This window comes from Nelumbo nucifera, chromosome 1 (assembly GCF_055504915.1).
Source record: "Nelumbo nucifera cultivar China Antique chromosome 1, China Antique-T2T, whole genome shotgun sequence".
In the NCBI taxonomy this organism is placed as follows: domain Eukaryota; kingdom Viridiplantae; phylum Streptophyta; class Magnoliopsida; order Proteales; family Nelumbonaceae; genus Nelumbo; species Nelumbo nucifera.
In genome coordinates, this window is record NC_142649.1 from 133,191,607 (window position 1) to 133,256,811 (window position 65,205).

At 36.7% G+C, this 65,205-nt stretch overlaps 1 protein-coding gene across 1 annotated transcript; it reads left to right on the top strand.

The window, feature by feature from the left end:
* The first annotated feature begins 3,147 nt into the window (after positions 1–3,147).
* LOC104608226 (vesicle-fusing ATPase-like) lies at positions 3,148–37,328 on the top strand. The gene is made up of 21 exons (XM_010274151.3): positions 3,148–3,593; positions 6,173–6,268; positions 6,362–6,443; positions 6,622–6,672; positions 7,082–7,252; positions 7,481–7,635; positions 7,728–7,836; positions 8,693–8,792; positions 8,874–8,929; positions 11,640–11,705; positions 11,823–11,905; positions 13,133–13,266; positions 14,382–14,592; positions 26,782–26,913; positions 26,978–27,038; positions 27,138–27,197; positions 27,443–27,501; positions 27,627–27,714; positions 28,745–28,867; positions 33,992–34,057; positions 37,056–37,328. The coding sequence occupies exons 1-21, from the start codon at positions 3,406–3,408 to the stop codon at positions 37,197–37,199; spliced, it is 2,235 nt and encodes a 744-aa protein (XP_010272453.1). The 5' UTR covers positions 3,148–3,405; the 3' UTR covers positions 37,200–37,328.
* The last annotated feature ends 27,877 nt before the right edge of the window (positions 37,329–65,205 follow it).

Below are 65,205 nucleotides of genomic sequence, written 5' to 3' on the forward strand. Positions count from 1 at the left end.
TCTAGAATCTAGAGAGTCCGGATTTCCTACTAACTTCCCTCTATTCCCCTCTCTACTAACCTATTAAATTTATTCCAGCTGTCACTAAGTCCTATCTAGTGTAACGATTGACTAATGCCTTAATTAATCTCTCCGTTAGATACTGTTTTAAAGAAATACCTATTTTATGCATTAACTAATATTTTTAAAAATAAAAATATAATAATTGTGGGTGATCTATAACTCTTTTTCCGATGCATCAATTTGCTTTACTAGGCTTAGAGAATTTTGCATATAATTAAAGAGAGAATGGGAAATTTGTATATAATTAAAATATATACTTTTATTTCTTTTATAAGCCTAGTAAAGCAAATTCATCCATGAAAAAAGAGTTATAGATAGGGGTGAGAAAAAAAACCATGGTTTTTAAAATCAACCCGATGACCGAACCGGATAGGGGTCTTATTACCAGGTTGAATGACCGTTCAAACAACAGTTCGACCCGAACGATTGGCCCGCTCTCACAAAAAATAATTTAAAAACAGTCAAAACCGTTCAAACGGTTAATTGGCTGGTTCAGCGGTTTGCTGAGCAAAATCAACAGTTTTGGAGAAAAACAGAACGATCAGGTCAGGTCAGGTGACCAATTCCCGGATTTTCCCAGTCCAGCTGTCCAGTCTAGTCCGGTTTTGAAAACCATGAAAAAAACTGAAAAACCGAACTGACAGAAAAAACCGACCAAAATCGAACCAACAAACCGGTTAACCGAACTGATTAGTTCAGTGTTTTTAAAAAATCAAAGGTATCAGTTTGGTTTCGGTTAACCAATTTAAAAAACTGGTGGTTAACCAAACCGACCGGTATACATGGTTTTCTATATATTTTCTATACATTTATGTATATTATATATTTTATATATTATAAATTAATAAATATGCATTATATATAAATATATATTTGTAATATATTATATATTATTTATTATTTAAAATATAATATTTTATATATATTTATAATTTTTTTGTTATATATATATTTATTTATTTATAATAAATATTAAAAAGTAAAAAAAACTGAAAAACCGATGAGCCGAATCGTTGGTTAACCAAACCAGTTAACCGACTAGTATTGGTTTGGTTCTAGTTACCGATTTTCCATAAACCAGTACTACCGATTTGGTTTATAAAAAAGGCCCACGGTTCGATTACCTGAACCGTGAGCACCCCTAGTTACATACCACCCAAAATGATTATACTTTTATTTTTATAAATATTTAATTAATGCATAAAAATAAGTATTTATTTAAAATAGTATCTAATGGAGGAATTAATTAAGGCATTAGTCAATTGTTACACTAGATAAGGCTTAGTGACAGTTGGAATAATTTTAGGGGTTTTTACCATTCAGTCCACCCCTAGGTGGAGGGGGTGGACTGAATCCAACTCATGGATTGATGTCAAATTCACGGGTAGGATGTGGTTTATTGGGGGGCTATTAAGAGACTAGGAGGGGGTTGAAAATTTAATTTCTAACATGGGTTGTAGTCATTTTTTCCCATAATTTTAAGGGCAAATTTCTTAAACTACCCTTATCGTTTAGTTAATTGACTAATTTTACCTTTACTATTTAGATATTGTCTTACAGTACCCCTAAGTATTCTGATAATTGACCAAGTCCTCCCTACCATTGAGGTCCGTTAATGGAAAGAAGAAAAAGACTATTTTACCCATTATTATCTTTCAAACTTTCAAGCCTCTGTTTAATGTAGTTTTACAACATCAATTGACGGAATCTTCGCTGCAACTGCTGTTGGTTACATTCATCAAAGCAGAAAATGGAATTGCGTCCCTGAGTCTGAATGGAACCGCTGCCATTAAACAGACTCTATTATGGACTAGGGGGACAACTTGTACTGTGGCAACTCAATATCCTTCTATGAGAGAGTTAATTCCCAAGGCCATATACCACCTCAGGGTTTATCAGGTAGGAAGTCATCTTCACAAGCAATTTTATACCACATAAATAAAACTGTAGTGAGATGGGTGGCCTTTGTTACCCTCTGTAGGCTCTGTTTTTCTTCTTATTTACAGTTACCTGTAATGTATTGGAGAGATGCGGAGAGTTTGAAGGAGTTGAAGAGGGCTATTGATTTTGGGTCAATGACGCTGAAATCTTTGCCTCAAGGAGCTAGGAACAAGTTTCCTCCACTAAGATCGCTGTCAGAAATCCCTCGTTGCCTCCTTGTCCTCTTCCTCCTTTGCTGCCCTGTCAATCAATATTGTCTCTAATTTGTTTATATAACTTCTGAATCATCAGTTGCAATGCTGATTGGGAGGTATACAGAATCATCAACTGTAGATGCAGATCACACTGTCTGATTCTGATCATTGGACGAGGCTGACAAAAGGTGGTGTCATAGCTGATGTATGGAGCTATTGTGATTGTAAGCTCCAAGCCCGTGTACAAAGGATGGTTGACGTGTTTATTTATGATTGGGAGGTACAACTCGTATTACACTTATACATGGGAGGGTCAGTAGTGAATGGTTCCCAGGAATGAAAAGCCTCAACAGCAGAAAAGGAGTTCAGCCAATCTGCAAATGTATAGTCTTTGGAGGATGTTTTGATAAAGGACTTGTGGATGTGAGGAATCACACCTCCACCAGCTATAATTCCTTTGATCAGTATATCAAGTTCTTCACCCCCTCAAATTGCAAGCTGCAGTTGCCTTGGTGTAATACGTTTAACCTTCAGATCCTTGCTGGCATTGCCTGCTAGTTCTAGTTCCAAGACTTCTCCAGTAAGATACTACAAGATTGTTGCCCCTCCTCTTCCATTAGTTGCAATCCGGCCTGGACTTCAGGAGACGATGCTACAGTCAACAGGGAACTATAAGCCTGCTCTAGAAGAGTGAAAGACATGTTTCTTCTTATCCATTTTGGCGTTCAGAGCCGAGGATGTAATCGGACCTTTTACCTTTTTTTAACATCTTTCCCACAAAAAAAATTATATTTTTCAACGATTTAAGAACGGAAAACAAACTTAGAAGCAGTTGGAGAGATGAGATGGATAGAAATAGAGGGAGAGATGAAGAGTATCATTAACTTCGGGTAGGGAGACTTTCTCCCAAATATCACTATAAAAACTATAAAAAGGCCAAAAGGGTATAATCATAATATTTGAAAAAAGTATCGATTAGTAAGTATAAACAGTAAGGTAGAGTTAGTCAATTAACCAAATCATAAGGTAATTTAAGAAATTTATCCTAATTTTAATGGGTTAGTAGACGGAAGTCATTAGGAAATAAGGACCGGAATCTAGATCCCCCTTCGTTTTCGTTCCTTAAGATCGAAGCAAAACCATTTCCCCCTTTGGTTATCAGTTACCACATCCGCACTTGCTGCAAGTCTAACGGAAAATATCTTCAATGGCCGGGAGAGGATTTGGTTTTTCAGCGAATGCCCCCACAACCATGATCGTCACGAACACACCAGCTTCGGATCTAGCTCTCACCAATTTCGCTTATTGCTCGGCTTCGGATCTTCGAAAGTTCGCTGTTCCTGGGTTGAACCTCTTTCTGGCATTGGTGGCCGATTCATTCGTCCTATCTCTTCGATATCCTTTTTTCTTTTCATTTTTGTTGATTCTTATGCTTCATACTTGCTTTGATCACTAATTTGTGTTTCTTTGGGCGATAAATTGCTTTTTATTATCCTTTTGTTGGTTGAGTTGATGATCGGTTAATTGTTGAACTTTTAGCTTCATTTCCACCTTCAAGGTTATACATTTAAATCAGTGAAGTAAGTTTGTGGTAAACTAGCAATTAGAGTGAAGTAAAACATTGAAAGCAAGTAAAGTGATCGTTATTATTAGTAGTAATAGCAGAGATGTTCAATGCCTGTACGTTCTTTTGGAGGGAGGCTGGATTGGTGTTGTCTGTTGGCTGAATCAGTCCTATTTTTTTACCTATATGATCTTTTTCTTTTCCGATTATAGGTTTATGTTCACTGCTTTTGATCCCTCATTGAATTTATTACCAGTATGAATGCCTTCTTTTACATATGGGAATTATGCATTTGATAGTGGGAATGCTTTGCCTATGTGTTTCTCCAGTAAGTGGTGGTAGTGTTTTTTCTTCAAACACTATCCTCTGAAGGGCCTCAGATCTCCCTTTGCTCATGAGAGATCCGTCCGTTTGATGGCTATAATCATAATTCACTAGACCGAACTTTTATACATCAAAGTCACTCTTCTAATTTTCAATTACAATGACTCTATTTATATACTCAACACAAGTGCTCAGATCTCCCTTTGCTTTTTTTTTGTTTTTTTGATTGTAAAAAATTTATAAAAGAACATAGAAGAGAAATAATTGACTAACTACAATTCCAAGTCGGAAGTTGACCACTAATTGCATTAAAACTAAGATAATCCATAAGACACTCAAATATGGATTCCAACCCCTAAAATAACATAGACAAATTTTGGATCCCGAACATTAGAATGGAAGAAAAGTGATATCATTGTGTCCACAAAGACATGATAAGTAACTGAAGTGAGTGACATCTCCCCCTACTTTAAAGCATCACCTGCATCTTCAGCTCATACGCCCTAGCACCATTGAGAGGCTGTGAATAAGTCTCAGATGCAGTACTCCACACATATTTTTCAGTCCTTTTAAACATAAAATTTCTGCTAGTGGTTGCATTGAGTTGAGCAACCAAGACATCAGCATGTGATTTTCTTGAGTCCATTTGGTATGATTGGGGTCTTTGGAACCAGGCTCCTTCTCACTCCTTGTGATGTAACCTAATTTCCCATGTCCCTGATCCTAATCTACACTGGTTGTGCCCATTCTAGATAGTTGAAAACATCTAACCTCACTGTAATGATCATTCCAGCAGTTTGGGGGGTCTCCACCTCCTCCCTTCAGGGTTCCAACCTCTGTAATCTGCTTCTGTTCACTTCCACTGGTCTTCATTCCTTGCAAACTATTTCAAACAATAACAGAAAGCCACATTTGATGTGAAACAGAGATTCCAACCACAAATCCTAACTACAACCCAAGATGGATCAACCTGGGAGCATTGTGAGAAGAGAGAAATGGCAACCACTTACTACTTCTGTCAGGGAGGCCTTACCTTCAAAAACCCTGCTTTGTCTCTGTCCATAGCCAGTAAAGTGCAAATGGTACTAACAACCACAAATGGACCCCCCTCTTACTAAAACCTTTTCCAGACTATGAAGTGAATAGACTATAATCATTCCTCTCCATAGCTCATTACTTCCGAAAGAACTATATAAATTAAATAGGAAAAATTAAGTGGTTGTAATGGGTATGTTTCTCTTTGTCTCCCTTCTGGTCTTTAGCCATCTTCTCTTCTTTATATGTCAATTGTTTGCCATTTTAACTTTTGTCTTTATTTTTACTATATGTTTTGATTAGATTGAGAATACTCTTTTGTAGTTATATGCATTTTTCTTTTTCCTTTTGAATTATAGTGACTTAGTAAGCGAATCATATCAAAGTAGTTCTTTTAGGAAAACATTTTTAAAAAATTATGATGATTTTAATGAAATGTTGAAAAGTTTTTAATAATATTCTAAAATTTGAAACTTTAAATTTCGTATCACCATCTAGCAAATGGGGATATATTGTCGATATTGCAAACCATAATGGTGATTTTCTTTTTTATCTTCCCTTCCTTGGGTTGCAAGCCTGGATAGATTTTCATTTTTTTCTATTTAATACTTTCTCTCATTTTCTATCAAGGAAAAAACCACCAAGGCTGACATAATCTTCAGTGGCATAGAAAAGAGTTTTTTAACTACATGCACTTTCACCATTAATGCAACAGTTGCTAATAAAAGGCTATGTGAATATTTTGAAATTAGACTATGTTACTGTATTTTACTCATAGATTATTGATATTTATATGTATTGAGTTGCAAGTCTCATATCCCAGGGTCCCATGCCTCACCTCATGTCTTTGATGATAAATGGAAAAAAAATTCTCTCATACAGTCATACTATAAAAAACAAAATCCCCTCTCTTGCCATTCAATGGTGTATATATATTTGTTACTGCAAGTATCTGGTGCGGCAGGAAATTTTGTGTAATAAAGAAGTTTTAAGAAATTTAATGATGGTTGGTGGTTGTTTTTTTGGGAGGGGGGCCTTAACCAATACTCACTGCTCACGAAAGTATACGTGATGGTTATATTGCTCTGAATGCCATTCAACGTCGGCATGCAAGAGTTTCTACTGGAGACACAATATCTGCAAGCAGGTTAGATGATTGATTCCTAACTTTTCCATTTAGACGTATTTTGTGTGTTTCTTGACCTTCTTTTTAATTGTTCACTGGTGCCACTGTACCTAGATTTGTTCCACCTGACAATTTCAACTTGGCATTGCTCACACTGGAGCTGGAGTTTGTCAAAAAAGGGACTAAAAGTGAACAGGTAAGCCTTACCTTAGACCTCTCTGGTGCAATATGATATAGTTCCACAGGATGTGTCTCAAATGAGTTGTCCACTTAGTTTATTCTGGATAGACATGCCCACTTGTCCACAATCATTTTTTAGTCTACTTGTGCTTTATGGAGGTTAGTAGGACTTAGATGTATATAATCCATTGCAGATCGATGCTATTCTTCTGTCTCAGCAACTGCGGAAGAGATTTATTGATCAGGTACGAGTCACTTTTTCCTTGTGTGTGTGCGTGTCTATAACGCTCTCTCTCTCTCTCTCTATATATATATATATATATATATGTATATATATATATGTATATATATATATATACATATATATCTGTGACTAATTAGTTTTCTATTAATTTTATAAATGGAGTATTATTGCAATTTGGAATTGTGCCAAGTACCCCTTCATATTTAGGTTAGTTCCTGCTGCCTAACTCTCCCTTTCCACTATTGCTTGCAAGTTACAAAATTGTTTTCCTAGGAAAGTATCCCCCAATATAATTGGATTCTGTTAGTTTCTTGCTTGGCCATAGCATTAGCTAAACTGTAAAGCTCAGTTTAAGTCAGAGTAATATATACTTCAATTGAGTCTTCTCATGAAAAATACCCCGTCTGCAGGTTATGACGGCAGGACAAAGAGTATCTTTTGAATATCATGGTAACAACTATATATTTACAGTCACACAGGCAGCTGTAGAGGGGCAAGAAAAATCCAAGACCCTTGAGCAGGGAATGATATCAAATGATACATACTTTGTGTTTGAAGCATCAAATGCCAGTGGGATAAAGGTTAGCTTATATTTATTTTTCCTCATATGCTTCTCTACTTCATTTTATTGATTTACTGTGATAGTTAAAATAATCTCTGAATCATGTAAAATTACGGGGTCTTCATTTTCAAATGGAATCAGGCAAATAGCTAAATCTCTTCTTTTCTTTTGTTATATACTGTCTATCAATTATTATAATCTTGGACACTGACAAGTTATACTGACTCATTGTACTTGAGCTGTACAGATTGTCAACCAACGTGCAGCAGCCAGCAGCAACATATTTAAGCACAAGGAGTTTAATTTTCAGTCACTGGGTATTGGTGGTCTAGATAAAGAATTTGAAAATATTTTTCGAAGAGCATTTGCTTCTCGAGTTTACCCCCCTCATGTAACAAATAAGTAATTACGCTCTTTTTTAAGCCCCATGCATTTCTTCTTTGATATATTTTTTCTACTTGTGATCCTAAATAGAAAGGCTTTTGATAATCCAGATTGGGCATCAAGCATGTCAAGGGAATGCTGCTTTATGGTCCTCCTGGTACTGGGAAGACTCTTATGGCTCGCCAGATTGGCAAGATGTTAAATGGGAAGGAACCAAAGGTATTAAATAAGCTGTACCCAGAAAATGATATGAATAAGTTTCTTGATCTTGTTACTACTTCGATGTCTGCTTGCTTTCCTATTTGTTAATGTATAATAAGTTTGGAGTCAAGTGTCAATGCTGCTATCTTGTTTGATTTTTTATACCAGTAGATGGAATTTGTTATATATGCCAGATAAAGAAAGGCAATCAATTATGTTTTATGTCAAGTGGTGAAGAATTTGAGGCTTGTTTATACATTTTTGCATTCAAGGCCTTAGCATTTCTGCTTTTGGGTATCAGTAGGGAGTAGAATATATATTTAACTTTTTGATAGTAAAAGGAAAATATATTTTTTTGATCATTAGTAAAAAGAAGATCTTTTAAAAATAAAAATTTAGAAGTACACAAGAATTCCAGCCCAAGCAAAAATGGAAAAAAGAAGACAAAACTATGTATTGCCACCAATTGGAGCAAGCGTCGACAGAAAGAATGAGCCACCCCCTGCCAAATGAGGTTCTGATTTTGCACAATAATACTTTTCAAACTTAGGTAAAAAATGATGCATGCTGCCTCTGGTTTCATGGTCACTTTAAGTTCAATCATGGAGAAAAGAAAATGGGAAAGAAAAAAAGGAGGTCCTGATTTAAATGTTATTTATAGGTTTTGTGGGGTTGGATCATCATTATCCTACTCCTACTTGTACCTATTCTTGGTGGAGGAAGTGGCCTACTTGTGGTTATGTTTTTTATTATCCTATAAATGCCTTCCTCAGTTTTTGACATTTCCTTTTTCATTGCCTTGGTGCCAGTCTTTAGATTATTGCTTATTTTCATACTCTTATCTAGCTGTAACATTTTCCTTTTTAACTTTTAGATTGTTAATGGACCTGAAGTATTGAGCAAGTTTGTTGGAGAAACTGAAAAGAATGTCAGGGATCTATTTGCTGATGCTGAGAATGACCAAAGGGCCCGTGGTCAGTAAAATGTTAATATTCCAAATTTGTTTAGTGCTTACTTTTCCATTATATAATTTTTTTTTTGTTTATTGTTTTCAGGGGATGAGAGTGACTTGCATGTTATTATCTTTGATGAAATTGATGCTATTTGTAAGGTGGGTGGTTGCATAATTCCAATCTGATGTTCATTGCTTCTTGCTGTAATTTGACAAAGATGATGGTGCAGTAGATATGATCTATGATACCCTGGGTACCTGTATAAGGGTGCCATATTTTGTTGGATACTTAAAGGTTTTAGTATAAAATTTGTATCTGACCTTGTTCAGTCCAGCTAGAACTTGCTATTTATTTTAGGGAGAATGACTGTTCAGCCCAGGGTCAGAATTCATAGGCCCAAAGTACAGTTGGGATAGGTGCCAGCTCGGAATTGATGCCAATTCACGGGCGGGTATGGGTGCATTGAGTGTGGGTTTTTTACCTTTTGAGTGTTTATAGATTTGCTGAGGAATTCAGAAATCTGCATTAGGCCTGCCCGTACTTTTCCATTTATTTTACTTATGCACTATTCATTTTGTTAAGTGCATGCTGCTTTCCACTCCATCAATATGATCTAGGCATTATTGGCTTGTAGCCTTCATTATAATCTTTCTACTCGCAGCCTCACAGGAAAATCAATACTCATGAGATGTTCTAGAGGAAAAGTTGGACATGATTTTTTTGAACCTCATACTTGTAATTTGTGCTTAGCATGACACTATGAACTTTCTTTTTACCTGTGTAGTCATCTCTCTATAATCTGGAACCACTTTGCTATTATGTCAAGTAGTTGATTTGATAGTTTTTGGGATGCATGGGGCTTAGAATTTGGTAGTGCTTTGTGCTAGAGAGAAGGCTGTTGGTGGTGTGTGTGTGTGTGGGGGGGGGGGGAGATCCACACTACTAAGATAGTATGTATATTGTGGGAGCTTTCAGGGAGAAAGAATGCTAAATTCTTCAAGAATGACCAGTCATTCATCAGGTACAGATGCTGGAGTACTTGGGGGGACTATGGTATATTCAATCTTGAGAAAGCCATATTTATTTGATCTACAGAGACATAATGTGATGGTATATGCACCCCTGGGAGATCCACACTACTAAGATAGTATGTATATTGTGGGAGCTTTCAGGGAGAAAGAATGCTAAATTCTTCAAGAATGACCAGTCATTCATCAGGTACAGATGCTGGAGTACTTGGGGGGACTATGGTATATTCAATCTTGAGAAAGCCATATTTATTTGATCTACAGAGACATAATGTGATGGTATATGCACCCCTGGGAGATCCACACTACTAAGATAGTATGTATATTGTGGGAGCTTTCAGGGAGAAAGAATGCTAAATTCTTCAAGAATGACCAGTCATTCATCAGGTACAGATGCTGGAGTACTTGGGGGGACTATGGTATATTCAATCTTGAGAAAGCCATATTTATTTGATCTACAGAGACATAATGTGATGGTATATGCACCCCTTTGTGAACATTATCAAACTAAGCTGATTATTTCCTAACAACCCAAGAACTTTGGTAATAGGATGGCATTCAGAAACAATAATGAGTGTGGTCATTCTAGAGTACTTGGGACTGGTTGGCTTTGGGATTCAGCAAAAAACGGCTTTTGTATCATGGACAAAGGGGCTGGAGTTATCAGCATCTACGGGCCATGAGAGGTTGAATATTGAGGGGGGTTGATAGGTTTTGATTGGTTAGAAGAGGGACAGGTAGGTTGAGAGGGCTATATATTAATGACTAGGCTATTGGAGTAGATATTTAAGGTGAATTCATTCCTTTGGGTTTCTCTACAAACTCCACAGCAGATATCCATGCAAGATAACTGTAAAATGAAGAAGATCAGCAAATAGGATGATATCAGCTATCCTATTTTCTGATTGACCTGGGTTCCCAAGAAAATTACCATCAAAGTATAGAATTCAGCCTTGTGCGGGTGCTGACAAAGGTACAGAAATTACATGTTTTCGAGGAGAAAAGCTAGGCACTGAGGTCCTCCCTCATAGGACTAAATTGATTTGGTACTCCTTTAGTCTCACCCTGGTCTTCTCCCAATATACAATCTGGATTGTACATATGTAAATGATGCTATTTGTGTCATTATAATTGTTCTACAAAATTCCTGTGTTTTATTTGCACCATATACTCCACAAGATTGCTGCTATCGCACAATGCCATAGTAATTTTCCTCTTTTGGTGGAAATGGGGCAGAATTGACTAGAAAATTAATCTACAACATCCAAAGAAGCCCAAGAAACTTTGAACAGATGAAGAAAATAGCTCCACACCTTAGTAGTGAAGTGGCACTTGAGAAAAAGATGAGCTGCACAAAGGAGAAAAGAACTACTTAGTTTTCCTTTCTTAAGCATGTCACCTGTGTTGATAATCTTCAAGGAGGATGCTGAAGAAAAGGCTTTTAACTTTTGGGGGAGCAAGGCCCATCTAAATTTCTCTCACTGGACACAAAGGTGAGAAAATAGGGGATACATCAAGGTCTTTTAAGAAGGAAAACCTGATAATAGACCAAGTGTGCCATGAGCCCATGTACTTGATAACTGTTAAATGGATATTAATGTCCTAGGGTAAAAAATGCTCCTTTTTCTGAATCTATTCATGTATAATTTCTTGTCATGAGATTTATGTGTATGGTTATTCATGGATGTTATTAGTGATCACTTGAAGTATCCAATGCTTTATGTGTATAGGGATTTGGAGTCTCCACCTACGAATGCATATTTTGTTCTTTCCAAATATCCATTTACCCCTTTAATTTGCTTATTCAGTTCTAATAGATGGTTCTGCTTTGAATTTGTAGTCAAGAGGATCAACAAGAGATGGTACTGGAGTTCATGATAGCATTGTGAACCAGCTTCTTACGAAGGTCAGTTTTATTTATTTATTTACTTTTCAACTGGTAGAATCATTTTGATGTTCTGATCATTTAACAATGCTCCTGTCAATATATGTTACCAATTCTAATAAAGTAATTGTTTCTCAGATTGATGGTGTGGAGTCTTTGAATAATGTTTTGCTTATTGGAATGACCAACAGAAGGGATTTGCTGGATGAAGCCCTCCTGAGGTCTCTCTCTCTCTCTCTCTCTCTCTCTCTCTCCCCCTACCCCCATGTGTGTGTGCATGTAAAGTTGTATCTTATGCTATATAGGATAAGAATTGAAGAATTGTATGATCAAACCAGCATCTTACATCCAAGGCTCTGCAGCCTCCAAAACCCCTTGCTATGTAGGATAATTTCGACAATTCTAGTTGATTTTAGAGGAACCAAATTTCTTGACTTATAAATAGTCAGTGAGTAACAAAGCTGGTGTCTAGTGATTAACATAGGTGTTTTTTGAGGTAGTTAAACCACAGGGTTTGAATACTGTATAGAGGGGGAGCTTTTGTGTTAACTGCTTCTATTAACAGGACCTTTTATTTTGGTGATAATGATGCTATTGTTTCTATGGTGGAAATACCTCAGAAAAATGAAAAATAAAAAAATATAGAGATTAATATCTCAGGAACAAACCATATGATGAAAACTCAAAAATTTGCAATGCATTAAGGTATCTGTCCTTTGGACTCGTTGAAGAATGAAGCCAATAGAAATTGTGCTTCAAGCCCTCATCATAATTCTTCCTGTTGTGTAGACCTATTCTGGAATCTCTTCTGTTTTCAAGTGAAAATAATTATAAAAAGGGTTCATCCTCCAAAATGTCCTTTTTGGACAGCCATTGTATCTCTAACATTGCCTCTCAATCACCATAAAGCATTCTTTGGAGTGACCTGAATACCTGATATTCCAAATCAAGTTATCAAGCAAGAAGCTGGCACTAGATCTCATCCATCACAAGTATGCTTGGCATGTGCATGTAACCAGGCATTGTAGATCACCCCTAAAAACACAAAGAACTTAATTGTAAAACAAAATTTCCACTGACTTGTATTGCTCAAAATGAATTATAGTTCATGGAAAAAATCAATCTTGTGATAAATTTGTTGAATCGCATAATGATACTTTACAATAAAGAATGTTTTAGTGACATTCTACTGGCAATTATGTAAAACATACATAATTTCTGGAGTTAATCAGTATTTAGGGCAGTTTTTTGGCTTGTGCTGCAATTTGTTTGGAGTAGGTATTTTTTTGATTGGTTGGTATTTTGATTCTTTTACATTGGAAGAAGTAAAATTTGGATATTCTACTTGCTGTTACTGAGCCGGTTAATCTAGTATGGTCTTCTTGGTGCATCAATGATCCTTAGAAAATCTGTCTTATAAATTTTTTTTTTGATTGCTTGGTTTGTAGACCAGGACGCTTAGAGGTTCAAGTTGAGATTAGCCTTCCTGATGAAAATGGTCGTTTGCAAATTCTTCAAATTCATACAAGCAAGATGAAGGAAAATTCTTTCCTTGCTCCAGATGTGAGCGTTCAAGAACTTGGTATGTGTATCAATAAACTCTCTTTGGAAAAGTTATTTTACGGTTTTATTTCTTATTTCTTATTTTTTTGCTCAATTTATGATTTTTTGACCAGTAGCAGAAAATTTTCATTAAAAGATATGAATCAAGTAGAAAGGTGGGGAGAAGTAAACTCTCTTAACTCTCCCCCATGAAGATACAACATACAAGATTACAACATAGCCCAAAGCAACTGATTTCTTCCCACCCCTTGTTTTGCAAGTGCATCTACAAAGGAATTGCACATATTTTTACCAACTGCAGTCTCACCTCCATGCCCTGAGTCAGCCTCTTGAAAATTCTTTGTTCATTGATGTAAGTTGACATGCTATCATCTTCCTTCCTTAGTCATCCTATTGCAACTTTAGAGTCTCCTTCAATAATCAGCCTGTTAACATTTAGTTCCTCAGCCCTTTTCACACCCTCCATCAAAGATAACATTTCTTCTCTCAATGAGTATCCAACACCAATTGGGCAAGAAAACATAGCTATGGCTGGACCTTCCTCCAATCTATAAACTCTATCAATCCCTGAAGGTCCAGGGTTACCCTAAAAAGAATTTGAACTTAGGTTGTTTAGTTGAAACATAACTCAGATTTTGATTTTATTTATTTTTTCATTATTTGAATGGTACTGTCTAGTGGCCATTACTTGGTGCAATGGTAAAATCTAAGGCAATGTGTAATAACAGGGGTTTGAATCTGAGAGTGGAAACTTTGTGCAAACAAATGCCAAAGGTTAGGACTGTATCCAGTCTATCCCTCCCAAGACCCCATATAGCTGGGACCAACACTAGGTACTCTGCAATGGCACCAATGCATGTTTTATTGAGTTTCCTGGTACAGACTTAACAGTTTTCACTTAATAAATGCCAACCATGTGTAAATTAAGTGGGTAAGTTTTATGTGCAGTAACTCTCTCTCTCTCTCTCTCTCTCTCTCCTGCATTGGTGACACAGTAATCTTATTGAAGGTCTTTTAAAAGGACTTGTGAGCTACAATAGAGTGCTAAGCACAAAAAAGAAGGCCTGAAATTGCATCTTGAAATTTAATTCTATTAGTTCAACGACTGAGAGAAGATTATATTTCTGGATGCAGCTGCGCGGACAAAGAACTACAGTGGTGCAGAACTTGAAGGTGTTGTAAAAAGTGCAGTATCATTTGCCTTGAATCGGCAGCTAAGCTTAGATGATCTTACAAAGCCCATAGATGAGGAGAACATAAAAGTTACCATGGATGATTTTCTTCATGCACTCCAGGAAATTATTCCTGCATTTGGAGCATCCACTGACGACCTTGAACGCTGCAGGTGAATTTCATCTATGACCTTTTTTATATCATAGAAATGCACATTCTTTTACAAATGGGAACATTTATATTCATCTTTTAAACTAGATGGGCTCACAAGATGTCAGATCAAGCAGGTCTGTACGATTTTCTGTTATATATTGGCCTTACACAATGTTTATCACTCTATCCATTAAATAGTTGAGCATCGTCTCTCTATCATCCCTTTAAGTTTTCTTTAGTTGTGGATGGTTGGATATATCCTGTGCTCAGTTTTTCAGGTTTTATTTGTTCACTAGCATCAAATCAATATAACCCAACAAAGCCTTGTCCTAACAATATGGGCTTATCTATGTGAATCCTGCCATTCCACTTTGTTCAGTGCTATTTCTATTGTTAAATTATAAGCCCTCTCTAACTACTTCAATGTATGTTCCTTTAGGCCTGTCTCTAGCTCTTCTAGGTCCTTCAATTTCCAATAGATAACTTCTTAATAGTGTTGTAGATGGTTTTCTATGCACAGGACTAAACCATCTTAGTCTATTCTTCATCATTTTATCACCTATCAAGGCTACTCCTAGGTTTGTACAAGCAGGTTTAAAATGTCAGTGTTGGTGGAAATATTGGTCATCCAAATACAGGAAACATGTTGGAAATATTGTAAAAATTATAGACATGGTGATTCATCAATATATATATATATATATATGCTGGAAAAGAAAAATGTGACAACATTTTATGAAATGATAAAAGAAGTATAGGTTCACTCATTAAATTATTATCTTGTTCCAAATCATCAAGAAAAGCTAAGAACTTAAGGTTAACAGAAAAAAGAATACATTACAAAGTTGTACTATAAACTTGAAGAGTCATAACTACATTCAAGCAAAAGTTAAACTCATAGAAAGTGTAAGTAATTCTAACATATCAACCAAATGATTTATTACACAAACAAAACTAAGATTTAACATATCTAAGAAGAATTTCAAGCTAGCTCAAAGTGGCAATTATGTCCATTAGGCAGGCATCTACAATATTTGTTGCCAACTTATGTTTTTTTTTTTTTTTTGAAAAAGGTAAGGTAAATTTATTGACTGAAATCAGAACCATACAAAGAATGTCAATTCTAGTAATATTTGTTGCCAACTTATGTTGTAATACCATTTGTGTACTCCACATAGCATTAGTAGTTTTCACTTGGGAATAATGTCAATTCTAGTAATATTTTTAGTTGTCAAGACATATAGGTGATTCTGGGTGACACTGGGGTGCCTAGTTGCCTAGGTGATAAGAATTTTATAATATAAAGAAGTAACTTTTTGTTAGTTTCCTAGTTTTGTATACCATTCAGCATGCATATTAATTGAAAAATAGAAATTCTCTTTATTAAAAACATTAAATTTCTTCTAAAAAATGTGGTAAATCATCATATCTAAAAGCTAAAAAATCTTTTAAATATATTGATTTCATTATTTAAAAAAAACACTACTATAATAGGAATTTTATAGAACTATTTCATATCAATTAGTAACTAAAGAAGGCTATTAACGTTATATAATAAAAATTCAAGATGGAAAGTAAAATAGTCAAAAAGGATGCAGTTGCTGTTTTATCTAATTGAAGAGGGGGGGGGGGATAGAAAAAAAAGCTTTTTTGATCTTTTGAATTTCAATAGTAAAACATTAAAACAAAGTATAAATGATATATAGTATATAATAGAATGTATTCACACGCATATTAATAAGATGCATCAATATAAATGATACTATAATAAGGTGTCCGCCTTGTCATTTTTGTTGCCTAGGCGGGTGGCTGCCATAAGTTGAGGCATTTGGGCAAGGTGACCAGCCAAGCTTGCCTCGGCAACGCCTTGACAACTATAATGTCAGTATCCATGGACCTCTTCAATTACCTTGGTTCTATAATTTATAGGATGGGCAAAATGGAAGGGTGCATCTGGATGGAGTCTTATAAGATATGTGAATACCACTTGGATAAAAAGAAAATTCTATGAAAAAGTTGTAAGGCCAACAATGCTGTATGGAGGAGAGTGTGAATGTTGGGCAGTCAAGAAACAGAAATGAAGTCGTTCGATGGAACCTAGGACTAGCTCCAATAGGCAATAAAATGAGAGAAAGCGGATGAAGATAGTTCAGCACGTGTATATAAGACCATCATTTTTTTTTGATCATCAGTATATAAGACCATCATCAACAGCACCTATAAAACTAAGTGATTTGTTACAAGTTGAAGATGCTAGAAGGGCTAGGGTCAGAACAAAAAGGGCATGGTTTGAAGCAAGGATCAAAATTTTGGCCCATATTGGCCAATGCGTATTTGTATCGGTGGGTCATCGATATGTGAAATACAAAGAGTTTCAGGGGGTAGCCAGGCCTTATACCGACCCCCCCCCCTGAACGTGTTTGAAAAAAAGAAAAAACTAAAAAAATAAAAGCACTCTCTTCAAAAGTTTGATATGCCCCATTCGATGTATTGGACTATATTGGTATTTTGGAACCCTTGTTTGAAGTTGTAAGAAATGATTTAAATGTTCACAATTTAACAATGGATATGGTACTTGTAGAGAAACTGATGTGGGCCCCACAGCTGTGGGGCCACTCTGTCCGTAGGGTAGAATATACCTAGTCTATCTGTTATGTTATTCTGTTATTCTAGTTCTGTTATTTACGTTTCAGTTTTTTATATTGTTAAGTGTTATGATGTAAACACCAAGGGCAGATATGTCCTTTCATGTAACTAGCATAACATATAAATATTAAATTGAAGTGGCGGCGGCAGATCATTCTGAATCCGTCCTTCCTTTCAAACCTGTGTTCTACTGTTCTCTCACTAATCTTTCTCCTCTTTCTTCTTCACTTTCTCTTCTGTTCGAACCTGAAATTCCTTAGTGCCCAAGACTGATAGCAGTCTTGATCATCTTCATGGTATCAGAGCCAGGTTAGGGTTTCTTATGTGAGTCTAATACCAGCCGGCCACATGAGAATCTCCTAGGACTAGAAGCTGAAAAGGTGGAGTTCGTAGACTGATTCTTGGAGATCGCCAGATGTGCTAGCAGCTATTGGAAGTTTTGTTATGGTTGCAGAGTATTGGTGGTCAGGAAGGATCAGAGAAGACTAGGGTTCAGGTAACCCTAGAAGGCAGCGAACAATTCTTTTCTTGTAAGTCATCTACTTTTCTAAGAAAAGATAGGTTGGACCCATCTGGAGAGGAAGGCTGAACCGTTCTAGGTTTTCATCTCTTTGATTCACTAGGGTTTTACAGCAAACCCTACTGTTCTGTTGTGATTAAAACCATACTGTTTTACACTTCGATTCAGGGTTTTACAGCAAACCCTACTGTTCTGCTGTGATTAAAACCCTACTGTTTTACACCGAACTGTCTTAGCCTTGTTTCTTTCTGCACTAGAGTTTGAAAGTGATCTTGCGGCAAGCCCTAGTGCTGGACTGAATCTTGTGATCTATCTAGAGCTGTCCTCAAGTTTATTGTTAGCATTGATCAGATTCTAGGGTTTCATATTAACCCTACTGCAAGTCTATCTATACAGTACTGATTAGATTGTGCAACTGAATTGATCACTTTAAGGACTGATTAAAACCCTAATTCTGCAAAGGCAAATCAGACCTCCTTCTAAGCTGTTGTTCAGAGTTTTTTGGGGTTTTCGAACTCTCTTAAAGGGGTTAGAGCTCTACGGACAGCCACTGTTGTGTTTGTTAGTTGATTTCAGATCAGAGTTATCCCAGTTTTGTGCACATACACTGTGAATACAGATCAGGCCTATACTGTTTTTGATTGTGATTGGTATTCCAAGTGCTGTTTTAAGACTTGACCGAGATGGAGTTTAAAAATCAGGTAGAAGGCAGCTTTGGGAGCATCAGTTATGGTAGTGTTTCTGAGATGGGTGGTCAGATTACAACCGTAAATTCAGGTACTCTAGCTTCAGCCTACCATGCCTCAGCTCCAGGTACTACTGAACCTTGTTGGGTAATAGATTCAGGTGCATCCGACCACATGACTAGCTTGCCTTCACTGTTTACCTCTTACCATTTGTCATCTAGTAGGGATAAAGTATCTATTGTTGATGTCTCCCTGGTTCCTATTTCTGGGAAGGGGGACATTAAGTTATCAGATACGATCTCCTTGTCTTCTGTCTTACATGTTCCTAAGCTTGATACTAACCTCCTTTCAGTCAGTAGTATTACCAAACACATGAACTGCTCAGTAACTTTCTTCCCTGACCGGTGTGTTTTTCAGGACCTGGAGACGAAGAAGGTGATTGGGACTGGCCGTGAGACGAATGGGATCTATCTGCTCGGGGAAAGTTCTTGTCGGTAAGAGTCAGTGGGTAAGAGGTCACTTGTTTCCCAGAGTGTGAGTTCGGTTATGCTTTGGCATAACCGATTGGGTCATTTGTCTTTTCGGTCCTTAAAAAGTCTGTTTCCTACTCTGTTTGAGTCTGTTGAGTTGTCCCAGTTGCAATGTGAAAGTTGTGAGTTTGCTAAACATTGTAGAAACTCTTATTCATTGAGTAATAAAAGGAGTAATTGTCCTTTTGATCTTGTGCATACGGATGTTTGGGGGCCATATCACATTCCTTCTATGGGTGGGTACAAATATTTTTTGTTATTTGTTGATGACCATACCCGGTTTTCTTGGGTTTATCTTATGCGTTCACGAGATGAGGTTCCTGCCCTGACCCAAAACTTTCACCAAATGATCCTAACCCAGTTTGATGTCAAGATTAAAGTTCTTAGATCTGATAATGCAAAGGAATACTTTGCTAAGTCATTGGCATCTTACCTTCTTACTCATGGGGTTATCCATCAGAGCTCTTGCCCTCATACACCTCAGCAGAATGGGGTTGCAGAAAGGAAGAATAGGCACATCTTGGAGGTGGCTAGAAGTCTTATGTTTACCTCCAATGTCCCTATTCGCTTCTGGGGTGATGCTATCCTCAGGGCGGTATATCTTATTAATCGGATTCCTTCCCGGGTTCTTGATTTGCGATCTCCTTTTTCCCTTCTATACCCACATGAGGAGTTGTTTTCTATTCCCCCTTAAAACATTCGGTTGTACCTGTTTTGTTCAGCTTCTCGGACCCCATCACTCCAAGTTTGAACCAAGGCCTCCAAATGCATTTTCCTTAGTTATGCACAAACTCAAAAGGGGTATTGCTGCTATGATCCTATCACAGGGAGGAAGTTCGTCTCCATGGATGTCACTTTCTTTGAGGAGACACCCTATTATCGTCGGGTTTCTTCTCAGGGGGAGAGAAGTGAGAGTAGGGGTTTAAGTCCTTGTCTTCAGGGGGAGAGCAGTGAGAGTGGGGTAGTTCTTTTACCTATTCCATTGGGTGATGGGAGCTGCAATGGTGAGGGTGGCCAGAGGGATAAGTAGTTGAGGGGGAGCTGTAATGGTGAGGGTGGTCAGAGGGATCAGGAGTTGAGGGTCTATCACAGGCGGTGCAGGCAGGTTGATCCCGATCATCAGCAGTCCAGGCCAGCTCCAATCTCATCTACGGCCCCGGGTCCAGACATTACAGTCCCAGGACCCACAAAGACTTCTTCTATTGTTGCCATTTCACCTCATACAGATGACCTTGATCTTCCGATTGCAGTCTGTAAAGGAAAACGACATTGTACCACATCTACAACCCACTGTATTTCCCATTTTTTATCCTATGATCGCTTATCTCCTACCTACAGGTCCTACCTTAGTTCCATTTCCAATGTCCCTATTCCAAGAACAGTACAAGAGGCCCTATCAGTCCTCGAGTGGAGAGGTGCAATGCAAGTTGAAATGGATGCCCTGTTGAAAAATAATACCTAGGAGCTAGTTGACTTGCCCAAAGGAAAGAAACCAGTTGGATGCAGATGGGTATTTATTGTGAAGCACAATGCGGATGGATCCATTGAGAAGTACAAAGCTCAACTAGTTGCAAAAGGGTTCACTCAAACTTATGGTATAGATTACTTGGAGACATTTGCCCCGGTAGCCAAGATGACCACCATTCGGGTTCTATTTTCTCTTGCAGCAAGCTACACTTGGCCTTTGTACCAAATGGATGTTAAAAATGCCTTCCTGAATGGGGACTTGCAGGAAGAGGTTTACATGCAGTTTCCTCCTGGATACTATGATACAGAGACAGTTAAGAAGGTCTGCCGGCTCAATAAGGCATTGTATAGTTTGAAGCAGTCACCTAGAGCTTGGTTCGACAAATTCAGACTAGCTCTTGGAAAGTTCGGTTATGTACAGGCCCAGTCAGATCATACACTGTTCATCAAGAGGGTGGAGTCTTCACTGACACTACTTGCAGTATATGTTGATGATATTGTGGTGACAGGAAATGACAGCCATGAGATTGAGTCCCTCAAACAGCTCCTTCATCAAGAGTTTGAGGTGAAAGATCTAGGTACTACGGTATTTTTTGGGCATTGAGGTTGCTAGATCTAAACAGGGGATCTTTGTCTCTCAGAGGAAATATGTTTTAGATCTGTTGACTGAAAATAGAAAGCTGGGTGTCAAACCTGCAGATACACCCATTGAACAGAACCACAGGATTAGTGCAGAGAGTGGGAAGCTGCTTGAAGGCAAAGTTATGTTCTAGCGGTTGGTAGGAAAGCTCCTATATCTCTGCCTCACTCGGCCAGATATTACTTATGCTGTTAGTGTTGTCAGCCAGTACATGCATTCTCCTAGAACCACACCTTCTTGCGGCAGAAAGAATTCTAGCCTATTTGAAGAGATGCCCGGGTAGGGGTATACTGTCCAAGAACAATAACCACATGAAGGTGGAGGTCTATACAGATGCCGATTGGGTTGGGAGTGTTGATGACAGACGGTCTACCTCAGGATATTGTGCCCTTGTGGGAGGGAACATTGTCTCCTGGAGAAGTAAGAAACAAAGTGTTGTCTCCCGGTCTAGTGCTGAAGCAGAATACAGGTCCATGGCCAACGGAGTGGCTGAAATCCTATGGCTAAGATCTCTACTTGAGGAGTTGGGTATTGAGTATGAGAAGCCTCTGATGCTGTATTGTGATAATCAAGCAGCCATTAATATAACACATAATCCAATGCAATATGACAGAACCAAACACATTGAAGTTGACCGACATTTTGTACGAGAGAGGGTCTCATCTCAAGAAATATGCCTCCTTTACATCACATCCAGTATGCAACTAGCAGATATCCTCACTAAAGCTGTATCAAGAAAGAAACTAGAAGCGGATCTATCCAAGTTGGGAATGATAAACATTTACTCCCAACTTGAGGGGGAGTGTAGAGAAACTGATGTGTGGGGCCACTCTGTCCGTAGGGTAGATAATACCTAGTCTATCTGTTATGTTATTCTGTTATTCTAGTTCTGTTATTTACGTTTCAGTTTTTTATATTGTTAAGTGTTATGATGTAAACACCAAGGGCAGATATGTCCTTTCATGTAACTAGCATAACATATAAATATTAAATTGAAGTGGCGGTGGCAGATCATTCTGAATCTGTCCTTCCTTTCAAACCTGTGTTCTACTGTTCTCTCACTAATCTTTCTCCTCTTTGTCCTTCACTTTCTCTTCTGTTCGAACCTGAAATTCCTTAGTGCCCAAGACTGATAGCAGTCTTGATCATCTTCAGTACTAAATAGAATTCATGTAGCCAACTCCATATAGTTGGGAGACAAGGCTTAGACAATGATGATGATGACCCATGATAGAAAGAACGGTGAATGGGTTTGCTTATGTGTTAGCAAAGCAACGGGTGGGAAGGAGTAATCTGTTCTGGGCTCAATTGTAATAGCTAATTTATACTATGGAGAGTTAAGAAAGTTTATCTCTCCTGCTCTTGTATTATTTTCATAATATTTTTAATGAAATCCTGTTATTGATCAAACAAAAAAAAAAAAAAAGAAAAAGACCCATGGAATATGGAAATATTAGGAAATATATAGACATTTTAAACCATGCTCAAATATGCTAATTTTGAATCTTATCTTTTCTAGTTTTTCTGTTAATCCATCTCAACATTCACATCTTTGCTATGCTCATTTTCTAGATTGTATCCATAGTTGTAAAGGCACTAAGGTGTGACTAGGTGATTAATAATGATATTTTTTATACAAACTTGGTTATTTTAGTTTTTTTAAAAAAAGGTAAGGAATAGATTTTATTACTAGAAGAGAAACAAAAGTATTACAAAATATATTCTCTTGTACACAAGATTCTGTACCCTGAGACTACGCATTAGTATATTTTCATCACAAAAATAGGTTACTGTGATAAAAAAACTGGTGTGACTCCTTTGAAGCTTTTGAGAATTGACAGCCAAGAATGGATTGTGACATGGGTTCTATTCACAATTACATCCTCTGAAGCCATCATTTGATAAATAAGTCAAGCATTTTACAACTTTCAGACATTTCAAATGATCACAGCAGGAATGATCTCCCATATGGTTCACCCCTTTCTATTTTAGACCAGTCAGGTACTCAGGTTCCAGCCCCTTGAAGATTTAACAGTGTTGCTGGGAGACACCCATTGATCCCAAATTTTTTTTGATCATTGACAGTAACTTTTATTAAAAATATTAAAGAGAGATACAATATAAAGGGAGAGGTAAAACACTTAACCCTCCCTAACAATAAGGATCATATTACAACACAGCCCAAAAAAGATTTGCTCTTCCCACCCCTTGTTTGACCAAAAAATCTGCCACAGAATTGGCACACCTCTTGGCCCATTGAACCTGAATTTGCATGTTTTGGGTAATCTGGTTAATTTTCTTTAATTCATTTGAGAACTTCCACAAACTAGACTCTTTCTCCTGCAACCAGTTAACTGCCAGCCTTGAATCTCCTTCCACCAACAGGTTTCTGATGTTCAATTGCTTGGCTCTTTTGATCCCTTCCAATGCTGCCAAGATTTCAGCCTTCAATGAATCCCCTGTTAGACAGTTTTGTATGCCCTTAGCTTCAATCCGATTTGATGTACTTTTGACATTTAGTGTAAATAAATAAAGTGCATGTTTGATTCATGTTGTTTGGTATAATTCTGTGTAAGACCCTAAAACTAGACACTTATAGAGACTCGTGTTAGTTTTAAATGTTCACAGCCGTTGGATAAGTCTGGGGAGATTTATCCTACCAAGGCTGATATTGGTGTGCCACCAAGTGTTGGGATGGCCTGTCTCGGCCACCAGGGTAAGACCCAAGGTACATGCAGTATGAGATTACTCGAATCCTTGAACTGGACCAGATTTTCAATGTTGCCTTGGACCTTGGAGACAGATGGGCAAAACTGGAAAGTTACATTTGACCCCTAGACTCGATTATGACACTTCACTAGGTGTCGGATCGGGCTGTCTTTGATATGCCAATCAGTGAGATCCTTAGCGGGGATCAAAACCTGGGTATGTTGGGACAGTCTGAGAATTCATCTGAGTGGGTGATCATAGTGACAGGATCAGCCCCTTTGTCGGACAAAGGTAATGATCGGGAATGCACTTTCTCTGATGGAAACCAAACTACCGGCAGTTGATTTCAATCGTTGGAATTTTGTTTTGCAAAATTTATATATGATATATTTATATACGGTTTCAAAGTGTTTGCAAATTGTTTTAATTCCCGAGATCCATGTGAGTAGAGAGTGCAGCACTGTTCCTTGCAGCCGAGGGAGAGGTCCTCTCTTGTCGGGCAGTGCTTGATCATTAAGGGCTGAGAGGTTAAGTATAAGACCATTTAGGATAGTACCTGATGGGCTAATTTTGCACCTGCCCACAGTCCTTGGGTTTTTATAAGATGGCTTGGCCCAGGGACCACTTAATGTAAGTGTTGGGCCCATGAGCCCATGTGATGGGCTCAGGGGTTCACTAAGCTTTTCAGTGAATTTGGTTGGGCCTTGTAATAAAGGTTGGGCCGAACCCATGTGGCTGGTGTGTAGATCAATGCTTGGGTCCCACGCCATACAAAGAAGCCCAACTGGGCAGCAGATTGGAAACTAGTTAAGCACTGAACATTTAATGGGCCAAAAGCCCATTTCGAGCTGGGCTGATGTGATCACCCATCTATGGGGCGGATCTGAGATTAATGCTAGCAAAAGGATTGGGCCTTTAACCTTATCCACTCTGGGAGACCAGATTTGAATCTGGTAAACTCCTGATAAGATTAGGAGTAAGCTAACTTAATCTGCAGATAGGATTAAGATCATCCCCTATCCAAATACTGATTTGGATTGGGATAACTCCTAATTAGGAGGTTTCTTAATCAAGAAGAAAAGAGGAGAAACCCTAAGAAAAAAAAAAGAGAAAAACATTAGATTTCGAATAGGGGGTTTTGAGTAAGCAAGAAAGCATCCTGCGAACTGAGATTAGATCTCATTCACACTCCAGAGAGAAGAGAAGCAATTCGGCCATCTTCGTCCCAGGAGTTCTCCTCCAGCCACCACCACTCTTTCTGACAAGATTCGATCTTTGAAGAAGAAAGAAGTCAAGAAATCAGTTCTTGACATCAGTCTTGCAGAAAAGACTGAAAAAGATTTGGTGCTCAGAGTTTCCAGAGGATTCTTGAGAAGGATCCAATGTGTAGGACGCACTCTGCTGGTTCCGTTCCACATACAATTGTGTCATCTTCAACAGGAGCGGATCTTGGTGTCCTCTTTGGGCGTGAACACCAACTTTGGGAGATACTGCTTCTCTGGATCAGGTATAATCCTCCCTTTTTCTTTTTGGTTCAGATCTGGTTCGATTATGGTTCAAGTAGGATTCTTGAATATTGTATTCTAAATTTGGGGAATGTGATTCCCAGTTGGAAGAAGGTAGGGAAATTTTTGAAATTCGCCCACCCATTCCGCAATCTTTTTGGCGTCCATTAGATGGATCCTACCATTCTTTCATCCCCCCAGCCTATAGGTGCTGAGAACATGGCAATAATCTGACCTTCTTCATCCTGAAACATTCCACCCATTGATCCCAAAATGTCTTGTAAATCTGATTCACAGTGCATATGAGAAATTACAATGCTGAAGTAGGTAATCAGCAGTTTCCACTTCTTGCTGACAGTGAACACAGTCTGCCGAATCAATTATCAATAAAGAAAAAAAGTCTATTGAATCCAAATTAATCTTCATCCTGCACAGCCTGCTCCTTGTCAAACACTTGTCAAAGACATCCTATGTTACCATACAAACCACCTTTGACGGAATTTGAGGAAGCCAAACCTTTGAACTTGGGAGAAGATCCTCTTGTTCTCTTGACTTACATTAGGTTTTTCTTTTTTAATCACAGAGTACCATGATTTCTTCCATCTCCCAGTTGTTTAAATTTCTTCTAAGAACATGATTCTATACCAATTGATCATTTAACATCTGAAAACAAAATATGCTACCAAAGAGTTTCTGTCCCTAGCAGCCAAGAAAAGGGCTGGAAACAATTCCATAACTAAAATCTATCAGCAGACCAGGCATCTGTTCAGAAATTGTTATAGCTTCTCTCCACTTTTTTCCAAAGGTCACAGCCATATGACTTCCTAGCCTGCCACAATGCCAATTCTTGACCTGTATTTGGTTACTATGGTTTGTTTCCATAAACTGTCTGGTTGTTCATTGAAGTGCCAAAACTATTTCCCTAATAGGGCTTCATTTACCAATCTCTCACACATAGTCCATCCCAACTTTTCAGGAGAGCACACCTTGTTCCAATTTACCAGATGTATTTTATCTTCCTCCAGATTTTCCACAGAAAAATCTATCTTCCTTTCTAGCTATGTTGCCACTTGAGATGGAAGTGGGAAGAGGGATAAAAAATAAGTAGTAGGGAGTGCAAAGGGAACACTATTCAACAATGTGATTTTTCCGTCATTTGATAGGTATCTCAATTTCTATGATGTCAATCTCTTATCAAACCTTTCCAATATAGGACCCCTCATAGCCTTGGAGATATTTCTTTAACCTAAGGGCAAGCAAATATTTTACAGGCAACTTACCTACTTTACAACCTAGAATTTCTGCTAGAGACTCTATTCCTTGTGCATCACCCACTGTTAGGCTAAGCAGCAAGTCAAGGTAAATTGCTGTCAGCTTGTTCATAGGAATACATTTTAGTATAAGCTTTCATTTTCTGTACATATCAGCTTCCTTCACCAACTACCTGATTTCTTATGAATCATAAAAATGTCAACCACCTAATTTCAAGTACCTGTGACATGCAGACTATATGGTATGGTGGACTGTGGTGAACGGCATAAGCACATCCAGGAAAGAGCTATGCTACTAGTGGAGCAAGTTAAAGTGAGCAAAGGAAGCCCACTGGTTACCTGCCTTCTGGAAGGTCCAAGTGGCAGGTAAATCTTCCTGCTTTATTTAACTTTGTTTGTTGCCACTATTCTAATACTTTTATTTGAACAGTGGCAAGACTGCAATGGCAGCAACTATCGGCATTACAAGTGATTTTCCCTATGTCAAGATAGTAAGCTCTTTCTTGTTTTGAATATTTATTTAATTTCCTTGATGCCCACTCTTTTTCCATTCTTTTTTTTCCTTACTTGATATCTCTGTATGAGGGCAGATCTCAGCAGAAACAATGATTGGTCTTAGTGAAAGCAGTAAATGTGCACAGATTGTCAAGGTCTGTAACATTGATCCTTGATTTTCCATACCTTCTTCAATGATCTATTGGAAATTTCTGAGTCATCTAAACAAAAAGAATGATTTGTGCTGATCTTCTTGGATCAATTTATTCTTGTAATTTCAGAAGAGATTTTATGTAGTCTGCTTGGTTATGTTATCTTGGATTTATCTGTCTCAGTGGTTGGCCTTTAAACTTGTATGAAAGAAGCCTAAAACTCATCTCTGATCACATATCCTTCCCAGGTATTTGAGGATGCATACAAATCACCATTGAGCATCATCATCCTTGATGACATTGAAAGGTAACTCCTGATGATTTAAATTCTTTTGACTTTTCATAAACTTCTGTTTTTCTTTTCATTCTTTTTTTTTTTTTATTCTGTGTTATTTCTTTTGTGTTCAATGGTTGTTTCAATAACTGATGCAGGTTACTGGAGTACGTTCCAATTGGACCCCGTTTTTCAAATTTGATTTCTCAGACATTGTTGGTCCTCCTCAAACGACTCCCTCCAAAGGTTTTTCTTTATGTCTCCTTTCTTTGTTTTCAATCCTAGAGATAATTAAAAAAATAATTATATGAATTGGTCCAAACTCCAAGGTTCATGGTGGTGTGGGTGTCAACTGGCAAGTGCTACTATGCTATAGTAGTGCACAGTGTCCCTTGGTTCCAACACCTTAGGAACACTCTGGGAAGTCCAGGTGGCAGTGAAGATTCCTCTAATGCATGCACCTTGTAAACACTGGAAATGGACTGTGTACAAATAAAGGGGCCATTTACAATACAGTTATCCCCCACCCAAGATAAAAGGAAAAGGCAAAATGTATACACAACAATAACAACAATAAAAACAACATAGAAAGGGGAGGAAGTTTTTTTTTATTGTTGAGAAAAGGTAAATTCTATCATTTTTTTTAGAAGGGTAAAATACTTTTCTCACTTCCACAGGTTTATGATTATGATGATATTTTAGTGAAGTGCAAATTTCTGTTGTGGATGCTAATTGGTTCAAACCAGTGTTGACCATGGTTGCACTTGGCAGATACATTTTTGAATTTTTTTTCTTCTCTCTTTTGCAAAGAAAATGAAAAAATCTTTGTGAATTTTGTTCTTGTTTATTTCATTCATTTAGCTTATTAACTCTAAATGTTCAAAATTATTCATGTAGTTCTGAGTGCAGAGCTAGATCCATCTACCCATTGTTGATCTCTGAATGAAAATCAGAAACCAATAAAATCTTTTGCTTGTAGAAGGATATCAAGTTCTAATTTGATCTTGTATGTCATATTACCCAATAAAGCCGCACTTGATCAGGATACCTATACTTTGTTTGGGAATAGGTGCTAGTTTGGGTGCTTTTGTTTATTGAGTTGGATGACATAATATCTGGTCCAATTCCCTGGAAGCTTTAATTCATTCTTATTTTTCTGAAAATCATGTTTCCCATTCTATGCTATCTATGGCCTTATCTTCCAAAACTGTTAAAAAAGGTAAATTCAATTTTGGAACAAGTGTCTGATTTTTTTTAATTCTTGTTTTTCTGTCAGGGAAAAAACTTGTTGGTGATTGGTACAACTAGTGAGTCAGCTTTCCTGGATTCACTTGGTATCTGTGATGCTTTCTCTGTTACTTATCATGTCCCACAATTGAAAACTGAAGATGCCAGAAAGGTAAATCACTACCTAACCCTCAACCCACTTAATTCAAATTACAACTCAATCATCCAACTCAGGACAGGAATAATTCCCAAAGTACATTTGAGCTCTGCTAGTCCACTGTTTAGCTGGTCCATCAGCAATACAGTTGCTTGATGTTCAAATCCACATGAATGTTGCTCTCAGTTCTGTAACAAAATGCTTGATTTCTCTCATTATGTGTCTATATTAACATGGTTCCTCACTAATTTGGATCTTTTACACTTACGCCTTGCACTAAGGCGTATATTAACCATTGAAAAGAACCGATGATGTCTGGCTGAAGGTTTGGGTTCTTCTAGGAGTTGAATCGTCACGATGGAGAAGTTACTCCAAGGAAGAAGACGATGCTAGCTGGAAGGTTCCTGATTACGAAAGTTAACAGCTCAATATAGGGCTGTCAATGGGCTGGGTCCGACCCGATGGACCCGAACCAATTGGGTCGGTTCTGGTTCTGGGAATTGGAACCGACGGGCAGTTTTGTGTCCCGATTACTATCGGTTCGGAACCGGTTCCACCTAGTCCCAAATAGGGCTGCAAATAAGTCGGATCCGATCCGATCCGAATCTGATACCGTTTCGTTAAGAGGCGGATTCGGATCTCTCCTGATCCATAACAAAACGGATTGGATTGGAAAAGCCGATCCATTAAGTTAATGGATCGAATTCGGATATTGACGGATCCGGGCCGTTGAGACCCGATCCGATCCGTTAGTTATGAAATATTATATACTATATATTATTTGCATATATAATATATGTATGTTCTATATATTATTTATATAATTACATATTATATATTTTATATTTACTATATTATTGTATTATATAAATAATATAATATATTATTTATATTATTTACATTACAAAAAATAAATATAATTCTAATCGAATTGGATATCCAATAATATATTCGATCATGCTTTTGAAAATCCAACGGATCCTTATTGGATTCGGATCAATTGAATTTTCTTAACGGATTGGATCGGATATTTGCAGCCCTAGTCCCGAATCGATTCAGATCTGACCCTATATATATATAAAATAAATAAATTATATATATACATAATATTATATAACATTTAATATATATTAAACATAAATATTTGTTTATTATTTATTATAATCGGGTCTGTCGGGCCAATCCAATTGTCCCAAGAATCGATCCATTCAGTTCCGGGTTCAAAAATTACAGACCCTATCGGGTCGAGTTCTGGGTCTGTGTCCTCAACATTTCATGTTGGGTCGGTTCCGACCTAGACCCGACCCGTTGATAGTCCTAGCTTAATAGTATCGGGAATTGGAGTTCGTGTGAGGGGTAATCAGACTTGTGCAGAGGCCATTAAGGACGAAGCCACACCATCTATTACGATGGGCCCACATTTCATATTTAATCAAATGAGGCCTGATCTGGCTATGGCCTTGGAAGATGAATCGATTTTGGGTCTTGGTTGAGCTGGTGGAGTCAGCCCAAGAGATTATCAAGCAATCTGTGCGTGGGAGCCTTCACTTGTCTCGACAGGAGAAATTAACCCCCTTCATTCTTCTTTAGGTAAGAGAATTGATGGCGTTAAGCTCGCAGTCGTAGAAGATTTTCTTCGTTTTCCGGAGGGTGGTATTAAGGTGTGTGGTGCAAATGCTCCGATGACTTTTGTAGAGAAGGGCTCTTGCATAAAGTCCTCACCTCATGCATTAGGAAAGGAGTGCAGTGAATAGGAATTTAAGGTCGATCTGCATATCGGGAGGAAGGGAGGTTGTTCCAGAAAAAGGGAAGGTGGCAAGAGAAAGGTGCTAGGATTGATTAAATCAAAGCTGAAAAGAAGTGAATGGGTAAGGAGTTTTTCGACTGAGGCTAGAAAAAGGAAGGAAGAGAAGTGGATTTGGGTGATTGCAAACTTTGATAAAAATGGTTGGAAAAGAATCTTTGATGGTTTAGGGAAGGTTCTTGACGAATCTTCTTTGTCTCAGCCTTCGGAGGTGCTAGTACCCAAGGTTCAAAATTTTGATACGTATCATATTGGGGGCTTCCCGGTATGCCCCTACAGGAAACCGACCCCTTTGAACCAGGTTAAAAAAAACTAAAAATAAAATAGGGGAGGGAGCCTCGACACAGTCTGATACACCCCTACTGGCATATTAGGTTGTATTAATATATTTTTAACCCTGCTAGTACCTGTTGAAACTGAGAGGCCAAAAGGGGAAGAGGAGACGGGCTCGGATAGGAATCTTTATGCTGATGTTCAGTCGGAAATTGAATGTAAGGAGGAAGGGAAAAATGGTTCAGGTGATGAGGAGACCACCAAAGAACAAGTTGAAAGCAATGCTTCTCGCTTTGAGGAGGTGAAGATCGGAAAGTTGGGTGTCAATTTGGGTAGAAGGGGCAACACTAAAGAGGAGGGGGAACAAACCAGTCTCAGTCTTCTTCCTCCCTGATGCCGAAAGAGCAATAGGAAAATAATTCAAGCGGAGGCTATTCTGAATCTGTGATGAGACAGATGATTCAAAATGATAACAGTTATGTAGGGGAATCAGGTGGGGGGGCCCTCCAAAAAATAGTGGACAGAGAGGTTACAATTGTGAAAGGCCTAGGTCTGTTTTATTGGGGTGGTGAGGAGTTTGCTAGAATGGATTTTAAGGAGTTTGAAAGGAAAAGAAAGGAAGAGAAGTCCAAGAAAGATGCCCGTCCGAAAATAGACAAGATATGGGATGAAGACAAGTCAATCCGAGAAGACATGTCCACAGAGGTTTTCTGAAGTCAAGGTTGCGGCTAGCCAGGGCTTATGTTTTTCTATTTTCTTGATGGGTTGTTGGGCTATGTTTTTTGGGGTTTTTTCCTGGCTCTTAGTTTGGAATTGTTTGGGCATTCCTTTTTGTTATCAAGTTATGCGGGTTTGGGGTCTCAAAGGGTCTATGAGTCTTGCTTTTCTTCTTTTGGTGATATCTTATCACCTCCTTGATGTATCTCTTATATTTTTGATAAATTTTTTATCTTTATTCTTCAAAAAAAAAAAGAAGGCATTTGTGCTCACTTAATTTCAACTCTCAAACATGAGAGTAGATGGGTATGACACAGGGAGAATTTTGACCATCAGACCGCCCTGGTGAATTTTTGTTGGTTAGCTTATGCCTTAGTTCAAGGCATTATTAAGCCAACCAACAACAATCCTTGAATCCCATCCTACTACCAGGCTATTGAAATGTTGATCCCTTGTCATTCTTAATCCTTGAATGACTGCTTGTAATTCTTCTCTTATCGAGTCTCCAACACCAATAAGTCCTGAGAATTTATTATGCCATCTAGTGTCTAAACCCTTGATGCCAGACTTCCCAGAGTTAACATTAGCTGCACTTATCGTAACCAGTGATTTAAAAGGCGCGCCTACAGGTAGGGTGCATTTTAGGGTATGCACCTCGTCTAGGTCCTAGGTGCAGCACTTTCAAAAGGCACATGCCTGGTGTGTCTTGCACTTCAGCCCATCCTGCACCGTGGACTGGTTTGGTCTTGCCTTGAGGGACTTGGGTACAAAGGCTGCTCATAGAATCAAGAATGCATAATGTTCAACATCACATTAACTATTTGAAGTAATGACATTGGGGGAAAAATAAAGAGGTTGAGAGTTTTACATGCTGTTTTTTGATAAGTAATAAAGTGATTTATTAAGAATAATTAATATGAGCCAGCATAAGGTACATGATAGAGTTCCCATAGAGAGGCATGAGATTCTGCCTCAGAAACAAAGCAAAATTACAACTGGGTAATAGAGGATCCAAAATTACAAGTAAACACGTTTTTATCTCACCAAACATATTTTCCAGGAGACTCCACCAAATGACTCGCCTTCTTACATTTGGAGGATCCAAATCTCTCGTGGAGGGTACAAACATTTCCTTTGGAGAGCACACATTTCTCGTGGAGGACCCAATACCCTCATTGAGGACAAATCCTCACCAGAAAATATCCTAATGTATACCTTTATAGAGGTACAAGAACCCTTCTTTTCTTGTACAACAAGAAAACCCTCAAAAAGGTAGTATTACATTTCAAATAGGAAATCTTCTAAAAAGGGCAAATACAACTTGCCCTGGAATTCAACGCGCAATCTTAACAACACACACACACTAGGGGAAGTAATAGTTTTCTGGATGTTTTTTTTTTTTCTGGAAAATGATAGAAATTTTATTAGAACAGAACTAAATATCACATGATTACAGAGTACATCCAGCAGAGACGGGAGATGCAGCCCCAGCCAGAAAGACAGATTACAACTTAGCCCAGAATAATTCAGACCTATGCACCCCTTGTTTTGCAAAGAAATTAGTTATCACCTTAGCTGACCGTCAGCCTTTCCCATTGGACTGAAATTGTCATATCTCTGACCAGCCACTTAAATCTTTTCATATATTCTTTGTATTTCCAAATTACAGTTTCAGGTTCCTTCATCCACCCTATTACCAGTTTAAAGTCACCTTCAACTAACAGTCTTTCATAATTGTTTTTTGGATGTTGCATAATTTGTTTTTTAAACATATGTAGGTGGCTAACTATACACTGATATGAATGCTATGTAAATATATTTGTCTTCTAAATGAGGAGATTAGTGCTCTTCTTCAGAGTTGGTCTTATTTTGACATTTTGGAATAAGCTCATCATGTATGATGTATCTATAGTCTAGTGAAAGATTATTCATTACATTTGATATTAGGATAGAGTTGGATTGCATTACCATAACTGATGACCGATAAATTCATAATCTTGAGGGCAATCCTTTGCCTTCCTCACATTTGGGGTTAGATGCTTAAAATCTCTATCGATGTGCCTCAGTGCCTGTAGAGCAAACATGTTGTGTTTCTACGTCTGAGTTTGTTGTCTCCATTTTCTCATATTATTAGACAAGGAACATCATATTCTATTAAAAATGACTAGAATCTCCATGTTTTTTTTGGCATCCATTGGTTATTTTTTTACACAAAACTGTTAGTGATAATGCTTCTATACTTCAGTTTAAGATATTGTCAGATGTAAGTTCAGTTGCATCTGTTTCACTTATCAGAAAGATAATGTTTGTGAATCTGAGTGTTGTTGGCATTTTCTTCTATGCAGGTTTTGGAACAATTAAAGGTGTTCACTGAAGATGATATAGATGCAGCTGCAGAGGCCCTCAATAATGTAAGTTTAATTCCATTAATTCTTCATGAGATATATCATTCTACCCCAACTCTTTCCCCTCTTCAGTAATCTTTCCGGCATTGAATATTACACTGCAAAACCTAGATATAAGATTGGGTACTATCTATCTTCCTGCTTATTTTGACACTTGCTGATGAAATATGGTCATTACAATTTACCAGTATGTCCATGAAGTTGACTGTGCTGATTGGCTGGAGACAAAATCATCACAGTGGGCTGGGCAACCTATCATGAGTGTTCACCATTGTTCCATATGCATAAAGTGTGGATCCCATGTGGGCCCCACGTGTACGGAACACTGGAATGTTCATTCATGATAGGTTGCCCAGCCCACTGTGGATGATTGTCTCCAGCCCATGAGGTTCCCATTCAGTAATAGTTGTGGAATAAAGGGATTTTGTCATGGTACTGGTCATTGCTGGAAACCAACGGTGGTTAATACTTGGTAGATTCATATGGGGCAAAACTAAACCTACTTAAAATAAAACACCGCTTGGTTTGGAGATGTCAATCTTTTTTTCTTATGACCAAATATTTCTGCTGAGATGAAGTTTTCATCCATTTAGTTTTTTATAGTAGTGCTTGCATTTGTAAAACTTGGTGACATTGATACGCCTGCCTCCATCTGGCATCAAGTTATGGAAGTGATGAAAAACAGATTCAATTTATTTATCAAAAATAAAACAGATTCAATTTTTCTCTCTCTCTCTTTTTTTTTTTTTGATAGGAAATGTTAACTTTCATTGATGAAGTTAAATAAAGAGTACAAGTATCAGCACCCAAAGGATGGTTGGAGAAGCCAAAACAATATTAGCCTTACAAACAAGCCCAAAACAAAGCCTCCCTATTAACTCCTTGCTTAGCTAAAGTGTCACCCATCTAAATTGCACCCCAAGCTCCCTTGCTATGCTTACAATTTCTCTTAGTGGCTGTTTGAATGACCACACTCCCAGGTTTCTAGCTTGCATCCACCCTATTACCAGCTTGGAGTCTCCTTCCACCTCTAAGTGTTGCATTCCCCATTGTTTTTCCAATCTCAGGCCTTGGAGTAAGGCCTTGGCTTCTACCCTTAAAGAGTCTCCCACCCCGAGTATAGGTCCAACACTCTTCCTTCCTCATCTTTGAAGACACCCTCAACTCCCGACAGACTTGGATTACATAAGGACCTTCCATCAAAATTCAATTTCACCCTGAACTGTGGCGGTGGGGACCAACTCACTTGAACTATAGGAGAAGAGGAAGAGGATACTAGTATTCCAACTTCTAATTAAATCAATTAAGGAAAAGTCCTTGAAAAGTTGTAGAGCTTTCAGCCAATGTAGAATCTTAATGGTAATGCCCTCAGCAAGTGTTTCATTGGATTTTTCTTGCCCTTGGAGAATCTTATTATTTCTCTCTTCCTAAATCGACCATAGGATGGCTGCTCTTGTTATTCTCTACATTACCCTACCCTGTTTTTTGGTTGTTGGAAGAAACTAGAGTAAAAAATGTTCAACACACGGGGGGGGGGGGGACTCCACCTGCAACCAAACAGAGAGGAGAAATAAACCCAAAGGTAAGAAGCAAAAGGACAAGAGATCAAAAGATGAGTCACTGTCTCACTACTCCTTAAGCAAAGGCAACAGACGTGGGGAAAGGCACCAATCTGGCCTTTTTCTTTGAAGTACGTCCATAGTATTGATCTTTTGGAGAGATACTTCCCAACAAAATGCCTTAACCTTTGGTGGAACAGGAGTACACCATACTTCTTTAACAGGAAAAGGGATAGGTGCAACAGTCGGCTGAATTAGGGCATTGAAGAAAGAAGAGCAAGAACCCTGAAGAGGACTCTATCCAGATTCTTCTGTCTGGGCAAGAAAGATCTAGGAAAACTGAACTCAAAAGAGTGAAAAGTTCATCTTTACAAACCATTTCTAAATCCTTTAACCCTCTTTTGAAGCCCAAATCCTAGGACCCCTTAGACACACGAAACAAGGAAATAGGCTTGAATTTATTTATGGAAAGAGAATACATTACCAGGAACCTATCCTTAAGGGGAGTGTTCCAATCCAAATGTCTTCCCAACACAGAATTTTGTTACCTGAGCACACCAAATCTGATGAAAGGGACTCCAACAATGGCTTTCCAATGGGAGAAATGAGAGGCCCTAGGGTTGACACCAGCATCCCATCCATTTGCTGCCATCCTGTGAATACTTTCCACCACAAAAAACCACTAACTGTCCTGCTCTAGGGGAAACCTCCACAACCACTTCCCTAACAATGCTACATTTCTTATTCTAATATTGCCAATGCCTAGACCCCCAAATTCAAGTTTTATGAAGCTGTAAGAGCATAAATTAAAGAGCAACTAAATAACACATGAGAGTAAAGATGGAAGGAAGGCTGGTGTCACGTGGTATTAAAAGAATGGTGCTTTAGGGCATTTGAGAAACGTGCTTAGGGGGTGTAAGAACAGCATGACCTTGTATTATGCCCAGTAAGGTCAGCTGAGTGGGGGAGTCATGGTGACGTGTCTTGTGTCTGGTCTTTGCACGACAGGAAAGACTCGAGATTCTAGAGTGTCGAATTTTCCAGAAGAGACTCGAGATCCCAGAAAGAGTAGAGCATTTTCCAGGAGGGGACTCAGGGAGCCCCCCTAACTGCCTATAAATTGCGTAGTTCTGGGGAATTTGGGGACATTCTCTTTTTCAGATCCAAGAACCTTTTCCTCCGATCACCAAGCTACTGCAACTTTCAGGTCATTCACGACTGAGTTAGACCGGTGGAGTTAACATTGGAAAAATTCTTGTTGCATTTTAGAACTCTCACTTGTATAAGACATCCATAGTGCTCTTTTGAATAGGGTAATGATTTTACAGACTGACACATGGGTTTGTTTAAAAGCAAGGTAGTGATTCTCACTTTCTTTTTTATGATAGATGGTAGTGATTCTCACTTCTCATATGGTTACTTTGTATTATGATATGTTTTCTCAGATGCCAATCAAGAAGCTCTACGTGCTAATCGAAATGGCTGCCCAGGGGGCACGAGGTGGAGGTGCAGAGGCCATTTATTCTGGTAAAGCAAAGATTGACATTTCTCATTTTTTTGATTGCCTTGGGGATGTCATTCGCGTGTAGCTTTTACTTGTTCTGCACTGTACAACTTCTTGGGTTTGATCCCTTTTTTCCAGGAGATATGAAATGTAATTAAGTTGGGTATATTTACTTGGTGGTTTTAACGAGGATTTAAAGGAAGATTCCATTTAATTTTGTATGCTCTCACGGTCTGGTAATCCATCATTCTCTATGGACCCTGCATTCTATCAGCTCAATCTAGTTTATATGTTTGTTTACCAAAAAAATGCATAATTCATATGTTTCAAATTCCATGCAGAGAATCTGGGGTTGGGTCCGGATTTTGGAAAAAAAAATTATATTGACTGGGTAGTCTTAGCATGTGAACTTGAATCTATAATTTGGATGGCCATGAAACGTGATTAATGATTCATAAGAGGGTTCTAATGTCTCGTATTAATTTTATGGCTAAACTCCATATACTCTTTTATACTATTGGGTGTGTTTCACTTTAACTACACTAGTGTAAGTGTGTTTCACTTTAACTACACTAGTGTAAGTAAATGGTAAAAATATAAGTTGACATTATATAATCAGATTAAAATTTTATGATTTGCACAAAAAATCAAAGCAAATTTTCACTTTACAGGGTTTAAACCAGTGTTTTCAACCTGCCATTGACCCGGTGGGTTGGACCATTTGAACCATCACCCGGTCAGGATTTCAGTTCCAGTTCAGTCAAGACACATCAGACGGTAAAAAACTGTTGACTTGGTCAAGAATCGTTCGACTTGGTGATTGGGTTGTGGGTTGCACATTCAATGTATGCAAACTTTCAGAGGCCATAACTTTGCACTCCGATGTTCGATTCGGGTATTTTTTTTTATTTATTTTGGGTAACTTTTTGGAGATCTATGTGTCCCAAGGTGCCTCCCTGTTATTTTCACAATTTTTTTTTTTTTGCTTTAAATTGTAATTTTTAATATTTTTTATAAATAAAAAATATAAAATATAAAAAACTGAATTAAAAAACATATAACATATCTAAAACATATTTATATATTATTTATTGTTAAAATATACATATATATTTATACACATCATATATATATATATATGTATGTATGCATTGATGTGGCATGGTCTGAACCATTTGATCCAACTGTTCGAACTGGTGACCCACAACCTGGAGGCAAAAATGGTTCGGCCTCCATGTATTTCAGATATCATAAATTTCCCTGTTTTATATTCGTATGGATAAACCTAAACTTAAATTTTATATTCGTATAGATTTCCCTGTTTCCGGTATAATTGTTCAGAAGCGCGATTTGGACATTGGAAAATGTGGAACTTCACATGATGATGAAAGGACATATCTTCCATCTATTTCCCTAACAAAGAGATGGTTATCTTATCACTTGTGGTATTTAGCTTAATTCTATATTTTTGCAAAGGGCAGTTGCGACTTTGTGGGTCGTTCAAATGGGTGGCGACTGGCGAGTGACCCACCACACGGTGCCTCACTTTTTACCGTTCACGAAGGGTACAAGGCTCATTATATAGAGTATAGACGATGATGAATGGACGTCATGTTCATCAAAATAAATTATAATTTCTTTTATAGATAAACAAAGCAAAATAAAGTATAAAAAGGATGCCACATTCATCACAATCTTAAAAGCTGCCAAAGCTGGTCCCACATCACAATGCCACTTTTTTTCTCCTGATATGACACATGGCAAATTCGCAATCCAATCCAAATGCAAGCATCGCAAGTAGCGATATGAAGGTTTAGCCACGTGGACTATCCGCATACTTCAACACACTGTGTTCCATTTTCCACTTCTCTTTTTATTTCTTTGCTTCGGTTATTGCTGAGACTTGAGAGGTTGCGTTTTTTAGCAACAGCTTCACGATTCAGTTATTGCACTATAACATACCCAGAATTCTTTCACCTGATTTGGTTAAACTTAAACAACTTTTTTAATTATAGAAGAATTTGATACTCAAAAATGCAACAATTTGCCGAACAAAAGATACAGAAAGTGCTTGATGTACGGTACAAATCAAATTGGGAATATTTTCCTAGTAATATACAATTATGGTATATGTGTTTCCACTTTCCATTTCCAATACACGGCTTTTGAGATTGGTGTGAGACGCTGTGTGGAGTAGCAAATCCGGATTCACAATGGTGGGTTGAAGTTTCAATGTTTGTGTTTGATTTGTGACATTGGAAATTGAAAAAGCAAGACTTTCTGCACATAACTCAATGTAGTGATGTACAGTTGTTTGTTTCTCGTAATTTCAACTTCCCAACGCATAAAGCGTTATTAGGCGCCACAGAGAAATTAGAAATACAGCCGAAAAGGAAACAGTCCAATATGGAAAAGTTCAAACGCCTACATTGTATTTGTACTTATGTGGAAGTAGATCTATCATCTATATGCATGGGAGAAAGCAATTGTCCCAAACAGTACCCAATAGAGTGTGGCTTGGGACCTTGGGTCAAGCGTCACTGGGTCTTGATCGCCGCCCAACAACAAATTTCAGTTGCTTGTTATGAGCTCCAGTTTTTTCTTTTTCTTTTTTCCTTTTTTGGTGCCCTGTTCTAAGCTCTATCCTTGAAATTGAGAGAATAGGGAAGTGGGGGGAGGACCGACAACCTTGCATGTGAGGATAAAAAGTGAGAGAAAGATAACAATAACGTAAGGCTACGGATTGTTTGACATGGATTTGAAAAGAAAGTAGGCTACAATGAGAAGCAACTTCTATTGCAAAGAAACAAAAACTATATAGGTTCTGTTTGCTCTCACTGTTCCATTGCTAAAAAATTTAGGGAAAAAAAAAGGAAACAAACCATAAAATTTAAATGGTTTGGCATACTTGGACTCCAATGTGCTAAGGCCATTCATTCGATTTTCTCTGTTGAGTTTCTCAGTAACTTTGGGCTTGATGCCATTCGTAGAACAGTGAAGGAACAACCAAACACTTGGGTGGTCACCCATGCACGAGCATATTTGCGGGCCTTACTTTAGATCATGAGCGAACCATATTCCCATTGAAATGACTAAATTTCTTAGTTTTAATATATATAAAAATTAAGATCTTTTGTATGAACAAATTAAATAATTTTGTGTTACAGCTTTCAGTTGGGTGTGCGATTCAGTGATTGGTGAAGCCCATATAATGATGGACGAGAGAGAACGAAAGATTTTTCCACTGTTGCATTGACAACATCTTCTCGACCCTTTTTATTTTTTTCTTTTTTAATCATGACTGAAGGGGCCAAGTCATGATCAATTTTGAAGATTTTTTTTTTTTTATCAAAAACCAAAAATCCGATTGAGCTAGTAAATTATTTCACTGCATGATTGAATCTTATTTTAATGGTGAAAGGATGAATGAATGATGCTATTCTTTGGAAAATCAATAAATATAGAAGGCTGAGTCTAAGCATCTCGACTGTTGATGACTACTAGTCTTAAGTCTTAACCAAATCAAATTACCATTGTCTTTTACTAAATCAATCAGCATCATTAGCAGAATTTTTTTTTTTTTTTTAGATAAAACACACGAAAAGAAAACATTAGTGGAGATTACAGTGCGGACGTGCGTGCTAGTCTAGCATTTGTGTGAGGGAGAGATATGAAGTGAAGATGACATGAGAGGATCAGGACCAAAGGAGGCCACCCCACCATTATTGAAATTCCTTGGGATGGCTTCCTTGAATTGTGTGCTCCTCACAGGTCTCTCATATCACCATGGCCGTGCTGTCTATAAATACCAGAGCTGGACACGGTCTGGAGGCATAGCGAGTACGAGCGATCCTTTTTCTCACAGTTCATTAATCTCTGTTTTCTGTTTTCATCTTACGTGCAATCACTCACCATGTCGACCTGCGGCAACTGCGACTGCGCTGACAAGAGCCAGTGCGTGTAAGTCTTCTATACTCACACAACCCATCTGAAATCTGGTTATTGTTTTTCTATAGAACTTAATTACCTCCCCTCCTCTCTCTGACGAGCCAAATTATCTGCACTTGGTGATTCCAGGAAGAAGGGAAACGGTTACACCATCGAGATCATCGAGACTGAGAAAAGGTAATTAATCTCAGAACCACCTTTGTTTTGCATCTCCCGATATGAACTCGATCTCCCTGCCTATAATTCGTTGAGAGTGGGAGATGAATCATCGAATGGGTTCAAACTGCTCAGACTAAAACTAGAAAGATTTGTTGATTTATGATGATCGGTTTCTCTTGTTAATTTGCAGCCTCTACGAGAACACTGTGAGTGAGGTTCCAGCGGCCGAGCATGATGGCAAGTGCAAGTGCGGAAGCAGCTGCACTTGTGTGGATTGCACCTGTGGTGGTCACTAAGCACAGAACAATATTTTAAGGGGAGTGAAGATAAAAGAAAAGATGTAATAATTAATTAAGAAGTTGTGGTGTTCACAGTTCACTGTTCACTAGTCTGTGGTGAATAAGCTGGTTGGTGTCGTTCGTGCTTGTGCTTGTGTGCTAATGGTGGGAGTCAGTCATTGTGTTGGCTTTCCTACAGCACTTACCGCTTGTATTGCTTGATGAAATTTTAATTATTAGTATCCTACTGGCTTGACAAATCTTTTTATAAATCTAGAATTATATAATTCATATTAGCAAAAACGAAAGAAATCGATCTGTCTGATATCTGACTGGTTTTGACAAGCTTTTGATATTGTAGATCTAAAGCTCGTCCACATACTGGTTTTGATAATCTGAGTTTGAGTGGTTTTCTTGCTTTGGTCATAAATAGTCTCTCTCAGATTTCAGCAGGATGGGTCTCTATGCTAAAAGCCTAAAAGCCAAATGCACAAAAGATAGGTGCCATAACTTTCTAATACTGATTGAATTGATGGGATGACCGATGACCTTATCCTGTCGTGATCTGAGATATTGTGAAAGTCGTGATCTCAAGGAAACACTAATGTGAACCGCAACCTCTTTTGACAGATTTTTATTTTAGGACCTGAAGTTGGGTTGGGTGAAAAGAAGCAAATGGACCTTAGGGTGAGAAAAAAAACCGAAAAATCGAGTGGCTCAAGCTCTGGGTGCTGACTTGAACACCTCATTCAAGTGGGTGTCACCCATGATCTCCCAAACAGAACCAAAAAATGAGACCAGATCTGTTGGGAGAAAGCAGAATGAATAGGGAGATGAGACACTGATTCCTGAAACATGCTATACAAACAGTAAGAATTCTCCACATGCACAAAGAAAGAAGGTGCGCCCTTGGTATCTGGTGGGTACAAATCCCCACATGATGGAAGCCCGAGGAGTAGGCTGAGCTGGTGGACCTGTGAGAGCCTTGTAGCCAGGTTTGTAAGAAAAACAACCCGAATTGTCACCAATCCATATCCTTCCATCACTAGCTTTTGGGTCGAAATCAAAATTGTGGAATATCTCCAGTAGCAATCCAAGATTATCCAACTCCCGGTCATTCAAATTGCATCTGAAGGTGGGACTCAAAACAATGCTCGAACCCATCCTTTCAAAACAGTCTTAGACCAGGGCGTCATTGTTTGAAGCCAAAAGGAACAGCATCGGAAAGAGATTTTCAGAAGGGGTGATTGAAGCACCAGGCATCCTTCCAGAAGAGAGTTCTATCACCCTGACCCGGTTTCAGCTTAGTGAAGGCTTCAAAATCTGATTTCAGTCTCATGATACCCTTCCAAACCCTGCAACCATAAGACTAGTCTGGGGGAAGAGAAACCAACCAGTGGGAGACAAACCATATGTGCTTGCTATTAACTTCCACCACAAAAAGTTGCTCTCCGCCCCAAAACTTTGCAACCGTTTGCAAAGGAGAGATTTGTTCGTTGTGCGCAGCTTCCTTAAACCCAGGCCGCCAGCTGATATAGGTTCAAAGACTTTATTGCAAGCCACTAAATGAAATTTCTTCTCACCATTTGGACCTTCCCAAAGGAAGTCCTGCGGAGCTTCTCCAAAATGTTGGCCACGGAGGAGGGGATGCAAAATAAAGACATGTAATAATGGGCAGGTTTGAGAGCACACTTTGAATTAGAACAAGTTTTTCACCTTTTGAAAGGTAGGACCTTTTCCAGCCTGCTAGCTTCCTGCAGAATCTCTCGATGACAGGACCCCATATAGCAGAGGAATTATATTGTGCACCCAAGGGCAAGCCTAGTCATTTAGTAGGGAGGGAACCGACTCTACAGCCCTGGGCCCTTGCCAATTCGGCTATTTGTGGGAATTCACCAATTGGGATAAGCTGGCTCTTTTGCAACTTTATTTTCAGCCCCTAAGCAGCTTCAAAGCAAATGAGAACACAACTTAAAAAAAGTCTTTGTGGCTTGCTCTTGAGAAAACGATAGCATCATCAGCAAATTGCATCAACGGGACTTGAGGTGCTTCCAGGCTTACCTGAAAACCGTCCAAATACCAACCATCCATTGTCTTTCTAATCAGCCTTCCAAGAGGTTCAACAATCAAAATAAAAAGGAAGGGAGGCAAAGGTTCTCCTTGCCTTAGACCCTTCATCAAGTCTATATCAAACCAAAATTCATATTTCTTGCATACTTCAGAATTAGAAGAAACTTCAACATATGTTGATATCACTCTCTTCAATTCAATGCCTACAACCTCAAATTTCAGATCCTCTTCATGTCTCTGAAATTCCTTATCTATCATCTTGCCAACCTCAGCAAGAGAGGACTGAAGGCTGCTCCTCCTTAGAGGAAAACAATGCAGAGAAATCAGATCCTGAAGCATGCTTTGGAAATAATGGGTAGCTCTACTGATAGAACCTCAGAATCCTTAACTGAATTATGTTCTCCTCTATATTCAAGTTTATCATTATAAGAACAAAATATGTGTTTGAGCATGGTTTTCAAGGCGCCACGGCAAGGCTCGGTGACAGGGGGGCGCCTTGTTGCCTAGTCGCATAGGTGATGGATTTTTTTAAGTAAAAGTCACATATGCTAGGGTAGTTCCCTAGGTTCCATATCCAACTTTCTTTAATAACTATCCATAATTTTCATAAGAAAATTATAAAATTCATGTTTAAGTCTAGAAAATCAACATATTTATGAGAAGAAAAATAAGAAAGGAAAGAAAATTAAAAAAACATAGGGGCTGAACTAGGAAAGAAAATTCAACATATTAAAGAAAATCCAACTTTCTTTACTAACCATTAATAATTACGGTTCTTATGATGCCCTTTCACCATCCTACTTTGCCTACATCTCTGCTATTTCTTTTGTGTCCATTCCTCATAATGTTAGAGAGGCAATACAATCACCTCAGTGGAAGGATGCCATGAACCAGGAAATGGAAAATTTCATAAAGAACAAGACTTGGGAAATAGTTCATGTTCCTAAGGACAAAGTTCCTGTGGGATGCATGTGGGTGTACACTATAAAACATAGGGTCGATGGTTCAATTGAGAGATATAAGGCTCGGCTAGTGGCAAAAGGATATACTCAAACTTAGGGCATTGGTTATCAGGAGACATTTTCTCTTGTGGCTAAAATGAACTCCATTCGAGTAATTTTCTCCCTTGTCGCTTACATCTCATAGCCTTTGTATCAAATGGATTTGAAGAATGTTTTTCTTAACGGTGATCTTCAAGAAGAGGTTTACATGGACCTTCCTCCTAATGCAAGCATCCTTAATAGTGAGGTAAAAGTATGTTGTTTGAAGAAATCCCTCTATGGCCTCAAGCAACCTCCTAGGGTTTGGTTTGATAGATTCAAGAAAGTTGTGGTGAAGATTCACATAATCTCAAGCTGATCATACTTTATTCATAAGAAGAGTTGATAACCGTGTGACTATGCTAATAGTATATGTTGATGATATTGTGGTCATTAGAGTTGACACCTCTTGAATTTGAGATCAAGGATCTTGGTGATATCAAGTATTTTCTTGGGGTTGATGTTACAAGATCAAAGAAAGGAACAATTATATCACAAAGGAAATCTGTCCTTGACTTATTTCAAGAAGTGGGCAAATTGGGGTGAAAGCTAGCTAATATTCCAATTGATCCCAATCATAAGTTAAGTGTTGATGATGGAGATATTCTTCCAGACAAAGGTGTTTATCAAAGATTGGTTGGTAGCCTTCTTTATCTATGTTTGACTAGGCTTGATATTTCATATGCATTAAGTGTGGTGAGACAATGCATGCACAAGCCTAGAACATCTCATATGTTGATTGTAAATAGGATACTTGCCTATTTGAAAGGTTGTCCTAGTAAAGGAATGGTATATACTAACCATGAACATCTTAAGGTTGAGGCTTATACTGACGCTAATTGAGTAGGGTTTTGGATGATAGGAAATCTATTTCAGGTTATTGGACATTCGTTGGTGGCAATGTAGTGTCATGGAGAAGTAAGAAACAACTTGTTGTAGCTTGACCCAATGCTGATGTTGAATATAGAGCAATGGCTCATGGTGTATCAGAATTGCTACGGTTGAAGAGTTTGTTGGTAGATATTGGAATACAAGCAGAAGTTCTATTGCGAATATGTAGTGACAATCAAGCTGCCATAAACATTGCACATAATCCTGTCCAACATAACCGTACATGGGCCGGGCTAGGAATTTTTTATGAGGGACAAAAGTTATGGATGAGCTATAGGGGGACCAACCATTAGGTGGAAACTGGGGAGTGGGAGGAAACATGCATGGGAAAATGCATTACATATGGTGTTTTTGGACCATAAGGGGGGCATGGCTCCCATAGGCCCCCTAGCTTCGCCCCTGTGACCGCACAAAACATATTGAAGTGGACAGACACTTTATTAGAGAGAGAATTGCTAGTGGAGAGATTTGCCTACCTTTTGTCAAGTTAGAAGATCAATTATTTGATTGTTTAACCAAGGGGGTTCCCAAACTGAAACTCGACAACAATCTTGTCAAGCTGGGCATGATAGATATCTATGCTCAGTTTAAGGGGGAGTGTTGAAAATATGTTTTATTTGTAAGGGCTTATTTGTCTTTCTTGGTCATTTTTTGTAATCTACAACAACACATCCTCCACAGAGTGACTTCTACCCAAACCCTCATATTATACCTATTTCCATTTGTGGACTTTTCACAAACCAAATGAATCCTCATCCAAACCCTAAAGTTGTAATTTAAACCACTTGGCCTCTTTCTAAGTCCTTGACACGACTGGTTTATTACTTTTATTTTGAGAAGGTAAAGTATTATATTAATTTTGAAAAATTATTTACAGTCCTTTGCACACTGAGATTCTGTATAAACCATAGGGTGCTTAAAAGAACTCAAAAAAAAACCTTAGATGTTGTAGACTTCTTGACCCTACAAAAGAGGTAATCATAGAAAAGTTTCAAGAGGTAATCATAGTTGCTCTAATGTGTTAGACAGTGTATGCCCTTAGCTCCAATCAGAATGATGTACTTTATGACATTTAACGTAAATGAATAAAGTACATAACCGATTCATGTTATTATGGTGTGTTTCTGTGTAATACCCTTAAACTGGACACATATGAGACTCGCTAGTTTAGAATCTTCACAGTCGTTGGATAGATTGGAGAGATTTATCCTGTTAAGGCTTACACTGATGTGCTGCCAAGTTGGTTGGGTGGATTGTCTCAGCTGCCAGGGTAAGCCCTGAGGTATATGCAGTGTGGGTTTTTTTGAAACCTTGAAGCAGACCAGAATTCCAGTATTGCCCTAGACCTTGGAGATAGATGGGCAAAACTGAAATGTTACACCTGACCCCTATACTCGATTCTGATATTGCACTACGTGTTGGATTGGGTTATTTTTGATATGCCAATAAGTGAGATCCTTAGAGGGGGTCAAAACCTGGGTATGTTCGGGCAGTCCGAGAATTCATCTGAGTGGGTGATCATAGTGACAGGATCAACCCCTTTGTCGGGCAAAGTGAATGATCAGGGATGCATTCTCTCTGATGGAAACCAAAGCTGCTGGCAACCGATTTCATTTGTTGAAATTTGTTTTGCAAAATATATTTATATAGAGATACACACACACACACACACACACACACACATATATATATATATATATATATATATATTATGGTTTCAAAATATTTGCAAAAGGTTTTAAATCCCAGTTTGCATATATATTATGGTTTCAAAATGTTTGCAAAAGGTTTTAAATCTCGGTTTGCAAAATGTTTGCAGCCGAGGGAGATATCCTCTCTTGTCGAGCAGTGTTTGATCATTATGAGCTGAGAGGTTAAGTGTAAGACCATTGAGGGTAATACCTGATGGGATAATCTTGTATCTGCCCACAGTCCTTGGGTTTTTATAAGGTGCTTGACCCGAGGACCACTTAGTGTAAGTGTTGGGCCCATTAAGAGCCCATGGTGATGGGCTCAGGGGTTCACTGTTTGTTACAGTGAATTTGGCTAGGCCTTGTAATAGAGGCTAGGCTGAACCCATGTGGCTGATGTGTAGATTAATGTTTGGGTCCCATGCCATACAAGGATACCCAATTGGGCAGAAGTTTGGAGGATATGTGGGTACATGGACTTAATGGGCCTAAAGCCCAATTCGAACTGGTTTAATTAGATTAATTAAAGATGGGCGGTTCTGGGATTTTGATAAGCAAATAGGATCAGGGATTGTCCTTATCCATTCAGAGAGTCCAGATCCAAGTAAAGATTTGGATTAGGAAACTCCTAATTAGATTAGGAGGGTTAATCTTTATCTGTAGATAAGATAAGGGATTATCCTTATCTCTTAAAGAGAGTCCAGATCCAAAACCAAGATTCGGATTAGGAAACTCCTAATGGGATTAGGAGAACCTCTCTTTAAGGCTATAAATAGAGGAGGAGGGCAAACCCCAGTTCATCCTCGGTCTTACTGATACAAGAGAGAAGACAACTACAGTTAGAGTAATGCCATCTTCTGCTCTTGCCTCATCCTGTTGCTGTTGCCATTGGTAGTTCGTTCTCCACCTGTAGGAGCGATCAAGAAAGATTCTTGATATTAGTTTTTGGTGAAAAACTGATCTGAAGTCGTGCTCACTCACCCTCCATCGAATTCTTGCTGAAGAGTTTGGATCTTGCTGAAGAACCACCTGCTGATTCTGCTCCACACTACGCTGTGTCATCTTCAGTGGGAGCAGTCTTTGGCGTTTTCCTTGGACGTGAACACCTTCGTTGGGAGTTACTGTTACTCTGTATCAGGTATATCCCTCTCTTACCTTTTGGTTTCACATTTGGTCTGGTTTAGGGTTCAAGATTGATCATTGAAAATGCAGTTTTCTAAAATAGGGAATGTGATTCTCACATGGGAGAGAGAGAAATTTTTGAAATTTCGCCCAACCTACCTGTAGAGTTCGACTATCCATATGATGAATCTCTCATCCCTTCATAATGATACACGGATACAAAGTTTCATATTTCAATCCATTATACAATAGCATGTAAATCTTCTAACTACTGTAAACTAGCTATGCTCATTTACATGGAATGCTTACATTCCATGCATAAATATGCAACCCAAAATAGGTTGATTATGTGACTTTCTCTTTTTTAATTGCATTTTCTGAAATTTCTGAGGTAGGGAAATCGTCTAACTATTTTCAAATATTATTTTCTTACTCCTTCCTTCTAGATTATTGATGTCCATGCTTATGCCACCATAATTTGCTCCCAAGCTAAATTTAAACAATAACCTTTCATGCTCATATGATGGTCAACTGCTAAAATGTGTTCCATCAGAAATGCAAGAACAATAAGCTTCTCTGCTCATATGCATCTTGTGCTTGGCGTAAGGTAAGTTAACCACCTCTTTAACTACTGTGATTTTGCCTTGAGCATATGCCTCTATTAACATTCATTGGTGTCTATGCCTGATATGTTGCCTACATAAGGGTACTCTCATGGATGTAGATACAGGAAATATGGACAAGACTCCTTTTCTATAATATTGCTTTTCTAACACCAAAAAAGTTGTTAATGCTTTAAAGATATAAAGTCTTTTTCCTAATATGTTTTTTCTAATTTCTAGCACCAAATAAGTTGGGCATGATAGGGGATAGGCTTTTTTTGATCAAATCATCCGATTTATGATAGGGGATGGGATTTAGATGGTTTACAATTTTACATTGATTTTCAAAACAAAGTTGTGGGGTAGCTCTCAAATGATCATGGGTGGTTGAGGAGGGCTTGGATGATCCCAGGAATTTCAAAGGCTTCACTCTGAGCGCAACCTCTAACAAATTTACAATGTTGAGCCAAAGCAAACCCTAAACTTGAACCATAAAATTAGAAAAACACCATTAGAACTTATGTACAAGAATGACAAAAGGCTTCATCAAAGTTCCTAGAGCAACACTTCAAGAGTTAGTATATGGAGATTAAGTTAAAACTAACTTGATAGAACTGCCCTCTAGGCTCCATCTCACTCAAACAATTTTCTACTTTCATCCACAACCCCACTTTCCTGAAACATTTAAAAAAAAACAAGAATTAATATATGGAGATTAAGTGAAAACTATATCAGAATCATCACTGTTTAAATACCTCATCCTCTATATCCAAACCATCACTCTTGATGGTGTTATAAGTGCAAGGATCCTCACCAATAGGAGCATTTACATAAAAGAAGAAAGTTAGTTATATAGGTGAAATGATGAACATTCAATTTTTCAATATATAAAGATTCAATTTAAATAACATTACCTTGAATTTAATACGCCATTCAATTTTGAGCACACATCAATGCATCCAATGTCTTGGCATGAAGTTTATTACGATGTGGACTTATTATCCTTCCCTTAGTGCTAAAGGCAGACTTTAAAGCAATTGTAGAAATAGGCAGCACATTTTCTTCCAAATAATAGTCCAACTCTGATTTCATAATCAAATTATTTTAAGTCCTATTAACAAATAAGTCATAATTGGAAAGTAGATCTTGTAAATCCATATCAATATTTTCAAATGTGCAAACTAAATTAATTAAAGTTTCACTACCATGTCCAATTTTTTTATTCTTGGATTTGCATTGATAATCATGAAGCAAGTTATAAAACAATTGATGAATTCTCTCAATCTCATCCGATGCACCATCCGCATATATCATAGGAAAATTATACTCCATCAACTTCATGTTATATCTTGGATCCAATACTCCTGCCACACTCAAAATGCCATTAATCGCACACCAATACTTGTTAATTTTTTTCAACATTTTCAATGTCATCTTCCTTATAACCTCACATGAACATTTAATCCATTGAGATAATGCTATTTTGATCTCACGAACTTTGGGAAAATATAAATTTTTTGTGGGATACTTAGTCTCTGGGAATAACTCAGTCACATTATAAAACAACTTTAACCTCCCACAAATTTCCTTTGCCAACTCATACTCTTCCTTACTTGGAAAACATTTATATTGCGATTCATTTGTCTTAAGCGAGAGAAAACATCCTTATAAATCAAAGCAGTGTGAAGCATCTCATATATTGTATTTCATATAGTTTTACAATCAAGAGATAATTTCTTACTACTTTGAATTTGCAATTGTTGGGATATTTCCTCAAATTTTTGTATTCTCTTTGGGGGTTATTTTGTAAGACACAATATTGTCACGAATTTTCTCAATGGCATCTCCAATTACATATAATCGATCTTGTACAATCAAGTTAAGTATATGTGCAAAACAACACATATGCAAGAATCTTCCATTCAACATAATTGAATTCATACAAAGATTATCCATAATATCATGGAAAATGGTAGTGCAATTATCAACAGTAATTGTAGAAAATTTTCTATCAATATTTCAATCTAAAAAATATTCCATTAGCATATCTTGTACAATCAAGTTAAGTATATGTGCACAACAACACATATGCAAGAATCTTCCATCCAACATAAGTGAATTCATACAAAGATTATCCATAATATCATTGAAAATGATAGTGCAATTATCAACAGTAATTGTAGATAATTTTCTATCAATATTTCAATCTAAGAAACATTACATTAGCATATCTTGTACAATCAAGTTAAGTATATGTGCATAACAACACATATGCAAGAATCTTCCATCCAACATAAGTGAATTCATACAAAGATTATCTATAATATCATTGAAAATGGTAGTGCAATTATCAACGGTAATTGTAGATAATTTTTTATCAATATTTCAATCTAAAAAACATTCCATTAACATATCTGCAAGAACCTCTTATGTGTATGGATAAGACACATAAACAAACCTATAACAATAGATAAAACGGGAAAAAAACTAAGCAATAAAAGTAAATAAAAAAAATGAAAAAACTTACTTAAGAATACTAAATACTATTAATGAATTTTTATATTAAAAAGGCATACCTTATAATTCGACTTTGTAAAACCCAATCTACATTAATAAAATATGTTTTGACGGCCATGAACCCTTTCTTTTGATTATTAGTAGTCCACGTGTTAGTTGTGATGGCTACTCTGCTCTCTTATTCTTCAACAACTTATTTATCAATTTCTTTTCTTGCTAAAAAATCCTCAGAATATATTTTTTAATTATTTTTTTTAAAACCACTGTAAATGCAGGTTGTAGACTATATGAGTACCTCTTAAATCTAATGCGTTCGACCATGGAGAGAGAACACTCGTGTAGAATGGTCATATTAGCAAGTTCTCCCCTTGATTTTTTTTTTATCAAAGGTGTTATATGTGACTTTAAACCTTCCATCATTCTTATTTTGGTTTGCCCCCAAACATTATTGCCTTATATTATGTTAATTACACCTTGGGCACCTATGAAAATGCTCGTGCAAATCTTTAGTTCCATTTATTGAATCCGCACAAAGCTTATTATTATAATAGTTACAAATTTCCTCAACTTGTCCATCAATAGTTACTTTTTTAAAATGTGCCCATACAATATAAATGACTCTTTTTAGATGGTGATTCTGAAGTTGTGGTACTTAAACTTTTTTTCCAACATCATTCCTAGAGCTTGAAGATAGAGAAATTATTGTAATTGTATCATTTGGGGTTGAAGCAAGAAACGTGATAGTACTTTGGTTAACCGATATTAGTAGAGAGTCTGAATTATCTCCTTATCCAGACATCAAGACTAACCTTAAAGAAAAAAAAAATATTTTATAAATAATTAAAAATGTTAGACAAATAAAAGAACAAATTAGAAAATAGTGATAAGATAGCTAGGTTCTTATAAATACTAGAGAGATTGGACATTAACAATTGTTAATGCATTTAGATTTAGTTAGATTCACTAGGTCATTTGAGCAATTTGATTGACTCATATTTTCATGTATTTTGTATTCATCTCTTAATATTTTCAAACCTTTCATTAATTCTAAAACAAAAATAAAATAGGTAGACATAGATGATTTTAACAGTTCTTACTAGTTAGATTTAGCAATTAAAGTCTCTGATTTCATAGAAAAGTAGAAAAAAAATCTTAAAATTTTCCACCTAAAGATTGTAGGAATATCCAATGCCAACCTAGGAAATTAAATAATAGCTAAATAAAATTTATGATGTTATAATATATCAAACTTTAAAGATTTTAATGAGGCTGGTAACATTGTAATAAATGTTTATGCAATAGAAGAAGATGTTAATTAGTTAGGTTACTGCCATCCAATCAATTCATTTAAATCCTGAGCCGATACAACCAGGTGAATGCCTAACCTAATGCCTTTATCTTAATTTGAGTATAGGGGGTGGAAATTTCTGACCCAATCCATGTGACTCACCCATTACTTAACGGGTTCAATCACCCATAGGATTAGCTACATGAATGATATTACAAAGTCTCTCCCTCTATACAAAACAATCTTTATAATCTCTATAATCTTGTTCTTTTATTAATGCTTTGTCCAAACAAATTAATAGTTCAACATTTTCTTTTTAAATTTGATAGGCTGATTATGGATACTCTTTTCTTCTCTATTAAATTTCTCTCATCTCCCTATTTCATGTTTTCTTTTTATTTTTCTACATATTTCAAAACCATCGATTAACAAGACAACAACATGTAGGAATTTTATTTATACAAGATAACAAGAAACACAATTATAGAATATAGAGGGGCTGAGAGAGAACATAGCTAGAGAACTTAAATGCAGTTTCAAACTCGAAATGAAAACTTAAATACATACGTTATACCTCCGGTTTCATTATTACAGTTTATAGTGGTGTGAAATTCAAAAATGAATAATTCTCTTCAATTACTAAGCATATTTAATAGGATGTCCATGGTGTATGTTGTTTGCTAATGACAATATTAAATGATGAATTAGAGTTAGATTAAATCAAAACATAAAAAATGGATGTATAGATAGAAACCTTGAAAACAAGAGGTTTTAAAATGAGTAGAATTATAACATAATGTATGCAATGTTAATTTGATAACAATACAAGTGAATATCAAAGTACAACAAAAAATGAAGACTATGAACTATCAAACTTCTTTTGTTGCCTTGGTTTAGTAATCCATCACAGGGGAAATATTGGTAAGGATTAAAAGAATATGATTAAAGAATATTGAACAAAAGATAACAAAACATTTGGAGTATTATGTTATGGAAGAATGCCCTCCATGATAAAAGTAAAATTTTATAAAATGACTATAATAAGACCATGGTGGCCATCACTATTATGTAGTGTCAACTAACAAGTAGTATGCCCCATAAAAATGTGTGTGATATAAATACTGCTAATGTATTGATTTGTGGGAAAACTTGAAAAAGAAAAAGAGAAATAAGCATATTTGTATGAACTTATTAGTAGTCTCAATACGTTGTGAAATGAGAACAAAAAGGACTATGATAATTGATTGTGTAAAAAATGTCATCTATAACACCTTTAAGAAATCATCTATTTCCAGTAGAAGGGTTTAAGGGCCTGTTCGTTTCCTCTTAACTCTTATCTCTTAAGAGGAATCTTTTAAATTTAAGAGAAAAATGGTTGTTCGTTTCTTCTTATCTCTTATCTCTTAAAGTGCAATGATACAATTTTTTGTTTTCCAATGATACCCCCAAAAAGACACAAAAACTCTTATATATGGGGTCAAAATGGATATTTGATAATTTTCAGAATTCAGAACAACATTCTTTGCATTCAGAGTTTAGAGGAAAGAAAAGTTCACCAATACCAATATACCTCTTAATGTAATTATTGACTTTCAGATGTTAGACTTTAGAGAAAATGAACAGGCCCTAAAAGAGATAAGGGCAAACCAAAAAGGACTTGGATTGGGGCTAGAAGACATGATTTGGCATACCACAATTTAATATTATATGTGACATTAAATATAGTGGAATGGCCAAATTACATTAATGTAGACTCCCTCATTACCTCATGTAATTAGAATAAGCATTAACTAGTAGATCATGGTGTGTATCCATTGTGATTGACAGTGTTAATCAATGGGTAATGCAACAAATTAATCATTTTATTGAGAGAGCTCAAACAAGGGGACCCCTCTCACCTTATATGTTTTTGCCTTGCTCTAATGTGATTTTCTGAAAATTTGAACAATCTAGCCCAAAATAAGGGTTTTTTGGGAATCTGAATTTATAAAAAAAGAAGCCCTTTTGTCTATCATGTCTTCTTTGCACATGGTATATACATTTTTTTAAGAATATTTTCAATGAGGTAGAAGATATCCTGAAGGTGTTGAAGGAATACTAAAGAGTTTTTGGGTAGAAAATTAATTTCAAAAAGTCCAAGAATTTCTTTAATAATAATACATATGCATCATAGAATAAAAAAAAAACTTTGCCAAAAGTTTGGATTTCAAATTTGTCTAAAGCCCTAATAAATACTCAAGCATCCCAATTAATCTAGACTAATCAAACAAGGAAGGTATTTGTAGTATCTTAATGACATAATCAAAAGCAAGACTAAAGGATGGGGTGAATTATTTTTCCCTTATTCGAAAGGAAAATATGTTAAAAAGTTATAATCAACTTAATTTTAATTTATACCATGTCTTGTTGTCTCCTTTTGAAACCAGGTTATAATGAAATGGTCAAGAACCAAAGATCCTTCTGGCAGAAGGGGATTTTAGATGAACACAAAATTAGTTGGGTTAGATGGGAATTGATTTGTAAGAATAATGTCGAGGGTAGTGTTGGGTTTAGGGACCCCTATTCTTTTAATTTGGCTTTATTGGAAGTTTTATAAGAATTCTAAAAAAGTTTGTGTCTAAGTTCTTAAGATGAGAAACCTTGAAAATAAGGATTTCTTAAGAGACTCATTGCCAATAAAAGGTTATTGGGGGTAGAAAAGTGTGTTACCAGGTAAAATAAAAGTGAATGACCTTATAAATTGTAGTTGTAGGAGCTGGAATAATGAAGTTCTACATTCTTTTTTTTGGTGCCTCAAGTTGTAAAAAGCATTTTCATGACTAATCTTGCAAAAACTCAAATGAAATATATTCTCATTAGGGACCTTGATCCACAAAGTTGTTTTCCATTGTAGCCAACTTATTATGTTGCATATAATCATATTAACTTCCCATTAACCAATTAGTAGATAGAAATCTCCCTTGAAGAAATTGGAATATTAATATTAAGCCTAAAATTAAATGTTTCTTTGAAGATGTAATAATATTATTTCTATTAATGATAATCTCTTAATACGAGGTGTTAGCCTTAACGAAACTGCCACATGTGCAAGGTAGGAAAAAAAACTATTTTACATGCCTTGGTTAAATATGATAAAAATAAAATGGATTTGGGTTGTGAGCAAACTTGGGTTGACCAATTTAATAGATGCCAATCAATGCTTTAGTAATTGAGTTTTGAATACTATGAATTTTCTTTTGATGGAAATAACTCTTTTGATGATTTCTTTGCATATTTGGCAAGCACCCTATGACACATATGGCTTAATAAAAATGTGCATTTGTTTCATGATACCGATCAATCTATTAAATTTATTATGTGTAATGTTGATAGGTCAAGGCAAAATCTCCAAACAACTTTAGAAAAGACTTGATCAAATTGTAGTCCAAGACTTCGTAGCTATGACTTATTATAATAACATCTTGGTCAAGCTAGATGCCCCATAAGCAAATTGAATTTTGATGGGGGCTTAAGTTCATAGGGTGTACTTTTTGGGATAATTATTATGAGTTCCGATGGTGGTTGGAACTAGCTCCCCGCTAAGCAAGCTAGTTGAAAGCCTCCAAACCCAAGATGGTTGAAACTTAATTATGATAACTTGCGTTTTAGCTTGGCATGGTTTTGGCTATCTTTTTAATGTTTAATGGGGATGTCTCATCTTAGTTATCTAAAGTATTTCGACTTTGAAAAGTGAATTATTGTTTTTCAGTTTGTGGTGAGTCTCTTTTGTTTGCTTATGGTATATTTGGTCTTTGTATCTATTCTTGTTCTTAGGTATCTTTTTAATGTTTAATGGGGATGTCTCATCTTAGTTATCTAAAGTATTTCGACTTTGAAAAGTGAACTATTGTTTCTCAGTTTGTGTGAGTCTCTTTTGTTTGCTTATGGTATATTTGGTCTTTGTATCTATTCTTGTTCCTAGTGCATTAATGAATCTTTTTTTTTTCTACTTTTCTACTAAATAAATAATTGGAAAAAAGACATATAGACCCATTTGGGAAGGCTTTCGGGATGCAACTTCTAGTTTTGAGGTAAGCCCACCAGGGAATGCCAGAAGCTACGTTTTGTGAAAATCCGGAAAGCATGCCACTACATTCTAAGCACGAAAAACACGACTGTAATACAAAGCTACTCTAGGTACATTCTTTAGAATGCAAGTGTTCAACCACTATTGTTCTGGCATCGTAACTCACATATAATGCAAAAGTCATGCCAAACAATTTCTTAATTTGGAATGATTTCACAAATTAAGTTGATAGTATTAACTCCGGTTATTGTTACAAAAATCTCCTTTTTATAGCCTTGGCTTCAACTTTGGAGAGAGAGAGAAAATGTAGCTTCAACTTTCAAAAAATGCTTTAGCCTTGGCTTCATTTGCTACACAAGTATTAACTTGCATGATCCCTCACAACAATCCTCATCTTCACCTTTGAGTGTGTTGTAGATACATTCACATTGATCTTCCTCCAACAATGTGGTTAGGAAAACAAAAAATAGTGATAAAAGATCTCGAGAAACAAAATGATTCACATTGGCAATCACCCCCTTAATTTTGAATGCTTTTATTATTATGATTTTATTTCTTATACCATAAGTTATCAAATATCATTTTTAGTAAGAAAACATATAGTTTGTTTAATGGAATTGTTTCTATTGATGTTAATGGGTCGAATTCGGCATGGGTTTTTCTCAACCTTAACCTGACCCTCTAGTGCCCCAACCCAAACCCAACCTAACCCACCTTTAAAATGCATAATTTCCAAACCCGATCCAGCCCTATAAGATATAACCCGATGCCAACCATGACCCGACCCATAACATTTCAATTGTACTTTTTAACACGTTTTGAAGACCTGGAATCCATTAATTTAAGTTAGGAAATTGATTTATAGATTTTAAGGTGTCACTTTTCCCATTTAAAACAAGAAGATCAACATGTAAATAAACCTCAAACTTTAAGACTATAGAGTTAGAAGTCAAAAAATTACAAGAATACATTGTATATATGTAGGCTCTCATAACTTGGTAGGGTAGACTTGTTCATGGGTCGGGCTCAAACTTGACTATTGCCATAAATTAAATGGGCCCGATTCAAAGCCCAAGACTAACATGGTGTAAAATTAGGCCTCAAGCTCAACCCTTGAATAGGTATGCAATGGAGTGGGTTAGCTAAAACTGAACCCGATTTGGGTCAAAGAATCAAAACCCTAACCCGACCCTAAAGCCAAATATGCTTGACCCTAGTTGTTTTAAAGAAAATCTACATTGGCATCCCTTTGTTTTAAAGAAAATATACATAATTTCATGCTTATAAAAATATGAAAAATATGCTTTTTGGGGTTAAAAATATGCTAATTATTTGGATAAATATATATAAATATACATAATTTCATACTTATAAAAATATGAAAAATATGCTTTTTTTTGAGTTGAAAATATTCTAATTATTTGGATAAATATATAATGCATGAATGTTGAGTAACATGATTTTTTAAAAATGGGTGGGGCTTTGGCTATCTATGTGTGGTTGAGTGAGGCCCACATGGACAACTTATAATCTTTGTGAAAAACCCAAGAGATACAAATTGGTTGTTTATCACTTCATATGCTAGTTGAAGGGCTCTTAGCTAGCTTTCATTCTCTCTAAATAATTACTAGTATGTTTGTATGCACTTTACACATGATAAATTTTGTGATGATGATAATAGTATATAATAGTTTTCAAAGTTTTCTACAATTTTTTTATATTTTTGTGTCAATGAAAATTACTCTTATGTGTCACACTTCTTATGTTTCATTAATATAGAGATATGCTTAAATGTTTTCTATATAATTTATATATTTTTGTGTTTTCATCTTTTTAAAATTTTATTATTTAATTTTAACTTTATGGGTTGACACATTTGACATGAAATGATCAATTGATCTACCACCAAATAGAAAAACAATTTCACTTTTGGGTTAGTTTTGAATTATGTGTTTTATTTATATCATCAATAAAAAGTTAAAAACAATTATTGTTTATCGTGTCTAATTTTTAATGTGATTAATATAAAATATTAGAGATGTGTCCAAATGTTTTCTACATAATTTCTATCTTTTTTTAATTTTTATTATTTAAGGGTAAATTTTTTAAACTACCCTTATGATTAGCTAATTGACTAAGTGTACCCTTACTATTTGAAAATTGACTAACACTACCCCTACTATTTCTTGCAATTGACTAATACTTCCTTATTGTTAATGTACCATCATAAATCATTCACATGACTGTTATAACTTCCAAAAATACCCAATATACCCTTGTTATAATTTCCAACCCTATTCAAACTCAATCCTTCGCCACACCTCTCCACTAGGATTGCGTTTCTCCCCCATTTCCAATCGTTTGTCCTGAATCTTCCATTCGAGCCACCCTTTCATCCTTTGATGAGCCAAGCAATTGTAGAATCTGTAAGGGATGTTGATCTGCTGATGCTTCTGATAAAACAACAAAATTCGGGTTCCCTGGGTGAACAGGTGTTTCTGAGACCCCACAATCCCTAGGGTGAAAAGCTCCATTTGGACTAATCATAATTGCCGCAGAATCACGTAAAGCGAAGAAGGGCTTACTATAGTCGACATGAGTTGCAGACCAAGGTGCCCTTTAAGGTGTTTGTTATGGGCCCGAGCGTAGGATCGTGTCACGGGTCGTTCCGCCTTCGGAGCCTCAGACCTTTCCTTGCCCTTGGCCTTGCGTAGCGGCCCTATTTTGTCTATCTTGTGGGGTGATTTGTCCAAGAGATCACCGAACTCTCCTTTACTCCCTTGCTTGACTGAAAAATTCGATGATTTTATTCAATAATGGCGCCTCCTTAAATAGGCGACTACAAGAGGAGGTTTCCTTGTTGGATTAGGCTAGGCTAGTCCTAGCGGACTCAAACTTCTACTTCTAATTAGGCTACTTACTTTTAATGGTACTACAATTCCTTCTAAGACTAGGGGATAAGATTAGGGAGAATGGGATAAGGCGCGATCTCTTGACGTGTCCGGATAAGGGTGGGCCCACCCTATGAGCTGTCGTGTGGGCCCTGCTCTGTTGCTGCTGTCAGTGTACGTGCGCGCGGCTCGTGGTGCCGCCGCCGTCCGGCGCGCGCGGTGCTGCGCGTGGTGCCGCTGCCGCGCGGTGCCGTGCGTGGCTCATGGTGCCGCTGCCGTGCGTTGCCGATCGTGTGCGCGCTGCTGCCTCCACTGCTACCGTGTGGTGCGGGTGCTCATAACAGTGTTGGGGTTCATAATAACCCCAATTTTGGATATTCAATTCGTCGTTGTCCATGACAACTAGAGATGGTGAAGACGTATGAAAAAGTATCAAATCTTTTTCTTATTTCTGTTCAACCCATCGATCACATTGTAACCTGCCAATACTGCCTACATAATTCTCCACCATGAAAGAAAAACTAAGAAACACAAAAATCCCCATCAAAATAATAGCTTCCCAGAAAACACCAAATAAATAACAAATCAACTCCATTAGGTTGCATTTCTCTCTTCGCTCCAACATATCGCTTCATGTCTCTTGTCCTTCCCCTCTATCGTCAATAGAAAACTTGGAGACCCCGCCCTTGAGGTTGCCGCTGATTCTTCGCCACGCCGACTAAAATTGAAGAGGACGTGCTAATGATGGACGAGATTCTGGTCGGTTCAGCGCCAGGTGGACGTATGAGGTCAGGGCCAGATTCCAACTCCTTGTCATTGGGGAACAACCTCTATAAGACGAAGATTTTCCGGGCGTGGGAGGATACCGGTAATTGCCACTACCAATCCAAATTCTAGGTACTGTTTTTCGATCGAATGATTCTTTTTGTGATGATGATCCAAGACCATCACTGGTGACAATCACTTAACTGTCCGGTGAGCAATGGAGAGGCAAAAATTTGAAGAAGAATATAGGGTAAAGTAGTCTTTTTTGTCTTTTTGTTAACGAATATTAAGGGGACCTAACGGTAAGGAAAGTATTAGTCAATTGTCAGAAACAGTAGGGGTAGTGTGAGTCAATTTTCAAATAGTAAGGGTGCACTTAGTCAGTTAGCTAAACCATATGGTTAGTTTAAGAAATTTACCTATTATTTAATTATGAAGTTAATGGTTGACACATATGACTCGAAAGGTTGAGTTGTTCACCTGTCACCAAGAAAACAATTTCACTTTTGGGTTGGCTTTAAACTTTATATTTTATTTGCAACATCAATAAAGAAATTATTATTCATCACACTTATATTTCTTTAATATGATTAATATATGTGTATGTGTGCAAAATAGTTTTCTTTTTAAGTTAGTTTAGTTTTTAATTATATTTTTATCATTAATAAAAATAACTCTTATCTATCACACTTATTTTTGTTTAATATGATGAATACATTAATATTAAGGGCTAATTTCTTAAACTACCCCTATTGTTTAGCTAATTGACAAATTATACCCTTACTGTTTAACTATTGTCTTAAACTACTCCTATTGTTTCTGACAATTAATATCATTATTAAGTGCTAATGGAAAAAGCAAAATGTTAAATTTTCCCTTCACTATTCTTCCAATTTTCAAAATAAAACCCAAGTTTCAGGAAGTAGATCACTAGTCTATGTCTGTTTCTATCTCTAGTTAATGGGAAGCAGTTTCCCGACAACCCCAAATGGAGAGAGAACCCCTCCTTCCATGTGTAAACCTCGACAAGAAATTATTCCCACTCTCTTCAATGCCGCTCTTGCTAGGATTTCTGGCATTTAGATTGAGAGCCCAACCTGAAAGGACCTCAAGCTAAGCTCGACTCCTGAGAGCCCAATTTGTGGACTTACTAAATTATTTGTAACTATAAGTAATTTACAATCCAAATACATATTGGATATATCAACAAAAGGATTAGTCACTACAATTTTTGCAATAGTGCGAAGGAAGAGTATTAATCCTTCCATGTATTTGATCTTAAAAAGATTCACACTTTCTGAAATTCCACTAATACTGACAATCCTTAACATATTGGAGCCCCATTTCTTAAAGAGAGAGAAACATCGATTGCTTCTAAGGAATCACATGGGACAAGAGCCTCAAGAAACATTTAAACCAAACTTGTTAGTCCATTGTACGCTACTTTCCCATGCATTTCTGTTTCAATAGGAACAATCAATGTATCAAGCCTATCCATTGAAGAACGTTGCAAGCTGCAAACAAAGAGAACCAAAAGTTTTTCCTTCTATAGTGGATGAGAAATCTATCTCCATGATAGCTTCAGTTCATTGAGGATTAATCTCCCATTTGTCATGGGGCCTAATTCGCACCTGTAGTAGACTAGCTTGACCATTATTAATCTCCAACAATTCCTTAACATTCAGAAAAGAATTCAACTTATCAGAAGCCCCAGAATTGTCCAATTTACAAGAAGCCTTGACGGAGTTTCAATTTGGGTTCGCTCAAATAGTCAGACTCATTGCAATCAAGCCATTCAAGCACCTTGACTAGAATACCAAATTTGGGGTTTTGGGCTTGGGTGGGTTGCTAGAACCGCTGGTGATGTTGCTACCTTTTTAAACAAGGTTCAATGCCTCGAAGCACACCAACACGCTTTGTTGATGAACAAGAAACCACCAATGGCACTGAGGGTTGTTATTTTAAGGTTTCTTCTTCTTTTCTTCCCATTTTCCAATCTAAGGGAAGATGCAACAGTTTCTTCTTTGAATCAACAAGCTCCATTTCAAATTTCGAGATTGTCTGTTCAGTGGTTCAGGAAGGTAAATGTGGGAGGTCTATTGTGACAATGGAGAGAAGGGAGAGAGAAGAAGAAAAAAGGAGGGAATAATTGATTTGGGGGTCGAAGCTGTAGTCTCTGAAATGTTGAAACTTTGACAGGGACAAGGGTAACATTGGGATTTAAAAAAAATTATACGTCACGTGGTGTCACATTTGTACAGATTTTTACGGAACATTAATGGACACTAACGGTAGGGGTAGAGATAATCAATTGTTAGAAACAATAGGGATAATTTAAGACAATAATTAAACAGTAAGGATACAATTTGTCAATTAGCTAAATAGTAGGGATCGTTTAAGAAATTTGCCCTAATATTAAGGATGCCCCCAAATGTTTTTACAAAATTTCTATGTTTTTAATAACTTTTGTGTCTCTATCTTTTTAAATATTTATTATTTTGTATGATATCATGGGTTGATCCATTTGATGTAAAAGGTTGAATCATTGAGTCACCACTTGAACAGGAAATAGTTTCGTTTTTGGGTTAGTTTTAAATATTGCATTTAATTTTCATATAATAAAAATACTTTTATTTTGCATGCTTAATGTTATTTGATATGATAGATAGATAATATTAGAGACGTGCCTAATTTTTTACAATTTTTTATAATTTTTGTAATATTTATATTTATATTTATTTTTAAAATTTTATTATTTAACTATGATAACATTGGTTGACCCATTTGATGCCAATGGCTGAACTATTTACTTATAATTCAGTTAAAGATGGTGGTTTATTTAATTATTTTTCATGTTGGTTTTGGACATAGGTTTTACATTATTAAAAATATTAGATATAAATTTACTTTGTAGAATTTATTGGTGACATAAATATTTCAAATAAAGTATCTAAGGAGAAGGAATGAGAGTTAATACCTTAATGAGAGGAAATTTAATGAAGTGGAAAGTAATAGTACTTTAAATTACATTTTTTGCTAGCATAGTTAGAGATGTATTAAATTCATAAATAGGGGTGTTTTAGTCAAGAAAGTCCACAAAACTCATTTTTTTTAATGTGTCTTAGACATAATATTTAATGAAAGGAAATAAAGACTTAATATCTTAAATATAGGACTTAATGATGATGAGTATAATGAATTTAACAAAAGTAGTAGTTCATGAATTTAATAAAAGTAATAGTTCCAAGCTATGATTTTGACCCTCATAAATATTGGGAGACCAAGTTCAAAGAATAAGGATATTTTAGTAAAAAAATCCAGAATGTAGACTTCTTTCACACTTTTAATAGCAACATTGAAATAGATAGTATAAATATGCATTGAACAGAAAAATGTAAATTGACATTTTGCTATAGCTTGTTTTTCAATTATAGAACAAAAAAGGTAATTTTGTGTCATTTTATTAAATAAGTAGTAATAAATGAAAATGTAAAATAACAATTTTTTCATTAGAAGGAAATCCTAACTTGAGTTTAAGCACAATGGCATCTTCGTTTTTAAATTGGGCCCCACACAGACCACCTACATCTGTAAGCTATGTTAGTTGAAAAATGAAGAGAGCCCAAAATGATTATAACCAGTCATTATAAGGTATTTCCATTTGGCATTTCTTATTTTAAGACTTGTCTCCTTTTTTGCATTTAAAAACTTAGTGTTCATAAGGGCATTTTAAAAAGAAAAATGATATATGTCCTTAAAATAAGGAATGCAATATGCAGCCTTAGCCTTTTTAAATAATTTATCCGAAGTGCTTCAAATTAGTTGAATCAAGGGCTGTTCATTGTTTGGTTCAATTGCAAAATTTAACTGAATCAAACTAAATTTGTAGTTTGCTTCGGTTTGTATGTGAAAATAGTTTGGCCCAGTTTCATATTTTGCTAAATTGCAGTTATAGTTTCGTTATATGTGTGTGTGTGCGCGCACATGTATTTGCGTGTGTGTATATATATATAAATGGTGTATAAATATTATATATAATAATATAATATATCTAAACCAAATTTTTAAAGTTATAAATATATAACAAACTCTTTTGTTTTATAATAAAATAATAAATAATAAATAAAAATTTTAAGTTTTAATTTTAAGGGTGCTATTTCGGCATCTAATTGGGTTAAACCTAATAGAACCAAAGAATGGTCCAAAGTTCCCTAAACCGTATTAGAAACCACACCAAATCGTAATAGAATGATTTGGTCTGATTTGGTTTCTATGCCAAAACGGTTTGGTTTAATTTATAAATTTTTGAAACCATAATTTAATGATTTGGTTTGAGATATTTTCTAAACCGCACCCAACTAGACCGTGAACACCCTAGTTGAACCAAAGCAGCCTCTTCAAACCAACTGAACTAGATTAGTTAAACTGAAGATTCCGTTGCTTTGAAGTGTTCTTGGTAAAACCATTGAAAGATGCTTAAATGGATAACCCTTCTAATGACCGACTGACATCCGATTAGGCTTGTCGGTGTTTGGAATTTTACCCAAATAAACTTATAAGCTATCCATATGGAGTGTTCATAAAAAAACCAAAAAACCTATTGTTAACCAAATTGTTTGATTTAGTTTTGATTCGATATTTCTAAAAAACCGAAGGACCAGTTCAGTTGTTACCGTTTTGGTTAATCTAAAAAAAACTGGTGGTTAACCAAGTTGATCGATTATATATTTAATATGTGCCACATATTATTTATATATTATATA

Coding starts and splice junctions, on each gene's coding strand:
- LOC104608226 (XM_010274151.3), top strand. CDS start 3,406: ATGGCCGGGAGAGGATTTGGTTTTTCAGCGAATGCCCCCACAACCATG. Junction 7,253..7,480: donor CAAATGCCAGTGGGATAAAG/GTTAGCTTATAT, acceptor TGAGCTGTACAG/ATTGTCAACCAACGTGCAGC. Junction 27,198..27,442: donor AATGTGCACAGATTGTCAAG/GTCTGTAACATT, acceptor TATCCTTCCCAG/GTATTTGAGGATGCATACAA.